Genomic DNA, 72089 nt, shown 5'->3' on the forward strand with positions numbered 1-72089 from the left:
ATCAGAAATCAGATTGAAGAACTTTCATCAGAGTCCTCCATCACATCCTCAGAACCATCCTCAGACTCACTAGCCTCTTTTCCTTCTTGTCCATCTAGCTCACCCTCAGCCATTTCAGCAGCTTCCTCAGCCTTGAGTGCCTCAATCACACGGTCTATTTTCAGCTTCCTGGCCTCAAGAGCTCTGCTGGTCTCAGTCAAATCTGCAATCATCTGCTTTCTTGACAGTACTCCAGCCTGGGCAGATGTGCCAACACCTGCTGCAACATTTGTCCCATCCAGCAGCCTCTGCTCAATTACCAACACCCCTTTCCTTTTACAAGGAACATCAGAACTTCTCAAAATATCTGGGTGTTGTTCAAGTATAATATTGCATAGCAGAGTGGGAAACGCAACTGGTTTCTCAACAGCATATGTTAAAGCATGACTCAAAGTTTCTTGAAAGACATAAGCTCCATAGTCAAAGTTGGCTTTGGCACCCACAGCATAAATGAACTTACCCAATCCTCTTGCAATATCACCTGAGTGAGTGGTTGGTACCCAATTATGGGCAGCAATCCTATTTAAAACAGCATAGAATGGTGAGAGGGAAGTTGCAGACAACTTTGCCTTGCTTGGCCACACTTTAATTTTTCCACCAGTGAGGACCTTGCAGATTTCATTATCTGTGGCTTTCAGAGGAGCCACTTCATCAGAACTTCTTTGGAGATATTGGTTTATCACAATAGGGGAGAATTGAACACACTTTCCACGAACAAATACTTGCCTGTATTCAGGACTTGCTGGATCATTACAGTCTGCAGCCACATTAATCAAAAATTCCTTGACAAGCCTGTCATAGCACTTGTCCAAACCCACAACAGTTTTCATCAAACCAGCATACTCAAGAGCTTCAACAACACTTGGACATTCAAGAATATCATTCTTCAAATTCCTTTCTAGAGCTAACCTTCTATGATACACAAATTTCCATCTTGCAGATCCATTCTCCAGATGGAATGAGACATTATCTAAAGGAGCATAGGGAACAGTTTGAGGAACCTTCTTCCTTCCTATACTCTTTCTAGATGTGCTGCCAGATGCAGCAACATCTGTCTCAGGTTCAAAATCAGAATCACTTGTTGGAGGAGCTTTTCTTTTCTTGGTCTCTGACCTAGGGATCACTTTACTGACAGGTTTTGGAGGTCCATACACAGGCTTTTTACCAGTAGCCTTTCCAGCCTTAGAGGGTTTGGGTGTTTGGGCAGGTGTACTAGCTGTCTCTACACCTTTATTAACCCTACTTCTAGTCCTCCTAGCCACACTAGCCTCAGAGGTTGTAGGGACAGCCTTATCACTGGTAGTAGTTTCATTAACAAGTATAACCTCTGGATTATCATTCGCAGTTTTATCAGGAACAGTTTCTTTATCAGTAGCCTTAGGTGGGGGACTCTCATCAGACTCAGAATAGTCCACAAGGTTTTCTTGTGCCAAAGATGTGGTAACATCTGGCACCACATTTGGCGTAGCGCCATGTGTTGCAACACTTGGCGCAACATGAGTCTCAGGAGCAGTTTTCTTAATGGACTCATCAGCAACATCATTATTGGTCTTAGTAGAAGCACCAATATTACCATCAGCAGCAACAGGGGAGTTAGGAACACTTTTCCCCAAATTTTCAGACACAGTAGGTTTCTCTAAACCTAGGTTTTCAACAGAATTTGGAACATCAGAGTTTTGATTAAGTGAGTTCTTACCAGATGTGTCAACATCGTCCTCTGTAGTATCAACGACAGGAGTAGGAACATCTTTTGATGGCAGAGGATCAACATGCAGTTCAGACATTGTAAAAGACCTTCTCGATTCAGTTCGCGATTTCTTGCTCTTCTTCTTCGTTCTCTTAATTGAAGAGGAGGGAGATGAAGGATTTATGCTCGTTCGTGATGATTTTTCCTTCTTCGCAACTGATTTTCTCCTCATAGTTGGACTTATGGAAGGTATGGTGGTGAGAGGAACTGCATCGATTACCACCTTTTGTAGTGATGGAGTAGCATCTGTCTTTGTTGGTGAAGATTTGGCGGAGTTAGACATGATTTGGAATTGAAATTTTCTGAGAAGAGGAGAAGTCAGAGAAATGTTGATGAGGAAGATAGAGAGTTTTTGAGCGTGAGAGAGAGAATAGATGAAAAGTAATGATTGTGGTTGATGGAGGTTGTGGGAAGTTGAATGAGAACTTCCTTGATTAGCGTGTAACTTAAAGTGATGAGAGGTAGTTACACGCATTGCATGCTGTAACTGCTATTTGTCTTCAAAAAAGCAAATTCCAAGTTTGCCTCTTAAATTTTCAAATTGACTTGCATCCAACGCCTTAGTAAAAATGTCTGCTAATTGTTCTTCCGATGCGATGTGCTCAAGTGTAACAATTTTTTCTTCTACAAGCTCTCTTATAAAATGATGACGTATGTCAATGTGCTTAGTCCTACTATGTTGAATAGGATTTTTAGAAATGTTTATAGCACTAAGATTGTCACAGTAAAGTGTCATGACATCTTGCTCCACACTATACTCTTTCAACATTTGTCTCATCCATAACAATTGAGAACAACTACTCCCAGCTGCTATATATTCTGCCTCAGCTGTTGATAGAGACACGCTATTTTGCTTCTTACTAAACCAAGATACTAGATTGTTTCCCAAGAAGAAACATGCACCAGAGGTGCTCTTTCTATCATCAGCACTTCCAGCCCAATCTGCATCACAATATCCAATTAAGGTAGAATCATTACCATGAGAGTATAGAATTTCATAGCCACATGTGCCATTGACATATTTGAAGATCCTCTTTACTTGAGTCAGATGACTCATCTTGGGTTCAGATTGGTATCTAGCACAAACTCCAACTGCAAACATGATATCAGGCCTGCTAGCTGTGAGATATAGTAAGCTCCCAATCATACTTCTATAGAGACTTTGATCCACATCAACCCCTTTCTCATCTTTGGTAAGCTTCAAGTGTGTAGGTGCAGGTGTCCTTTTGTGACTACCACCTTCCATACCAAATTTCTTCACAATGTTTCTTGCATATTTTTCTTGAGAGATAAATATGGTGTCTTCCATTTGTTTGACCTGAAGACCTAAAAAATAGGTTAGCTCACCTACAAGACTCATTTCAAATTCAGATTGCATTTGATGCACAAAGTGTTCCACCATTTGTCGCGACATTCCACCAAATACAATATCATCCACATAGATCTGAGCTATCATTAGCTTCCCTTTCTCTTCTCTTACAAACAAGGTTTTATCATTTCCACCCTTCTTGTATCCATGGCTGACAAGAAATTCAGTCAACCTTTCATACCATGCTCTAGGGGCTTGTTTCAATCCATAAAGTGCTTTCTTTAGTTTGTAAACATGGTTAGGAAAGCTTGGATCGACAAACCCTTTTGGTTGCTCAACATATACCTCTTCATTTAGATAGCCATTTAGGAATGCACTTTTTACATCCATTTGATATAGCTTGAATTTCAAAATGCATGCCACAGCCAAGAGTAATCTTATGGACTCCAAGCGAGCAACTGGAGCAAAGGTCTCATCAAAATCTACTCCTTCTATCTGGGTGTATCCTTGTGCTACAAGTCTGGCTTTATTTCTAGTAATATCACCATTTTCATCAGTTTTGTTCTTGTACACCCACTTTGTTCCAATAACATTTATACCATCTGGTCTAGGTACTAGATCCCATACCTCACTTCTTTTGAACTGAGTTAGTTCCTCCTGCATAGCATTGATCCAGTATTCATCAGTCAAAGCTTCTTTAACATTCTTTGGTTCAATCTTTGATATGAAACATGAATTGGAGATTGCTTCTTTTGATCTTCTTGTTGCAATTCCTTGATTTGGATTTCCAATGACAAGTTCCAGAGGATGATTCTTCTGTGTTCTAGTAGATGGTCCCTTGTTTGGTCTAGGAACCTCTGTAGAAGACTCAGAACGTTGATCAGGTTCAGGTTCAGTTTGATCATCATCAGGTGTTGGGACAGGTGTTATGACATCTGTCTCTTCAGCTGGATCTGCACTTGTTGTATCACTGTCATCAACAACAACATTAATTGATTCCATCATAGTTCTTGTTCTGGAGTTAAAAACCCTGTACGCTCTGCTGTTGGTTGAGTAACCTAAAAATATCCCCTCATCACTTTTGGGATCCAATTTTCTCCTAGGTTCTCTATATGCCAGAATATAACATTTTGACCCAAACACATGGAAGTACTTCACAGTAGGCTTCCTATTCTTCCATAGTTCATACAATGTTGTAGCAGTACCTTTCCTTAATGTTACTCTATTGTGAATGTAACATGTTGTATTCATGGCTTCAGCCCAGAACTTGTAAGGAACATTTTTGGCATGCAACATTACTCTAGCAGATTCTTGTAAGGTTCTATTCTTTCTTTCAACCACACCATTTTGTTGAGGTGTAATTGGTGAAGAGAATTCATGAATTATTCCTTCAGCAGCACAAAAATCAGCAAATTTAGAGTTTTCAAATTCCTTACCATGGTCACTTCTGATTCTTACAATACCACAGTCTTTCTCTTTTTGAAGTTGTATACAAAGATTTTTGAATTCTTCAAAAGTCTCAGATTTTTCCCTAATGAAATTCACCCAAGTATACCTAGAGAAGTCATCAACAATAACAAGAACATATTTCTTACCTCCAAGACTCTCAACTTGTATGGGCCCCATCAGATCCATATGTAGTAACTCAAGAACTCTAGAGGTGGACAAGTGTTGCAACTTTTGGTGCGACACTTTGGTTTGCTTCCCAATCTGACATTCACCACAGATATTGCCTTCCTGTATCTGCAAGATTGGTAGTCCTCTGACAGCTTCTTCTGATATGACTCTCTTCATGCTCTTCAGGTTAAGGTGTCCTAATTTTTGATGCCACAGCTTAACCTCTTCATTTTTAGTTAAGAGACATGTAGATACATTACCTTCTTCAAAAGGGATCCACAAGTAGCAGTTGTCTTTTGATCTAACACCCCTCATAAGGATGTCTCCTTCATTATTGCTGACCAGACATTCATTTTTTGTAAAGTTGACTTTCATGCCTTGATCACATAGTTGGCTTATACTGATTAGATTGGCAGTTAGTCCTTTTACAAGGAGAACATTTTCAAGTTTTGGTAGACCATGGTCAATAAGTCTTCCAATACCTTTGATTTCCCCCTTTGCTCCATCTCCAAATGTCACAAAACTTGTGGCATAAGATTTTACTTCCTTTAAATATTTTTTAACACCAGTCATGTGTCTGGAACAGCCACTATCAAAGTACCAATCTTCTTTTGATGATGCTCTGAGAGATGTATGGGCAATCAGACTTTTCCCACTGCTTTCAGCTGTATACTCCTTGGTATTGGTTGCATCATCTTTTTGCTTCCATTCCATCTTTGTTTTAGTGATGGATTGATCAGATTCTTGTGGAATTTCACTTGGATAACCATACAGTTTGTAGCAATAAGGCCTTATGTGCCCCTTTCTTCCACAGTGATGACATCTCCATGAATGGTACCTGCTTCTTGGTCTAGGTATAAACCTAGGTCTCTGCCATCTTTGCTGATGTGGTGCCACATGTGGCAACACTTGTCTCTGCTGTCTAGGAGACAGGTGTGGCGACATCCTGTCATGCATTTTTGGAGACGGTTGTTTACTCAACTCAGGCAAAAATTTCCCTTCTTTGTTGTAATCCATAATCCTATTAACATTTTTGTATTCATACCCAATGCCTGTTTTGGATCTACTAGGGGCAGGCAAGGTTTCTAGGATTTCATCTAGATCACTTCCTTTGAATAGCCTAAGAACATGCTTCTTTAAATTCTCAAGATGAGAGTTTAATTCAGTTACCTCTTCATTCAGATGGGCTATCTCAGTCAGTTGTTTGATCTTGTCAGCTTCTAAGTTGATGATAGTTGCCTTCTGTTGCTCAATGATCTTTAAGCTATCTTCCCATTTAGTACCAAATTCAGAGATTCTTGATAAATTAGCAGCTCTCTCAGTTTGCAACTTAGTGATTGTCTCTTTTTGCTCTTCAGAGACTCTGCAGACTTCTGCACTCTTCAGACACAGCTTTTTATATGATTCAGCAAGCTCATCAAAGGTTAGTTCTTCTTCACATGATTCAGTGTCAGATGTGCAAACACTTGTCAATACATGTATAGCTTTTGCAGTATCAGCTTCTCCTTCAGAATCTTCATCTGACCAAGTTACAGTTAACCCCTTCTTTTGTTTCTTCAGAAAGGTTCCACATTCACTTCTGATGTGACCAAACCCCTCACATTCATGGCATTGAACACCTTTATTTGGAGCTGATTTCTCATCTGTTACAGGTTTTCTGTAATTCCTGTAAGTGTTGCGACCAATGTCAGCTGCACCTGTCTTAGAGCGTTTGTCCATTCTCTTTAGCACCTTATTAAATTGTTTTCCCAGAAGAACCATTGCATCAGAGATGCTTTGTTCAGATTCTGTGTCACTCAGTTGATCTTCTTCTTCAGCATTTGAAACAAAAGCAATACTTTTGTTTTTCTTATCCATCTTTTCATTTGTGGCTACCTCATAGGTTTGTAATGAACCAACTAGTTCATCTAGCTTCATATCTGTGATATCCTTTGCTTCTTCTATAGCTGTGACTTTCATGTCAAACTTCTTAGGTAGAGACCTGAGCATTTTTCTTACCAGCTTTTCTTCAGGTATCTTTTCACCCAAGGCATCAAATTGATTGTCAAAATCAAGTATGGTCATGTGAAAATCCTGAATGGTTTCATCATCATTCATTCTTAGATTCTCAAACTTAGTTGTTAGGAGTTGTAGCTTAGACAGCTTCACTTTAGAGGTACCTTCATGAACAGTCTCAAGAATTGTCCAAGCTTCCTTAGCACAGACACACTTTTTGATGAGTCTGAATATGTGCTTGTCAACACCATTATATAGCGCATATAATGCTTTTGAGTTTGCAAGAGCAAGCTCATCTTCTTCTTTGGACCATTCTTCAGCAGATTTCAACTCAAGAGTTGGTTTACCATCTTTGTCCATCTTCACAGGTGGAGTCCATCCTCTCAGAATTGCCTTCCATGTCTTGCTATCAATTTGTTTTAGGAAGGCCATCATGCGGGACTTCCAATAGTCATAGTTTGAAGCGCCAACCAAGAGAGGTGGTCTGGTAACAAAACCTCCTTCTTTGTCCATCCTTGCCAGAAACGATTTCCCTGGAGCTCACCCTAAAATTCAGAACAGGGTGCCTGCTCTGATGCCAATTGAAATTCCTGGCACACAGTGGACAGGTGTTGCTCAAGGTGTAGCAACACTTGTCTGTTGTAGACAGATGTTGTTACTGGTGCGCCAACACTTGTCTATAAACAGAGCAAATAACATAAAACAATACAAACAGTAAAGTAAATAACACACAAGAGTTGTTAACCCAGTTCAGCCTAAAGCCTACTCTGGGGGATACCAATCCAGGAATGAAGTCCACTATCAGCAGTATTACTTCGAAGCTAAACTCACCCGTTTACAACTTCTCACTTAATCACTACCCAATGACCCTTCTACCTAGGAACTCCTAGATATGAGACCCCGTCCCAATTCCCACCTTAGCAACACAGACAGCGCTGCTATTCAACTCAGACGATTACAACGATTGGAGACACACTCCTAAAAACTAGGATTCACTCTTGCTTAAAAGCTTGCGAGTAAACCACACAACACAATAGAACAATCTCCGTACTTCAAAGCTTAGGAGAAGTTCACACTTACAACTCAATAACACTCAGGTCCTAAGCTTGCATCAATGAGACACAAGGTAGGCTCACAATTAACACTCTAAAATCCCTAAAACACACGCTTTGTAAGAACACGATTTTAGATGCTTGAAACCATATGCTTGCCTTCGTATTTATAGCAGTAGAACGACTTGGGCTTCAAGACAAAATTAGGGCTTCTAGAATTGCGGCAGCAGTGATATATTTTTGAAATCAATAGTTATATTTTTGAAACCGCAAAAATATATTTTCCAAAAATATAATTCCTTTGGAAAATAAAACTAGGGTTTAGCTGCCTTCTGAATCACATTAAACACGTGCGCCTTCTTCTGCAAGATACCTTGAACAAATTCTTCAAACAGATCTTCAAAAGATTGAGTAGAAAATAATAACATCCAGCTGGCGCGCGCAGAACAGAGTCAGGTGTTGTTCCAAAGTGTCACAACATTTGTCACAACACTTGGGGTCAGCACACTTGTCTCAACACTTGGCTAAAATATGTTTTTGCAAAATGTAGCCAATATACAAAAACCCAACATCCCCGACACAAGACATGGCTCGACACCTAAAAGCAAATTTTAGTTTGCGTAAAATCCAAAGTTAAAAACGGGGAGAAGCTCCCCGACAAAGAGTTTTCTACAAACTCATTTATCCACAAATTTCCCAGCGAAATAACGGGGAGAAGGTCCCCGACACAGAGTTTTTACAAACTCATTTTTCTAAACGAAATGACGGGGAGAAGGTCCCCAACATTTATACAATTCATAAAGACACTCAAAATATTCGCGAAAGCGAAAACAGGGAGAAGCTCCCCGACATAAGGGTCAACTAACCTAGCTTTTGCTATAATAAACGGGGAGAGGAAACAACAATCTCCTCCCCGACACAAAACTCATAGAATTCCAGAAATTGAAGCGATATTCATCATGTTCTTCGCAAATTCCCAGAAATCCATGGATGTTCTTCATGTTTTTCCCAGAAATGCATGGACACTCATGCATATTCTTCGTGTTCATCCCCTTTTCCAGAAAATATTAAACGAAATTCAAGGGACATTCATAATGTTCTTTTCAGAACCCAGAAAATCAAGCCAAAACGCTAACATAAAGCGAAAGGCACTGGTAAGGGGCAAATCAAAGCCCGAATCATACCATTTCAAACAAAAAGCAGGTAACCACCAAACACAGTGAGAGTTGGGTCACTAAAAACCCAAAACACTACTACACACAGTGATCTAAACTACTAACAAACCCAAAACAAACAATACAAAATGGGTATGAAAGAAAAAGACATGCAAATCAAACACAGTTCATGAAAAATTGAAATAAACAAAGTGCTTTACCTTTGTGAAGAAGAGATTTGAACTGTGAAACTTCAGGAAAAACTTGAACTTTGCAGAGAAATGAAGCAGCAAACGCAAATAAACGAGGTTGCAAAAAGAGGAAAGTTTGCTATGGACCTTTCCTCCCTTATTTATAGGCTGTTCCAAATCCGCGTCCCTGTATCAAGAAAAGACACACCTTTTCCAGTATCAGCCGTTGATCAAATCCAATGGCCCTGATCAAGAACCATCAAATGGCCCTGATTCAATCTTATCAGAATTGAAGAGACGCGCCAATCCAACGACCCACAAATCTCCTCGTAAAACGAAGAGATAGACGCGTACTCCCAAGGTCATAATTGCACCTTTCAATAGCCCACACACGTGGCACTAAATGATGAAGAATCTGTCTTTTCACATCCCATCGAGCAGAACCACGCGCCTCTCGAGGGATTCGACGCTATCCCCAACGTAAATATCTCCCCGACGTTGCAAACAAGCGCAAGTTACGGGCAAGCCAAACAGACATAAGTTAATGTGCCCGCAAAAACAGGCAGCATCAACAAGATGCACTTAACACAACACCTCCTCGACAACCCGTCGAGGAACTAAAAAGCCAATAATTTCAAAGGGTAAAATCCTCTCCCCGTAATTTCCACCACGAACATCGTGGCACGTGTTACGAGCAAAGAGAAATTTCCCCTTTGAAAAATCCTCCTCGTCGTGCCACTGAGGAATTTACGAACAACATATATACTCTGCCCGCGCAAACGAGCAACAAACATAATCAATAAATTATGAACTCCTCCTAGGATTGACGAGGAAAACAACTCCTCGACATACGGGCGTGGACCTTAAGTCATTACTCCTATACCTAGGAGCAACGACTTGGGGGGCTCCTGTTCTGGACTGGGCCAAGAGCTGGCCCAATCACTTATGCCCGACATTTGGGGCATGGCCCAATAGGGGGATACTTCCCCGACACGTCAGCCAATGACGTGTCCCGCTCGACATAACAGATTAGCTCCACGCTAATCACGTGCTCGGCTATCCGTGCACGACGACCCATTCAGCCTTAGCTTAACAGCTAAGCAGCACGTTTAACACGTGCTCCATTGACCAACCATATCCGTCACGGAGTCATCCATTACCCGCCAATAGCGGAACGACTCCAAACCAGGATAGAGGCAAATAACTGCCTTCCCCTACGATACAGGGACTATCCTGGCAGTTGGGCCTGTTGGGCCGGTTATCCCGGCCCAATAGACCAACCTTTGGCCCAGCGCTGGGGGCACTATATAAGCTCTCCTATACAGGAGAGCCAAGTATTCTAAACCATTCTACACTTTCTTTCTCTCTCTTCTTTTGTATCTCTCTGTTCACTTTGCTGACTTAGGCATCGGAGCACCTGCAGGTACAAACCCCCCCTTCGGTGTGGACGCTCGCTCAACGGACCGGCCATCAATCTATTCTGATCAGTCCAGGTACGATCAGCTATGAAAACTTGTTCCAAACTTATTTATTTAAGGAGTCAAAATCAACATGTTACTTACTATTTTTGGGAGACTGATATATCCCACTCTTCCAATTTATGTGTCATATCAAGAAATTTTATTTTATTCCATGATCATTTAATTTGATTTTTTGTTTTATTTATGGAATAAAATTATGGTTTCACACGTATCTATAACATTTACATATGTTTGGTACAAGAATATTTGATTGTCTTAATAAATATATTGTTGATTTTGAGAATGAAATTATTTTGTGAAATCTGTTTCAATCATATTGATTTTGGGCTTCATCTATTTTGAGAAACTTGTGTGCATTGTTGCACCTATACATGCTTTTCATGTAACTATTTTTCATTTATGTGGTATGCATCACATGCTTTATTTCAATGTTGGTGATAGATGTGCACTTGATGTACGTTTTGTGATGCAATTAATTTACACTGCAATTTATCGTAATTCTGAGTTCAGAATTTGGATACTCATGTGTTTATGACCAAACATGTGCATCGTTTCTATTTTCTTTGGTATATGGTTTTAAAATACACAGTTACCGATCTTTGATTGTGAATATGTTTGATACTGAGACATTTTTAATTCGGCTATATTTGTTTTTTTTTAAGTCAACCATATTTGATTATTTAGTTTTGGCCTGACCTAAAACTTCTGGGCATAAGTATTGCCTCTATCTGTAAATTGGTTGATATTGTTTCGGCTATTGCTACAATTTTGTTTTTGTCGCCGAGTGATAATGTTTCATACTTTCATCAAATATATATGAGTACTTTGCAAATTTCTTGTCTTGTTTGCAATTGAAACGGTAGTTTTCCATTATGTATCAAAGACTGATTTATCAATTCTTTTAATTCATTATCAAAGATTGTTTGCAAATTTCGATTACACCTATAGTGGTGTATATGTTCCTTTATGTGGTCTGCATCTTATGCTCTATTTCAACATTCCTATTTTGCTGCAACCATGTGAAGTATGTTAAGAAATTTTGGGTGAAGAATTATTCCTAAATACCCACTGATTGTGTCCTATTTTGTTAATTATGACACCAAATATGTATTGCCTTATTTCTATAAACATGCTGAGAAAAGTTTTTGAGCAATTATTTAAGGCAATTGAAAACTAATATCCTTGTAACTTATTATTTATATAAGTTGGGTCGATTATTATTATTGAAGTCATTTTATTATGATATAACGGTTTGCACTTGATTTGTGAGCTGTTTGAGATGACACTGTCAAAGATCTTATCGTAAAGTCATCGATGTTCATCGACTCTATTTGCAAGGATGAAAGTCATACTCTTGGAGGTTAGTGGTGAAATTATTTATCCTCTTGTGACTTATTATATAATTGTGCATAAGGAGAAATTCTTTTAAGATATTATCGACTCATTTTGAAATAATAAATGTGCAATTATATATGAAAGTTTTATTGTTTTTCCAGAATATTTTTAAAATTATAAACTCTCTACAATTATCAATTGACTTCTCGTATATACTCCAATTTTAAAAACTTTACTATATTGAGTGGGAGTATTTCAAGTTTAATATTTTGAGAGTTCTATTCTGGAAAAATATAAATTTAGTGTGACATTGTTTGACATGTCCATTGTGTGATAGAGAAAATAGTTGAATATTTGTTTAAATATTTTAACGCTTTTGGATTGGTAAATTCAACTATAATTCTCTATCAAGTGGGAGAGTTTTACATGTCAACTATTTATAAATGTTTATAGAGACTTATATTGAGGAGTCATATGCTATTTATAAAAGTTCGGGACTATTTGATTTATATCCTCAATAATATTCAAATAAAGTCTCATATTATTCCGCTGCATAAATTATTTATTTATTATATTGAGTTGACTGTTTCACAGTAATGATCTCTTATGAGTTGACTGTTTCATAGTAATGATCTCTCCCCTCAAATACTATTTTTCCGCATTGAATAATTCAAGACATGTTGAGAATGCAAATTAAAATATAATGAGTGATCAGTCTAGATGCATTTATATAGTGCATATTTTTACTATTCCTATTTTGAAAAGAGCAAATGATTCCTATGCAAGAAAATTTTGTGCGTTGGTATAAACCGTCACCACCAAAGTGGGACCGTTTATATCGATTGATGAGATTTTCTTTGTAGTTTGAGGAATGTTTTTTTTTTAATTGTAACATGTAATTTTCTGCCCAAAGGTGATTATTACAGGTTACGATTAAAAATTAATTTTAGATGAAGTTATTGGAGGATGTATTGATCGGAGGAATTTGCCTGCCTAAAGGTGACAAATTTCAAAGTTCAATGTATACTTATTGATTAACTCATATGAGGTTTTTGACTAGGGTTTTTATCCCTAGTGAGTGCATTCTGCCCAAAGGTGATTGTACTATTATATTGACCTCGTTATGATAATACTAATTCAATTTGGTTTTGATTGATTCAATGAATTATCTATTGGCATGCTAATACTGCTTTTCAGATTTTAAATTCGAGCAGGGCTGATCATTCTCTTGCCAGATTGCATGGCTGGAGTTATCCTGTAGAAGGATGTGATAAAATATGTTGTGATGATTCACTATTGATTTTGGGAGCAAGCCATATTGTGGTGTGTGATGATGGTCAATTTCGTGTTTGGTTCTCTATGGATCTTGACACTTGACTATTATTCCATCACTGTGCAAGTTATTTTAAATTGCATTTTCACTATAAGCAATTATCATTTTTTCAAGTGATTCTTCACAATTTAAGGAACTTTTACTGAATCATATCAACTATTTCTCCACACATAATTGTTATGTTTCCATTGAAATGTTGAACATCTTAAAAATTATAAGAAATGGAAGCAAGTATTGGAGTTTTCTTTAAAAAATTGTGAAGGAACATTTGGATAAGTGGGAGTTTTAATATACCACTTGATTAGTGGGAGATAACTTATATTCTTTTGATATGCTTGATTAGTGGGAGTTTGAATTTTATATTAACTCCTTTTATAAATTTGAAATTATTTGAAATATAAAAATATTTGAGCTCAGTGTTGTTGGGATCACTATGCCAGTGATCAACACTATTTTGGAGCTGAGGCATTATATAAATAAATATTATAGCTCAGTGTTGTTGGGATCACTATGCCGGTGATCAACACTATTTTGGAGCTGAGGCATTATGTGAAAACATAAATAAATAAATAAGCTCAGTGTTGTCGGGATCACTTAGCCGGTGATCAACACTATTTTGGAGCTGAGGCATTATGGTATCTTAAGAACCATGTAATTTCTCTGGCTTTGAGGCATTTGAGAGAAATTATGTCTAAAATATTGGAGCTCGATGTTGATTAGATCATTATACCGCGGTAGTCAACATTGTTTTGGAGCTTAGACTTGTGGTATCTTATGGACCATATAATTTCTCTGGCTTTAATGCATTTGAGAGAAATTGAGGACTGACGAAGAAAATGATAGAATGGTTAAGATCACAAACATATCATTTTCTCGCTACACTCTACACGAATGACTAATCGACGGAGTTTGGTGGTATTTGTAACTATGGAAGGTATTGTATCAATAACGATATAATTGCCGCCATGATTCGATATCATTTAACTTTTGTTGGATGGAGTCTTAATTAGATGTTGCATCTTGGGATCATTGTGGCCACATTAAAATATGTTATCAACCCGAGAGTCGTTTTCAAAATGTTTTCTCAAATTAAAAATATACAATTGATTTTGCCCAAGTGGGAGAATGTTAGAATATTTTCCAATATTATGTGGGCTGCAATCAATTGTGAGTTTTGGTTTTAATAAAAACGGGTTGATGTTGTTGTGATCCATTTGATGATGCTTAAGCCCGATAATTGTGATCAGTAATAATGGGCTTGAACACTAATTCTGATTTGTGTAGAAACAAAGTGTAGGCCCAACTCTAGAGTCCATGATGGGTGGTACTAGGGTTGTGATCTTATATAAGATTGGCTAGGTCCCCTTTGCCGTCACGTACAAACAACACAGTAAGCTCATTTGTGGTTTTACCCATCAAAGACCTCAAAGACCGGAGCAAGTGATAGGCAAAGGAAGACCTTGTCTAACATATCGGTGATTCCGATATCGGCTATTTCGGTAAACATGATTGTCGATTCAAGTAAGTGTGTTCTAATTTCATATAATATATCGATCTCTAAATTGTTAATTATTACATGGGCCTCCCTTTAAATCAAATCACACTTAATTAACTTACTTTTAATTATTTAAAAATAAAATTGAATTATAAAAACAGTGGAGAGAGAAGAGTCTACGGGACAAAATTAAGTGAGAGTTGAAAAGTCAAACAAAAAATAACTATAACTACTTTCTACGGTAATTATTATAAATAAATTTGATTTTTTTTTGTAGATTGAAAAAATAATGTATTATGAATTAAATACATTACTTTTTAAATGTACCAAAAAAATTAAATTTGCTTATAAAAATGACCGGAGAGAGTATATATAAAACTCTTTCATATTGCAACTAAAACTTGAGAAAGTGTTTTTTTTTAGTCTAAAGTTTTGCAAACACAAAAAATTAATACACTTGAAAAAATGTATTTTTAAAATTAAATTTTTCCATGTGTCATTGACGTAAATACGGGAAAAATATTTTACCTACAATCGATCTGTCCAAACTATGATGTAAATACGAGAAAAATATTTTACCTGCAATCGATTGGTCCGAACTATTTTAAGTGCAATGTTTTGTCACTAAGTAAAATTAATAAAATAATCAACTGCTCAAAACATTTAAAAATATGAATTGATTGATAGTAATTTAGAAAAACAAAGTTACCATACACTTTTATTTAAATACTCATTACAATGTTTATATAGAAAGAAAAAAAAAGAAGAATAATGACACTGTCAATTGAAGAGACAAAAACGAGTGAAAGAAAGTTATGTGAAAAGAAACTTGCCTCGATCGATGAGTTTGTGGCCCCATAATGATAGTGTAAATGAGGTTGAAAATTCATAATATAATTAGAAAAACTTTCTTTCTGCAGTATTTGTATTTGTAAATTGTGCAACATACACGGGGTAAGTTGTCCAATGATCAAAACACATGAAGATGTAGATATATAGAGTTAATTGATCAGTCTAAACTATTATTTTAAGTGTAATGTTTGTCGCTAAGTAAAATTTATAAAATAAAAATAGTGATTTCAACGAAGCAAACACGGAACAAGTTATGCGCTAATCAAAACACATGAAGATGCAAATAGCTAATTGATCAGTCCAAACTATTTTAAGTGCAATGTTTGTCACTAAGTAAAATTTATAAAATAAAAATAGTGATTTCAACGAAACAAACATGTTGCACATACACAGGTTAAGTTATATGTTGATCCAAACACAAGAAAACTTTGATAGCTAATTGATTAGTCCAAACTATTTTAAGTACAATGTTTGTCACTAAATAAAATTTATAGAATAAAAATAGTGATTTCAACGAAGCAAACACGGGACAAGTTATGCGCCGATCAAAACACATGAAGATGTGAATAGCTAATTGACCAGTCCAAACTATTTTAAGTGCAATGTTTGTTACTAACTAAAATTTATAAAACAAAAATAGTGATTTCAAGGAAATAAACACGTTGCACATACATGGAGCAAGTTATCCGCTGATCAAATTTATAAAACAAAAATAGTGATTCCAAATTTAAAATCTCAGTTCCTACACAAAATAATTCAACTTACAACATTGAATTTGGTTGATAACAATGATCACACTACGATCAAACGCACCCCACGACCCAACAACCCTGACGAAACCTAACGCGCGGAACGCGCGACCCGTGCGAATGCCCGGGTATGTTACTAGTTTACACTTTAAAATTGGTCTCCAAGTATGAACAAGTTAAAGCCACGGTTGAATCATCTGAGTTAGTGCATAACCATGATTCATCTAGGAATAAATCAGCATTAGCTGAATCAACAAAACGGGAAGAATGTTTCAAGAGGACAATAGGCATGAAAGATGCATACATAGGAAGTGTAAGCTTTTTTTATGAATAACCCTTGCAAAATCATATATTCCATTTTTCGTCAAACTTTGAGATTTTCTATTTCTTTGTGAAGCTTGAGAAAGCCTTGCGTGAAATGCGTACGGAATGTGTTGAAACAAAGGTTGCAGCTGACAATATGTTAGTTGAAGCATACCAATTGATAGATGAAGCACAAGAAAAGTTTATGCAGGCTGAAGCCAAAGTGTGTGCTGCGGAATCTTTGCGAGCAGATGCTAATCGTTATAACAGTGTTGCAGAAAGGAAGCTTGGTGATGTTGATGCGCGTGAAGATAATCTCAGGCGGCAAATTATATCTTTCAAATCAGAGTATGTTATTATTCTTATAATATAACTAATTAATAAGTGAATTTATTTGATCTTGAGTAAGTTGATGATCTTAATCCACCTGTAATAATATAAAAATTTGATAGATTAATTTTTTCAGAAAGTATGTTGTTCTCTTTCTTTTTCCCTTCTCTCACAGTTGTGATGAAAAAGACAAGGAGAAGGATCTTGAGAGGCAATCTCTCTCTGAAAGGCAAAAGGCTTTGTAGCAAGAACATGAAAGGTTACTTCAATCACAAAATATCAAAAAATGACTATAAATCCTAAAATCGGCCGAAAAACCTAAAATCGATCGAAAACCTAAAAAATCGGCCGAAAACTTAAAATCAGCCAAAATCCCAAAAATCGACTATAAACCCTCAAATCGGCCGAAAAACTTAAAATCGACCGAAAACCCAAAAAATCGGCCAAAATCCAAAAAATCGACTATAAACCCAAAAAATCGGCCAAAATCGCAAAATTTGACTTTAAACCCTAAAATCGACCGAAAACTCAAAAAATCGGCCGAAAAACTTAAAATCATCCAAAAACCCTAAAATCGACTATAAACCATAAAATCGATGAAAACCAAAAAAATAGGCCGAAAAATCTAAAATCGTCCCTAAACCCAAAAAAGGAACAAACTTTCTTTTTTTTTAAAAAAAGAAAAACTTTAGTTTTTCAAATATATATATATATATATATATATATATATATATATATATATATATATATATATATATATATATATATATATATATATAAAAATATATTAAAAAAGATAAAAATAATTGACAAAGGGTATAATTGACAAATCGTATTCTTAAAACACAAACGTGATAGTTCATTAGAAATGCTAAATATGATAGAACTGAACACTTTTAAGAAAACGAAAGGAGTAGAAAATATGGATCACACAGATAGACGCGGATCGCGGAACACACATATCTGACAGCTAGTGACTATAATTACAACGAGTGCAACCGTGTATGAAACTGTTATCACAAGTTAAAACGATGATTCAGAGGCGTATTCGACATTTAATTTGGTTAACTACTACTTGGTGTATATGGAGATTGAGGAACAATATCATATTTCAAGGGGCGGTGGCTGATGTGTGTATTTTGGTTGATAACATCATGGCGATCTCGTGGATTTGGTTTAGTGGTAGAGCTGGGCGCAAGTCTACCTATTCTTTTTCGGATTGGTGTATTATTCCTATTGTATGTTTACTTAGTATATAATTCTTTGTAACGAATTGTAAGGGGTTGAGTACCCCTTATACTCCTTTATAATTCAATTTTACTTATAAAAAAAAAATGATGATTCAGAAAAATAATAACATTAACAAGTATATATTTATTGATTTTAACCACTAAAAAAACGAAAGATAATACAGAAACTTATTCCAATATAATAATTAACAAGCCAAATGTATGTAAGACTTGTAAGTACAATATAGTGACACAAATGTAATACTGACTATTGAGAAGTAATACAATATAAAACCCTTGTAATAAGTAATTGGAATTTTTTTTTCTGCAACCCGTAATATAAAACCCTTGTAATAAGTAATACAATATACTGACTATTATATCCTTATCAAATGAGACTATGATAATTGCTGTTAGTGCTACTGATGACTCTCTTCAAAACAAGCTCTCTGATCTCATTTAAAATTCATCTATTTTCAACTGAAAATTCATCTAATTTCAACTGGAACTATTGTTGTGTGTTAATTGCTCTCAGAACTTTAATACAAACCGGAACACTTTTTAAAGGTGTTCCGATAAAAACAAAAACGATTCCAAATTTTTCTCCACACTGGAACATTATTGAAAAAGTATTTCAGTAAAATTAACATGTCGGAAAAGAAAAAGCTTACCAGAACAGTGTTTGAAGGGGTGTAGTAAAAAATAATAAAATATACTAAAATAAGATAAGGGTATAATAGGAATATTTTAAAATATGTTGGGGTAAAGGGATAAATGTAGGGATAAAAAACAAAATTCTAAATAATTTTATTGAATGGCTATTATAGGATTGTACGATGATATGACCAAGACATTCACGTTTTGTGTTTTGTCTACATGCTCAAATCCAACATATAAAATTTAAATAAAACCACACACGTACCCCTCAATTACTTTATTGTCACTATTATCAATTTTCCCTAACAAAATTTATTTTCAATACTCTCTTTCCCCAATGTATGAAACATTGATCTCATACAAATTATGATTTAATAAAACAAAATCTTCTAACATAATATAATAATCTCATAATTAATCTAAGTAACCATTAGAAGGAAATCCATGAAGTAAGCCATAAGATAAAGCCATGAGTAGAATTGCAGCTTCTTTCTCATCTTGAGGAAAAACTTGATGAGGATCAGTCAAATTGTTACTCAAACTTGCTATCAAATCTTCAAAAGTTAAACATTTATTTCCAATTTTACCCTTGCTTTTCAAATGCGGTGCACATTGATCAATTTTTGACCTTTTCCTTTTGATTTGCAACTTTTTTTCCTTCAAATTAGGTTTCTCAGCCGCCACAAGAGTTTCACCATTTGCAGATGCTGCTGCTGCAAGGGCGCGTCGCGCTTTCCTTTGTCGAATACCGCAGGCATTGCATAGTGACTGTTAACAACATTTTTTTTATAAACATTTAGATTATTATATGACATGATTCAATTTTTTCAAATTAGTTCTACACATCACACACATTGGTATTGCCAAATTGTAAATTGGATTAATGTGCTATACTAAATTAACCTCAAAGTCCATCTTTAAACATTATCTAAAAAGTTCATATTAAAAACACTATGTAAAAATTAAATTATTTATATCATAAAAGAAATAACATTGTCATAAAATAATGAATCCGTGAGCAATATGTACCTTAGGACCTGTTGGTCCACTTCTCCAGAGAGGGGTCTTAGTTGTGTGGCAATCACTGCAAACCCTAATAGTGATGTTGTTGTTTGAAGAATTGTTGTTGCTACTATAATCAAATCCTAATAGCTTTTCTTTTTCAAACTTGTTCTTAGAACCCCTTTGATCTTCCATCATTTTATGAATAATTCTCTTCTTTGATGGCATCCATTTCAATGAAGTACTATCCTCATCTTTATAATCTTCATTTTCATCTTCTTTCTTCATTTCTTGATGATCCCATGATCCATTAGAAGAAACAAACTTCTCAACCTAAAAGATCACAATCAAATGCTTGATCAATTTTTTTGAAACTATAAAGAAAATTTTCTACATATATTATTATATATGAAAATATAAACACAAGAGGTATTCCAATTGATATACAATTATTTTTATAGACAAATATTAGTGATTAATTTGAGTTAGTGCAATAACAAAAAAATCTTGAAATTATTAAAAATAATAGATATCGAACTCAACTCTGGACATCTTTGTTGAATTCTTTCGATGTTCGAATCCATTAATACTAGGTTAAATCTATATACATAAATCTAATGAGCCGAATACTGATAGTGAAAACAAAATCAAATAAAAAAATTACCAATATAACCTAAATTTATACATGATCAAATTGGTTAGAGCAAATATATATTATATATGACAATAATTAAATAAAATTAAAAAGGATGCTACTTTTTCTTTTTAATACATGATATATATGATACCTCTAAATGATCATCACTTTGTATGTGACTTGGTTCCAAAGAATAAGATCTTCCTTGATCTTGATTTTGGTTGAAGAGTATGGAATATGAAGAAGAGGGTTGATGAATATTTGAATTGAAGAGATGGTGGTGATTGTGATCTAATTCATTATTAAGATCAAAAGACATAGGAGAAAGATAGTGAATGGACAAATACAGGTAACACACAAACCGAGAGAAAAAAGGGAGAGACAAAGGTGTGACTGTAGACTGAGGTATGGATCAGTATATAGAGATGCAACAGTACCTTTTGTTTGGTAAATAAATTCAGGTTGAAAAGGGTTTATGGGGAGAGAGATAAAATATAGAAGATTTATTTATTTATTTATTTATTTTTGAAGATTTTAGATTTCAATATAATTTAGATTTATATTTAAAATAAGACAATATTAGAATTTAATATTTATATTTGTATTTAGAATTTTCAGGATACGCTTAGAATTTATAGGATTTTTTTTTTTTATGCTTGTTTTACTTGTAGCTCTATATATAGAGTCATAAATCATGATGAATAAAATAAGAACTTGAGTTTGACCCAAAAAAAATAAAAAGAACTTGAGTATTCTTCATATAGCCATATATTTGAGGAGAGTTTTTTCCCTAAAAATATATCCCATCAAATTCCGCAAATACAAAAATACAAAAAACAATATCATAAAAAGACAAACTTTTGAATAGGTGTTTTATTATGCAACTATAAAAAAAAAATTGTAAGATTTATTTAGATTAAAATGAGTTGAATCTAAAATAATTTATTGAGAAGAAATGTAAAAATTTGTTTAACAATAAATTTGAGTAAAATTTAAGCTTTTTAAATTTAAGTTAGAATAATTGTAAAAGAGTACTATTAAAGAAATTGTAAATGTAAAATATTCTATTCTTCTAATTATGTCAAAATTAATTTTATATCTCTAGAATTAATCTTACATCATTTAAATGTGGATACAAACACGGATTATGCACGACCCCCTTATTTAAAAAAAAAAAAAAAGGGATTTAAACATGCAAAGAAATTTAGAAATACTATTTCAATTTATTAAAATGTGAAATCACTAAAACCTCCGACGACAACAATCAACTTTTCTAGTAGTAGAAATTTAAAACAAGAACAATAAAAGTGAATATGAATTGATTTTTAAATCACACACGTGGTTAGTTTGTTTTTGTTTTTGTTGAATTGATACCTAACAGCTATTTCAATTGTAAAGACGAAAAAATTAGTACATTAATCTGTTAAATAGATTTTAATTATTTAGAGGTTGAGTTAGTCTATACAATTATATGGAGGGCACAAGTTATCAAATGGTGCACGGTGCACCACTTATCAATAATTTTATAACGAATACGAATTTTATAAAATTCTCAGTTGGATAGAAAGTTTATATCATATAGATCATCCATATAAATTTTTAAAAAAATTAAAAATTATTTGATGTGTTATTGAGACCTATCAAAATTAACGGTATTTAATAAAAATTCATAAGCCGTTAATTTTGATGAGTCTCAATAACATATCAAATGATTTTCAATTTTTTTAAAAAATTATATAAATAATCTACACGATATAAACTTTCTACCCAACGGTGAATTTTATAAAATTTGTATTCGATATAGAGTTATCGACAACTGGTGCACCGTGCACCACTTGTCTTACTCTTTCATTTTAGCCAAAGACGAGAGTATATTTTGATTTCAAAATTCAAATAGTAGAATACGAATAGAATATTATGCCTTTATTCTTAAGAAGAATGATGAAAGAAAATTTTATGATGATTTTTTAAGTACTATTTGAGAATAGTTTTTAGTAGTGTTAGCAGCAATTAAAGACCAAAAGCAAGCAAATACCTAGAGAAAATAAGTTACTTGGCCAAGAAGTAAGAAAAGTGGAAAAAACATAAAAAAAAATGAGCAAAAACAGAAGAAAACACGCGCACCATCGTACCCAAGATGAGATACTTCGCAGCACGATGAAGGCGGTTAAATAAATCAAGAAAATTTGAAGAAAATCTTCATCGTACCACGATAAGATCCATCGTGGCCACGATGGGACGATTCTAAACGTCATTGTGGCTACGATGGATACGATGGAGCGCAGGAAAAAACGCAAATAGAGCCCTTCTCCTTCACAATTATTAATTCATTTCCAATATTCAATAGAGTTAAGAGAACTCTAAGGAGGAGGCAATGAGGGTCAAGGAACTCCGAAGCAATAAGGTTCCTTTCTTTTCATTGTCTTTGTAATGTATTTTTCCTAGGTTAGGCTGAGTAGATGAACTCCCTTATGAATGCTTGAGACATGTAATTTGGTTCGAACAAGATTATATTCGATTGCTATTTAGTTATTCTCTATAATTGTCTTATTTTAATTCTTTGTTCTTAATCTTGATCACGTTATAGAACAAACCCATAAGAATTAGCTGATTCCATGACAACAGAATAATAGGCTCGAATCTAAAGACAATTCAACCAACCAACATGAGACCATTAAATTCAGTACCTGAGGATGGGGGTAGGATTAAGATTCACACTTAGTTAAATTTTGCATGTTTAGGGTTAATCAAACAAGGTAGGAGAACACGTGAGAACTTGTTAAACGTTGAGTTTGTTAAGGGTAAGGACACCTTTTTAAAGGTTGAACTCGTTAAAGGTAAGGATACCATAAAAACAAGGGAAAAACCTACCAGCGGTTGACTAAACTTTATTCAAATTGCAATAGAGATAAGAAATGGTAACATTGAGCTTATTTTAATATAAATTAATCTGTTGGATAATAACAAATAGTGAAGTAAGATATAACGCTAGTTACCAAGCAGTGGTAAGGGAGAGATTCAAAACACTTAACCACCCCTGCATCTACTCGCACACCTATTTATTTTAATTGTTATTTGTTTCTCTGTCGTTTATTTTAATTGATCTTTATTTTCAATTATCAAAACTCTTTCAAAACCAACAAAGTGAATGCAAAACACCTTTACTTTCTAAATTCCTAAGCGAAATTAGTAAATTTGCCATAATTCCTTGGAGACGATAACTTACTACATTATTACTTGATAACGATTTTGTGCACTTGCAGAAAAGTTTCAAGAACATCGCCATTAAAATTTTAGGTTTGTGTAAGATAGACTCTTACTAAAAAAATTTAAATAAACATGGAGGATATAAGTAATATTTAATTAAAATTTATCAAAAATAGTATAGTCTAGGTTTTATTTTTATTTTGGCTTAAATGCAGTTTTACCCCTCCATGTTTTGATTAAATCGGAATTTTACCCCCTCTGTTTTAAAATGCGAACTTTTAACCCTCCTGTTTTATAATTTTTTGGATTTTGCCCCCCCTAAAATTCTGCTTTCGAGTCTAAACTTCAAAGCATCGCACAAAATTCAATTTAGATCAATAATTTACCAAACTGATACCGAAATGACCGTAATCGAGTTAGATTTCTACATAATCAAACCCCACTAAATTTGGAGTTACAGAGAGAGATTAATTAACGTTTTAGTGAAGGTATGTCTTCCAAAATTCTGCACAAAATCTGCGTTCGAGTAACAACTTCAAAGTTTTGCACACAACTCAATTTGGATCAATAATTCACCAAAAGGATACCGAAATGACCGTAATCGAGTTATATTTACACAGAATCAAACCACACTAAATTTGGAGTTAAAAAGAGAGATTAATTACCGTTTTAGTGAAGGTATGTCATCCAAAATTCTGCACAAAATCTGCTTTCGAGTCACAACTTCAAAGTTTCGCAAACAACTCAATTTGGATCAATAATTCACCAAACGGATATCTAAATGACCGTAATCGAGTTATCTTTGGACAGAATCAAACCCCACTAAATTTGGAGTTACAAAGAGAGATTAATTACCGTTTTAGTGAAGGTCTGTCCAATTACTAATTTTGCAGAAATCTACTTCTGACCTTCAAATTCAACATCGTCTAACAAAAAGATCGTAACTCCAAATTCGAAGAAATTGAAATGACAACAAGGGTAGTTTTTTTAGCTTTCCAGACATATAAGTACTATTAAAAAAAGAGCTATAGGGTGAGAGATATGACACAAATACTAGTAGTAGTTCTATACAATAATTAATTTGGACAGACCTTCACTAAAATGATAATTAATCTCTCTGTGTAACTCCAAATTTAGTGGACTTCGATTCTGTGGAAAATTAACTCGATTGCGGTCATTTCTGTACCAGTTTGGTGAATTATGGATCCAAATTGAAATCTGTGCGAAACTTTGAAGTTGAGACTCGAAAACAGATTTTGTGCAGAATTTTGGTGGGGGGCAAAATCCAAAAAATTATAAAATAGGGGGGGTAAAAGTCCGCATTTTAAAACAGGGGGATAAAATTCTGATTTAATCAAAATAGAGGGGCAAAACTGCATTTAAACTTTTTATTTTTTATCTATAGCCAATTTAATATTTATACTCTACTTGAAGCATTATTTAAGTGGTCCAAACAAGTCCACACCTTAAAGAGAGATTACAGCCTAACACTAGACATTCACGTGAGTTCCTTCGAGACACCTAAAGAAGACAAATTAAAAAGACAAAACGATTCAGGAGAGTGTGGAATGCTACTACTCGGGCCCCATATGTATGACAAATTAATAAAATTATTTGTAGATAGATATTTTTACCACAATGACACCACCTCACTGCATATTTTGCATATATATAATCTACTTCTAAAAGTTCTAACCCTAGTTTTGTAAAGACAAAAAAATATTATAATTCTAGCTAATTGAAACAACAAACGGTGGAAGAGATTGAATTTGATAGTAGCCACATATGACAAAGATAATGTACACATCTAAAACCAATAATTTTGTCACAAGATTAATCTTTGTCATTTTGTGGGTCATATTCATTTCCGTCGTACATAATACTATAATAGTCGTATGTTTTTGTGACAGGTTGCCCACAAAAGTAAATCTGATCACTTGTGACATAGTATCTACAACAATTTCTTTTTTTGTGTTACTGGAGAGGCCGAGACCGGCCCATCACTTATTCATCTCTTGCAGCACCTTTGACTCTCTTTGGACATTGGTTCGCTTATGGATTGACATTTCATCGGTGGGTTCCACTTCTATAAGGGATCATTTTGTTCAGTTTACATATTCAGCTGTTGGTTCTCGAGCGCGCCGATCGTTTTTGTAGCTCATTTGGCTTGTTTGCACTTGAGTTGTGTGGACGGAAAGAAATTACAGATTGTTTAGAGGCTCAACAAGTACTCATCATCAAATGTCGGACAATCAAGCTTTTTTCCTACAAGTGGTTTAAGCCGACGAGTGTTACTTTGTTTGTGCCTTGTATGATTTTCTTTCACTGACTCGTTGTAAACGCTGGTAATCTATCTCGGTATACCTTGTGCTGAGGAGACTGTTTCTGTTAATATATATATATATATATATATATATATCATTTTGACTAATTCAAAAAAATACTATAATATTCATGAGCAAGACTTTTATGATCATGTGACCATATAGTCGCACTCAAATATTTTTTTATTATTTATGAAATAATTAACATAATAAAATAAAAAATTTAAATTTTACGAGTATGACAAAAAATTATATTCGGTCATTTAACCATATAAAAATAATTCAGAATTCATCTGAATTTATTTTTTTTCAAATAAGTTGGATTGATATTTTTATAAAAGCTACAATTGAATAATATAGGGTATGTCAAAAAAAGGAGGGAAAATGTTTAAATTATATATTTTTTTATTGGTTAAGAGAATGTGACATAGATAGAAAAGGAGGGAAAATAATCCCCTACTTAGACTTGCATTTAGCTGCAAACTGACCCTACTTCTAACAGTTATAGTATTGAATTTTTTTCAAGTTAAACATTTTTTTCTAGCCATTGTTCTAGTTACCATCTTTGTCTTGTTGATTTGAATCTTGATTTTTGCTAGTGCCTTCATTTGAATTCTGGTCGTTTCGTTTGCCTTTCTTGAACTTTCTTGTGATACCGAGCTTGTAAGATCCGCATCTTCATTTGACTTATCCTTGATCTTGCTCCTTTGATTCAATCTCAGGTTACTAGTTCAAGTGATGCTTGAAATTTTTCAAACTTCAACTCATTAAGATTCTATGATCCTTCTTTAGTCACTACTATGTGATCAAACTTTGGAGTTAGTGTTCTTAACACCACCTCTATCTTCATCAAATCAGAGATAGTTTCACCATTTCTCATTTGCATTCCTGGCAAGAACTGAAATTCCGTTATTCACGATATCAAGCACATCTTGATACCTGAATATAACCTTCATCTTCGCAGTCAAATATTGGTAGATGTGCCGGAAATCCACCATTGTTTGATGTTGATGCTACCATCTTTCTCAGACTTAGCAACCTTTCTTCCTGCTAAGATAAAAAATCAGGATCTATATGCCAATTGTTAGAGCAAGAAATTGTTCTTTGAGTAGAGTTTGGGTATGGAGATTAAAGGATTGGGAGAGATATTGAGAGAAAGGAATGATAAGAAATCAAAATTTTCATTGATCTCACATACATTGGTTACACACCATTACATATAATACATCAAGCAATTAATTTACACTAACTAATTACTTGACAACTAAGCAATCTAGTTACAAAAAATAACTAACATAACTGCCTCCTTAACTTGAAGCAATTATGGTTAATTAGATTAACTAACTTCTTAACTGTCTACTTGCTACACAAGTAAACTAAGCATACATCAACTAATTGAGAATACAACATTTAATACTAAAGGTCCGTTTGGATTGAGTATAAGTTTTTATGTATTATTTTATATTTTTTAAGATAGTTTATGAAAAAACATCTTATAAAGATACAATTTTGTGGATAAAAATTTATTTATTTGCATAAATTATTTTTATAAGCTCAAAAATAAGGGAAATTCAAACGGACTTTGAATAGAACTTTATGACACTTACTATAGTTGATTCATACAATACATTTTTATTGACTTATCCTACACTTATAACAAAAAAATATTCATATTTTATCCTATTTATAAGACAAACATGCATTAATTAAATACTATTGAATATATCTAAAGAATGTTTGAGTTGAGTCATTCTTACCCAATATATTAGTAGACCTAGCCAGCAATGTTATGTTGCATTGCATCACTGTCTTCTCTGCTCGTGGTGGGTAGGGCTGAGAGAGAGACATAGGACCATGACAACACCTAGATCCTTTTGAAGAGTCCTATAACCTTACCGTTGCCAAAAAGGCATTAAAATCTAAAATGGTCCCGGAATCAGCAGCACATGATTTTCTGACTTTTCCAACTTTATGCATCAACTCTCAATAACATATATTTCTTTTAAACTAAAATATTACCGAACGTTAGTTGGTTAAGTGGTGATTGACGCTGAACTTGATAGGGAGGACCACAGTTCGATCCCCCGCAACTGCATTTGAGAGGGGACTGAAACCACTTGATGCCTGAACTCGCCCCGAACTCTGGACTACTAGGACTCCTTCCTCTAGGAACCAGAGGGTGAAAACAAAAAAAAATATTAAATTCAAGGGATTAATAAGCACCCCTTAATTCTAACAAAAAAATCCCCTTAAAATAAATAGTTCAATAGAACTCAAATTCAACAAATGATAAAAACAATTTTGAGTCGGATTTTATTTATCTCCCAACTGAATTTTGGATCACTGGATCCTTTTATTTGAGAACAAGAGGTTAATTTCATAAAATTAAAATTCTCTCTTTCAACCAATCGTTAGCTGGTACAGTGATGATTGACGTTGAATTTGGTTGAGAGGACCACGATTCGATCTCCCGCAATTGCGATCGGGAGGAGGCTGAAAGTACTTGATGTCAGAACTGACCCCCGAACCAGATTAAACTTGTGGTGAAAGAAAAAAAAAAATTTGTCACTTTTATTTTCATATGAGAGGCCCCATCTTGAAATAATATAACATATGGTCCTTTTTTTCTTCTTCTTCTAGCGATACATACACTTGTTTGGGCAGAAGATTTAGACCTCATTTGGATTAGCTTATTTTTGAGCTTATGCAAATAGCTTATGTATTTTTTAGGTATTATTATAAGTTTGTCAAGGTAGTTTATTCTAAAAATAGCTTATAAAAATACAATTTTCACTAATGTGAACTTATAAAATAGCATAAAGTTTAATTTATATTGCATAAGTTGTTTGCATAAGCTCAAAAATAATCTAATCCAAATGGGGCTTAAACACACAAATAAAAAAAAATTAGAGAAAAATAAAATTGCACATTAAATTTTTTTAAAAAAATAAAATTGTCACATTAATTCATATGATTTTAGCCATTTTTTCTTTATTTTTTTTTTTTGTTTCTTGTAAATGTACCTAACAAATATTATTTGGGCTTGTGCCCATTCAACAATTTTTTTGGTGGAGCATATAAGCGTCGATAGTTGCTACTGAACGGATAAATATAGTAGCCACGTACTTAGTTACTTATATGATCTTTTTAGAGGCAATAGTAAATTAGCAAAATGTAATTTTCATGAATTTAGCTCAGTCGATAAAAATATTGTATTATATTTATAGGGATCGGGGTTTCAATCTCGATTATTTCACTTATTCACCTTAAATGAAATTTATATTAGTCACTAAAATTCGTTTAAAAAAAACAAAAAAAATATAGCAATCCGTGGTCAAAAGCAAACATTGAATTCTCTACTTGATCTTTCTCCTTGATTTGTTGGTCCTTAGATGAGCTAATTACCTTTAGCACAACGTGAGTATTGATGTTTCACTTTGTAGACATCACACTCTTGATATTCTCTTTTTTGCTTCTATCTTGAGTGATTGAGTGCTCTTGATGGTTAAGCTTTAATTTGTACCTTTATTGGCTTTGTTGATTTGCTTCTAACCTCAGTTGGCTTTGATGGGTTGTGTTTCTTCCTTATGGTGGTTAAACACTACTAGTTGTATTTGAGTTGTTTTCTAGCCGATGTATTTCGACAAATTTCATTGTATTTTCTTTATATTGATGTACATTTGTACTATCCCAAGCTGGAAGTGTTGTGACCACTTTCCAGCTTGCGGGAGGCTTTGAATTATATAGACTTAGACTCATTAGCTAGTTAGTATATGTCTGTTAGCTAGTTAGTATATAAGATAGAAGTTGCACTCATTTGTAACTTGATATCATGAATCTTAACATAAATCGGTGAACCAATATATGTAATGGTGACATTATATAGGCATAGCAAGTTATTATAAGTAAATGGCTTAAGAAAAATGGCAACCATAATATACATCAATGGCTTAAGAAAAATGGTTAAAAATGGCAAAGCATGATGATTAACCAATTGACATTTCAACATTATTCAAGTTTAAAGTTAAGGGAAGTTTTTTCTATCTTTTCTAGCTCAATATTTACTCTCTTATCCCAGGTGCTCTTTATTCTTTGCATTTTTTTTAACTATTTTTACTCTTGGATTTTTAGCTATTTACTTTTTAAATTATTTTTTCAAATCAGAAACTTAAGTTTCTCATAGATAAAGGGAGTGACAGAAAGTGAAAGTCTCAAATATGTCACTCATTTTCACAAGTGTTAAGGTATTTTTACGAGTGTCTTTGGGGAACTCTTTAAGCATTTTATTTAAAGAAAATATTTATTCCAAAAGTTAAACATTTCAATTGACTTCACGCATTTTTAAAATTTTCATAAAAATTTACTCCATCTATAACACTTTATGAGCAAAAATGAATATGGCCGATCTATATTATAAAGGCTTAATTAGTTAAATGGTCCCGTAAAGACATTTTTGGTTTTAGATTGGTCCCTTAAAGAAAAAAAGGTCTAAATAGGTCCCTTAAAGAAAAAAAGTCCGAATAGGTCCCTTAAAGACATATCCGTTAATCAGTTTGGTCCTATTTAGACCTCTTTTTAGGGACAAACTGATTAACGGAGATGTCTTTAAGGGACCTATTCGGACTTTTTTTTTCTTTAAGAGACCTATTTGGACCTTTTTTTATTTAAGGGACCAATCTAAAACCAAAAATATCTTTAAGGGACCATTTTACTAATTAAGCCTATTATAAACTATATTCATTAAATATACAATGAACATAAAAAGTGTATTTTTCCTTATAAAATCTTACGGAGGGAGTACTATTTAAAATATTAAAAAATGTCTCGAATGCACTCGTTAGCAAGACCCTCTAAATAAATAGGAGTGTGGGAACCACTATTTTTTCAATAATTTTTCTAAAAGTGAATCTGTTATTAAGGGAAATCAATGTGAATTTCACACTTTAAAATTGGTTTCATATAAAGTGGTGGAATCCACATTAAATTTACTTAATAAAAGAACAACTGTTAAAAAAAAAAAAAAAAGAGAGAGTATTCTTTATCTTAACAATCATCATAACTAAAATATAGTGACTGTGTTGGATCAAATATTGATCAATGATGTCTCCATTAGTTTTGATTTTAGTCACCATAATTTTTTATAGTTTTGTGGGAATATAGGGATGGGAGTTAATTTTTGAATTTTGTTTTTGTGGCTTTATTTTAATTTTCATTCTATGTATTTATATTTTGATCCTAGTGGACTTAACAAATTATAATATGCGACTCACTCAATGGTAAGATTATTAAACCTTATAAAATTGAAAAGTATTGGTTTCAAAGTGATTTTTTAGGAAATTTCATTTGATACTCATTATCAAAGCATTGATCAAATAAAAAGCACCAAATAAGTAGAGAGTATAAATAAAATCTTTGGTACATACAAAACCCTCACACCACTTTCTAGCATGTACCCAAAAAAAAAAAAATGCTTTTTTCGCCCCCATGTTCCTCTTAAACCCCCCAAAAATCCCAAAATAACCTTGAATTTGGGGGGTTTAGGAAGCTATGGATCCTAGGATCCGAAATATATTATGTGTGGTTCGTGGGATCCGAAACAAGCCAATTATAGATGGGAACACGTTTTGGGGGGGGGGGGGGGGGGGGGGGTGGGGGCGAAAATTGTGCTTATACGTTGGTTTGGAGTCTACAATCCAAAACCAATTATGTTTGGATTCTGCGAACCGAACTGGTCACGAAAATCACAGGTTTGGATCCTGCGAACCGAAATGGTCACTAAAATTACAGGTTTGGAGTGTACAGTCCAAAATCAAGTTTTCTGCAGAAATTTTTTACAGTTTTACAGGCCAACATTATGCATGTTCGGAATTTGCTCTTTTGCACTAAATTAAAAGTTAAAAATAACCATTGTCATTACATACGATAACTTCAAACATAATCAAATAAATCACAACTTCAAACTCTAAAACGTAAATTACAACTTCAAACTTAAAAACAATTCAAGCAAAATGAGTTCGTCTTCATTTGGCTCCATCTTCATTTGTCTCTCACAACTACATGATCATCTTCATTTGTTTCCATCTTCATGTCACCTTTTTCATTCTTCATGAGTTCGTCAAACTCAACCATCCGGTCCATAAATGTATCCTCCCAAGTCTCAGCCTCTGGCACCCTATGATTTTTCCATTCCTTACAAGTTGGAGGCAGTGGACACCCAACCTTCAATTTAACATACACAAAATGGTTTGGAACCATACCAACACACATAATGCGTGCAGATGGATCCAACGGTGGACGACCGCGCAGTGGAAAATAGGTTTCACAATAACCAATCTCGTGTTTAGTTAATAAAACTACAACGCGGTTGTAGGCCGTTGCAAGGATATGCCCCATATATGATTTCACAATCACCATAGTAAATCCAGCTTTTATAGCCTCTTTTTTGCACCATTCGATCATCTCATCTCGGACCTTATACTTTTCACACTTAAAAAAATAATTGGTAGTGTTAACCAAAATATTTGCGGGTTCAACTACATTAGGTTGTGCAATGTCGGGTTCATCGATGTTCGGTTTCATTTCAAACGGAGGTTCGACCATCACAAACCCTACCTATCACAATAAATTTCAAAATTTTAAAGAGCTGTCCAGTTTGGCATGTGGGATCCGAAATGGGTTCGGATTGTATGAGCCAAACGCGACTGCGATCATAAAACCATGAAAATTGAAAAAATTAACGGTTTAAAGTGCTTATTACCTCTTGTATGACTCCGATTGAGTATTGCGCCCCTCTTTGAGTGAATAAACGTTGCTTTCAAGTCTCTGATACGCCAAAAAAATCGCCCTAGCTCCAAAGCTCCCAATTGAGTGTCCAAGTGGTTATGAAAGTGCAACTTCTGAAATATAGGCTATATAGACTCTATTCGGATCTTACACACCGAATGTTGGAGTAAGCCCTAAAAGCCAATCTATTTTGATAGAATCGTCTTTTGTATGATGACTTTGATTTATATATTTAATATATATAATAAGGCATTTCTTTATTATGTTTGTTTCAAACTAATAAAGTCCCTAGAATAGCTAGTCTAATTAATGGAACATTAAGTGTGACTTAATAGTGAGACTCCATTAAACATAATGACACTATTCTTAAAGTATCCATAGTCAAGTTTTACTGTGATGTGGGATAACAGTAAAACATAGAGACTATTATGTGAGTAGATTGATGACTTCATTTCACGAGTCATGGATATGAGATATCAAGTCTTCACATAGATATAAATATTAGGAGTAATATTTATATTGGATTGACCCGCCATGAGAATACTACATAGTATGTTATGAAAAGTGTCATAAGTTATTCTCATAGTGATAATGGTGTATACCACCCTTCGACCTGAAACCACTATGGACCCTAGATGTGGAGTAGAGTACTTAGTTGCTGTTCAAACATTGTCCGTAACAGGATGACTATAATGTTGGAACAAAATTGATTTAAAAATGTTTGCCCCTAAATCTATAAAGGTTTTGATGATAACAAAGTATTAATTAACAAATTGGAAGGACTAAAAATTTATTTTAAGTGCGCAGATATAAGTATCATTTAAGCTCTGAGTGGAGTTCAGAGGATGTGAATTCAGAAGTTCACAAGCGCTCAGAAGATGTTGGACTTCAGAAGTTACAACCTTCAGAGGATGAAGTCTTCAGAACTTCTTGTCTGTCTACAAACTTCATCAACCTCTGAAGATCTCTTTGTAAGTTGTGAAGATTCTCTTTTCCAGTCAACTCTTCTACCAATGAAGAAAAGGACCTTTCAAGCCTGATCAGTTCAGCTACCTCTGTTTTGTCTGTCCTATCTTGAGAACGTGGGTTTTCAGTTTTGTTAGCTGAATAAGGAAAGTCCACTCTGCAGTAGTCAAAGTATCTGAAACTCTTTCTTAGTTTTGGATACAACCAAACTGCATCAAGACAGACTGCTTGAAGACAAAAGGTTATCAACTCCAACGGTTCTTTTTGCAACGACTCTTTTCTAGTGGTATATATACTAGAAGATTCAGCTACAACCATATATACAATTATTAAGAATTGAACGTGCGCTGAACAAACTCTGAACTCTGTGATATACAAGCTCTGAACCTCTGTCAAGTGTTTTTGCACTTTAGCCAAATACTCTGTACTATTTGTATTTGCTCACTTTAGGTTCATCTAAGAGCATTCGTATATTTTTATATACTTTACTATTTACTTGAGGAAACTTAAGCTTGTGTGCTTAAGTGTGAAGTCTTAAGCTTGTGTGCTTGAGCATTGTTGAGAAGTCTCTTGCTTGTGTGCTTGAGCAGGTGTAATCTTGTGTGATTATAGTGAACTCCCTTGGAAGTGCAAGGGGACTGGACTACTCTCGTTTTGTGAGAGGAACCAGTATAAACTGCTTGTGTGATCTTTCTCTCTCTCTCTCTGGTTATTATTTGTGTTATTTATCCGCTGCTAACTTAGTTGAGTTAAGAACTTGAAAAAGTTTTAACTTAGCTAAAACACAATTCAACCCCCCCCCTTCTTGTGTTTTCACACCTTCATATAAAGTCGGTTGATGGGTACTCTATAAATCATGCTGAGGGACATGAGTGACCTAGATGGAATTTGCCCCTCCTACATAACAGGAGCAATATCTGTAGGCCTCTTGATTGAATATGACTGATAAAATGCGTGGCCACGCCGAACTAAGTCAATATGAGATATTGAGCTTATTCGTTGCTCAGTATATTCTGGGATCAAGAAATAAGATATTGAACCATACAAGGGTGACACGATCTATGCCTTATGTTCAATATAGATATAAGGGCAAAGGGGTAATTATACACACGATCATTATCACATAAAGGTTTCGTCAGATCACATGACATTCTCGTCACTTGGGTAGCAGTGATGTGTTGCTAGATACCGCTCACTATTTATAATATTAAATATGTGATTTAATATTATTACCAACGTTACGAGAACCTATAGGGTCACACACAAAGGACAGATAGATGAGAGAAATAAATAAGTAAGACTTATTTATAAAATAATAAGCAGGACTTATTAGTAATTAAATAATTAAGTATGACTTATTATTTAATTTATGAAAAATAGAGAAATGCGGTCCACCGTAAGGTACGGTGCAATGCTTGGCTTGATGACCAGACAAGTGGTTCTATAAATAGAACCCTTGTGATGAAGTTTTGTAAGCTTAACCTAATTTACAAAGTGAAACCTAGCCGCCACTCTCTAAACCCGGTTCTCTCTGAATCTCTGGTGGAATTGGCTAGCACCGGTCATCGGAGAAGGTCTGTTTGTGTGGACTGAGTAGATGCATCGCTACTTTGCTTTGCTCGTGATCAGAAACAGTTTCTACTTCAAAGGTTCTGCACTTCAAGAGGTAAACACATAAACTTGTGGTTTTGTGTTCTTTGATTTGTGATTAATGGTTTAATCAAGATCCGTTCATCGGGATTGTTCCGCTAAGAGGATTAAATTTTTGAAAAACTCCTCTTAAATCCCTTCAGTGGTATCAGAGCATCGGTTTCGATTAAATCATTACATTCAAATCGTTTTAATGTATAATGATGATTATATGATGATATATTCATGTTTATATGCATCTGTATGATTAAGCTTTATTTTGATAACATGATGACACGAATATGATTCGTAATAAATTAAGTATATCATCGTTTGAATTATAGTAATTCTAAAAGTTTGTTTTTCAAGAGATTTCTTCTCCTTTCAAAATCGTTTGAGTTTTGATTTTAGTGAAAAACAAGAAGCAATCATTTATACATATATTTGATATAACAGGAAACAATTTTTGTGAATATGTTTAAGTTTGAGCCATAGTTGCTTCATTCGTTTTCCTGTTGATTGCTTTTTATTTTTTTATTTTTTTTGAATTAGATTCAAAATTATTCGGACAAGTTACGTTTTGACGTTTATTATAAGATTATATATCTTTTAACATCGTTTTAAAGATAGTACTATATTTTTGCAAATAATTTGATTCAAAAGAGTTTTGATCAAATTATCATATTTGATAATTGGAGAATTATCAATGATTTTAATTCAAAATATTTGATTTAGAATTAAAAGATTTGAATTAAATTTAATTTAGTATTTTAAAGCAATGGTGAATCAAAAGGTTTGATTCTGCTTTAAATTAATGATTTAATTCAAAAGTATTTTGGTTAAATAAATTGTCATATATATATTTTAAAAAAAAAAGGAATTGTCATATATATATTTAATAATTGGAGAATTGTTAAAGATTTTATTTAAAAGAAAATTTTCTAAAACACGCTGACTTTCTTTGCTATATTAATTGGTCTTGATAATATCTTAATTGATTGGTAATTGTTACATCAATTTAGAAATAATATATGCCAAATTAGAAATAATATGCGGCAATTTAGATATATTGACTAAATATGTGTGAAATGTTTTTTGTGAAAAATTGTGTTTCACGATTTATTCGGCAAGTTTATATTTCATTGGATTTAGCCTATAATGCAATCCGTGTATTGATGAATAAGAATTGCATAATAATGATATTATAATAATGATAGTCATTATTATTTTATTGTTTAATATTTGTGCTATATAATTAATTTTTAATTTTAATTAATTATTAGAGGTGTATAGTTATGGCCTTAGCATATTTGGCATTTATTTTATTTGGTTTAAATACGATCTGCGTGTCGTGGTATTATTTTAAAATACGGCCTGCGTGTCGTGGTTTATTTTAAAATACGGCATGCGTGTCATGACAATTTATTTATTTTATTTATTTAAATAATTTGTAAATTGTAAATTGCTCATGATGATTGGAGACAAAGTCAAACAAAGGATGCCGATGGAGTAACTTGAGAAGTTTGCTCGAGGGTCAAAGAATTGTAATAAAGTAGTTTATTTAATTCTTTCGTTTTAGGAGGCCATAACTATACTACCTTAGTTTATTTTATGTATGTGATGCATGAGATGAATGTTTTAATTATATATGTCTTGAATATTTTATATAATTGTTAAACATATATTTACATGAGTGTCATGTAAATTGAAACACGTTTTGTATGAGATACAAAATACGGTGAGATTAAATTTAATTAAAATCCCTTAAAAGAAATATTAAGTTGAAAGCTTTCCAACATTTAGCACTCATCAAGACTAATATCGAATTATGTGGGTTCGCCAAAGCGAGGTGCATTTTCTATACTAGTAAGGTGCGATAGGATAATTGTAATATCCGACTGCTATTTTTTGGGTTAACTTAACTAAACTAATTATAATATGATTATAAAAGTTTAGAAGCAAGAGTTGGGAATAATCTATATGATGGATTAGAATAAGGAGTTATTCACCCAACTAAGTAATGTTTGAGAATTGTATAAGATACAATTGGAAGGAGTTCCTACCTAAATAGCTATGTTTTGGGTGATCAGCCAAAGCTGACTCAAGACATGGTGAAATACGGATCTCGACCCACTAGAAAATCTTCTAACAGGATTTTCCGAATTAAATGTGAAGGGTCATTTGGTTTGAGTAAAATAGTGGGCGCATATTTAATTAAAGGCCGAGTTAAATATGTTTTAATCATGATACAAATATTCTTATTTTCGTAGTTAGATATATTTGGCATATATTTTATATTTTACTGTAAAATGTCCTTAGGAAGGACAGAAGGTTCAGAAAGGAGTTTCTGAATTGGTACATGTATTGAGATTAGTTCTCTCAAATACGAGAAAAACTACTAATGATTTTGAAAGAGTTAAAATTGAAGAAAGAAGTAAGACTTCTTCATAGACCTTGTTATAGAAAGTTAAATTATCCACTTTTTAACTTAGGTATATGATACCAGATGTTAATTTCATATTTGTTGAAATATTGAAAGTTATTTTATAAAGAAGTGAAAATTTGACCATAGATAAAGTCAACCTACGTTTAGAATGAAATAGTTTCATTGATCGTAGAAGTTGAGTTTGACATGGAACCAAATAATTGTTATTATGTTTCATTTAATAATACAAACATTGGACCTAAATCTTGTATTGACAAGAAAAAGGACTGCTTGTTTGAATAATAGACAAGTGTTGTTTCATTATCCAAATAATGTTTTATTCTATTGTTCTAATTGAGTAATGGAATTGAGTTCCATCAACTTGATAACCTTATCTATAACAATGATGAATAAGGATCAAATAAGATTTGAACCTTGTAAATTAGTGGCAATTAATATTGTTTAGTACTAATAGGTGAGACACACATTTCCATGAAGGTGTGAAAACACAAGAAGGGGGGGTTGAATTGTGTTTTAGCTAAGTTAAAACTTTTTCAAGTTCTTAACTCAACTAAGTTAGCAGCGGATAAATAACACAAATAATAACAAGATAGAGAGAGAGAAAGATCACACAAGCAATTTATACTGGTTCCTCTCACAAAGCGAGAGTAGTCCAGTCCCCTTGCACTTCCAAGAGAGTTCACTATAATCACACAAGATTACACCTGCTCAAGCACATAAGCAAGAGACTTCTCAACAATGCTCAAGCACACAAGCTTAAGACTTCACACTTAAGCACACAAGCTTAAGTTTTCTCAAGTAATAGTAAAGTATATGAAAATATACAATTGCTCTTAGATGAACCTAAAGAGAACAAATACAGAGCGTACTAAGTATTTGACTAAAGTGCAAAAACACTTGATAAGAGGTTCAGAGTTTGTATACACAGAGTTCAGAGTTTGTTCAGCGCACGTTCAATCCTTAATGATAATCTATTGTTGTAGCTGATTCTTCTAGTATATATACCACTAGAAAAGAGTCGTTGTAAAAAGAACCGTTGGAGTTGATAATCTTTTGTCTTCAAGCAGTCTGTCTTGATGCAGTTTGTTTGTATCTAAACTGAGTAAGAGTTTCAGATACTTTGACTACTGCAGAGTGGACTTTCCTTATTCAGCTAACAATTCTGAAGACCCACGTTCTCAAGTGAGGACAGATAAAACGAGAGTAGCTGAACTGATCAGGCTTGAAAGGTCCTTTTCTTCATTGGTAGAAGAGTTGACTTGCAAAGAGAATCTTCACAGATCTCAAGAAGCTCTTCAGAGTTTGATGAAGCTTGTAGTCAGTCAAGAAGTTCTGAAGTCTTCATCCTCTGAATGTTGTAACTTCTGAAGTCTAACATCTTCTGAGCGCGTGAACTTCTGAACACACATCTTCTGAAGGTTTATTCAGAGCATTATATCTGCACACTTAAAATAAATTTTTAGTCCTTCCAATTGTTTATTAATACTTTGTTATCATCAAAACCTTTATAGATTTAGGGGCAAACATTTTTTAAATCAATTTTGTTCCAACAATCTCCCCCTTTTTGATGATGACAAACATAAGTATTAATTGACAATTGTTGTTAAATTAACTTATCATGTTTCTCTTAGGTTTATGAGGTTTGCAAACTCCCCCTAAGATTGATACTCCTTAAAGCCAAAACTTTAGGTTATATCCATGATATTTTAATTTAGTGTAAGATTAAGATAATCTGAAATAAAACAAGTTTCATATCTTTCTTCAGAGTTAGAGGTTTGCAAGCTCTCCCCCTAAGTCTCATAAGGCTAAGTTAAAATTGCACTCTTAACTTATCCTTACTTATGAAATTTATTTTAGTTTCAACTAACTTAGTCTCCGCATTGAAATACGTAAAACAACTTAAAAGTAACAACTTTTAATTTAAGCGAGATAAAAGGCGTGGTTTCAGTTTTGAAACATATCACTTATCAATTAATGCGTAACTACTCCCCCTTTTGTCATTATCAAAAAGTAAAAAAATTTATATAACCAAGACAGTCAAAGAAGAAGAGTGGTTGTTACAAAGGTGAATTTATTTCAAAGACAGAAAACAACGCGCTTGAAAGTTTATAAAAAGGTGAACGAGTTAACATGCCTGCTTCACGGAAAAACAAGAATAAACGAGTAAAACAAGAGAGATTAGGAAAAATGAAAAGGTTTAGTTTACGCATTGCAGAGTTTCGGAGAAGGAAAGAAGACGAACAACGCGAAAAAGATGAGAAAGATAAAGAAGACAACAAGAAACCACAAGATGCTGAGATAATAATCATCTCATCAGATTCTGAAGCTGAAGAGAATGAAGATGATGCTGACTATGTTGAGTTCTTGGCTGGCTATGTTCCAGAAGAAGAACAAGAAGAAGAAGAAGAAGAGCAAAACCCAGATCCCATAGAAATATCATCAGATGATGCTGAGGAGAAATCAGAGATTTCTTCTGAGTTTTATCCATCTGATTAGGATTAGGTTGTCTTTTTCTTTTTCTTTTTACCAATGTACTCAACATTGTTAGATCATTAATAAAAATTTTCGTTTAAAAGCATCTGGTGTTCTTATGTTCTTATTTATCAAAGAAGGTTAGCAAAAACAAAAAATAACAAACCACATAACAAGAAAACAAAACAGCTTAAAATAAAATTGTTCAGAAAATAACAAGAAAACAAAAACAGCTTAAAACGAAAACATCTTAAAATAAGTGCATAGAATCCTAGGGTTTCTTAAGGAAGGCTAAGAGTTGGTCAAATTTGTCATTCAGCGATCCCACATTGGAAACTAAACCATCCACCTTGGTTTCCAATGTTTGGTGAGCAGCTATTTGCCTTTCCAAACCTTCCTGCTGTTCCCTCAGGGCTTCTTGAAAGATCTGCAACTGATTAACCACCACAGGAGCTTGATCTTGAACCAAAGGCACTTGTTCTTCAACCAAAGGTGCCTTGCCTTTATCAGAGGGTTCACCTTCCTCTGGATAGTCAATCATCAGCACATCCTCTTGATTCTCAAAAGCAAGCACATCATCCTCTGAAAAGTCCTCGGGTTGCAACTCATTTGCCAACTGGGCAACTCTTGCAGCAACTTCTTCTAACCTTTCAGACTCAGACCTCTGAGCTTCAAGACTCTGAAACAGCTTGGAGTCTATCCAGATGACTTTGAAAGCGTTCAGACGTTGTTCAGCAGCAGCAAGAGCTTCCAGCTTAGCACGTTCAGACTCAGCATGATTGAAAGTTGTAATCCTCTTCAACTCAGCCCTAGCCAGACTTTTCCTCATGAAGCTTATCACATCCAAGTCTCTTCTTCCAACCACAGCCTTAATCTCTTCAGCAGCATCATCCAAAGCATTGCAAATCCTTGCCTTAATTCTTGACACTTCTAGGTCCACATCAGAAGGACAAACTAAAAACCTGTCCTTTATCTTAGATAATCTAAGTAAGTCATCATGAAGATGAGTGGATAGATTACTAAAAGGGTTAGATGATGAGGGTGAAGGATTGGGAATGGTAGAGAGGTTTGGTGTTTTAGTAGCAGGGTTGTCAATAATAACAACTTCTGCCTCTGAAGGCTTGGGAGCACAAGTGTGAATACGCTCAGGAGAAACGTGTTCAGCATTTGGGTTAGGATTTGGTTCAGGGGTTGATTCAGATGATGAGATGTCAGAGGTTGATTCAGGATAAATGTGTTCAGGGGATGGTTCAGGAGATTTATGTTCAGTTGTTGGTTCAGTAGATTTATGTGGAGAGGGTTGTTTTGTGGGAGAGATTGGTTCAGTGAATGGAATATGTGATTGTGGTTCAGATGATGGAATGGTAGGAGTTTCTTTTTGTGATTGGGTTTGAGGTGATTGTGGTTTAGGGGATGATGAAGATTTCTGGGTGAAGGTTTGATTATTCAGAGGGTCTGGACTAAGATGTTTTTCTAGTTCAGACAGAGGGTTATCAGAGGTTGGAATAATTGTGGGTTCAGGAAGTATAGTCCTAAGAGGTTTGGTATAACCTATCCCAATTTCAGCTTCATTAAAGACAAACTTAGAAGATTTACCTTTACCTTTAGGAACAGGAACAGGTCTTCTACGAAGTCTTTCAGCTAGTGTCTCTTCATCAGACTCAGTTTCATCTTCAGATGCAGACTCTTCAGATGAACTGTCAACTTCAACAATTATAGGCTCTTTGGAAGCTCCTTCAGCAGCCTTGGTTGCAGTTTCTTCATGCTTCTTTTTGGTCCTCTTTTCAGCATCAGCTTGCTCCACCTTAATCCTCTTCTGAGCCAAGAGATCTGGCTTAGGTTGATCAGCTTGAGCAACAGCCTTTCTCTTAGGTCTCCTTGTAGGATTATACAAATTTGCAGGAGCAGGAGGAATCATACTTCTATCAACAACGAATCCTTCTTCTCTGAGCACTTCCAAATAGTCCTGAATGATGTGCTCAGCATCAGCTTCTGAAATAACTGGATATCCATCCACATACAGACGATCTTCAAGTTTAGCAGATAGTTCTTGTGGAGGTGCAACAGGCTTAGATGCAATAAGACGCATCTTAGTAAGGAAACTAGCATGTAGAATTTCAGGTGTGAACTTCTTCTCCACAAGTTCTGGGTGAAATTTCTTTAAGTTCTGAACAACATGACCTTGATGCAGAAGGTCTGACAACAACCTAGGATAAACTATAGTAGTTTTCCTCTGAGATTTACTTGCAAACACGGCTTCACATATCCTTTCAAAGAAGTAATCTCCAAGATTTACCTTCTTTCCTGTCAGAAGGAAATACAGCAGATGACGATGAGTCCAGGAGATTGTATCAGTCCCACCAACCCTTGGACTGATAGTTGCTAAGATGATTTTGAAGAGAACTCTACATTCATCAGTCAATCCCTTTACTTTCCCTTTCAAAGAGAAGTCTGTGCAGACAAGATGCAGAAGATCATCTCTGTATCTTGTATCCTTTTCAAAAACATCTAACTCTATCCCAGAGTTAGGTAGACCAAGAAGAGCATTGAAATGAATGGGCGAGAGACTCATATTCATTCCACAAATGTTAGACCTAATCTGTACACCTGTAAATTCCAGCAGACCCATTTCCTTTCTAGTTTTACCCTTCAGACTGGGATCCCTTTCTATTGCAGCAAGCTCTTCCTTCTTAGCTTCATGCTTGTCAAACACTTTTGCTTTCATCCAGAATTTCTTCAACAAATCTGGGTAGATAGGACCGTTAAGCATGTCGAAGTACTTATCCCAACCTTGAGTGATAAAGTACGGCTTAACGTCGAAACCATTAGCTTTCAAACTGTCGAAATCAACTATCTTCTCTGACAGAAACGTGAGTTCAGATTCTGGGAATTCCATCTCGTTCCCAACAATCTGAAGGTTCTTGAACAAAAATGGTGGAATCTTAGTTGTCGAAGAAGATGAAGGTCCGGCCATTGTTGGAGATTAGGGTAGGGTTTGGAAACTAACGAGAGAGAAAGAAAGTTTGTTGGAGGTTTAGAGAGAAAAAGAAAGTGTAGGTTGTGAGAGTGAGAAGTGTGCAAGTGTATAGTGTAAGTTTTATTTAAATACACACAGTTAAATGAAAATAGCAAATTTGGGAAGTTACGCTAATTGACAGAAAGTTGAATACCAAAAATCATCATTAACCACCCACTACCTGACACACGTAGACCACGTGCAGAAATTTACTCGGTAACTGCTATTTTAATGGACAACTGTTCAGCAGTGAATACTAAACGTTTCCCACTTAAATAGTTCAGAGCCTCTGAGATATTTAAAATTCTCTATCAGAGTTAGGTACTTCAGAGCTTGTGTTTCAGATGATCTGAATCATAAGTTCTGATATACATAACCTCTTACACTTTAAAAGCCCAAAAGAATTTTCATTCAGAGATTGAAAACATGTTCAGATGTTTCTTTATAAAATCAAATCTTTCAACAGGTAAGGCTTTAGTAAATATGTCAGCCCATTGATTTTCAGTATCAACAAACTTAATATCTATAATGCCTCTCTGAACATAATCTCTGATAAAATGGTGTTTAATTTCAATATGTTTAGCTCTAGAGTGTAGGATAGGATTTTTAGATAAATGAATGGCTGCAGTATTGTCACAATATAAAGGAATATTGTTACTGCTTACCTGATAATCTTCTAACTGATATTTTAACCAGAGTAGTTGTGTACAACACTTAGCTGCTGAAATGTATTCTGCTTCTGCTGTAGACAAAGCTATAGTAGTTTGTCTCTTACTAGCCCAGGAGATAAGGTTTTCACCAACAAATTGACAATTGCCACTTGTGGATTTTCTTTCAATTTTATCTCCAGCATAGTCAGCATCACAGAATCCATTTAGCACATAATCATTGGATTTCTTATAGAGAAGTCCAAGATTAGTTGTTCCTTTCAGATACCTAAAGATTCTCTTTACAGCTGTAAGATGAGATTCTCTAGGATCTGACTGGAATCTTGCACATAAGCATACACTGAATAAAATATCTGGTCTAGAGGCTGTCAGATAGAGTAAGGAACCAATCATACCTCTGTAGACCTTTTGATCTACTTTTCCTTCATCATCTGACTTGCTCATGTTAGTAGTTGAATGCATAGGAGTGTTCATTATCTTGCAGTCATCTAGATTGAATTTCTTCAGAAGTTCCTTGGTATATTTTGATTGATGAACATAAGTTCCTTCCTTCTTCTGATTGATTTGAATTCCAAGAAAGAATTTCAATTCTCCCATCATGCTCATTTCAAATTCATCCTGCATTATGTTGGATATTTGTGTGTTGGCCTCATTTTGCTAAAACAAATATACAAGCAAGATGTTGGACCAAATGTTTCAACATGTTGGGTACAAAAGATGTTGGACCAAATGTTGTAACATGTTTGGGTACGACAGTCAGATTGCCCAAATCTCGCGCATTTATTACACGTATCTGCTATATATGGAAATCCACTATACAAACGTGTATATCAAGATTTGATCTGATCAAGACGTTATTAGTGCAGATATGTTCTTATCAAGACTTAATGGAATGATTCAACACATTATTTATTTCCTAAAGAGGATCAACCATTTTAGGAAAGTTTTTATTAAGGTCTGATTTGCTTAGCTGGACGTGACTCAAAGACCAGCTGTGTTCTGAAGCTTATCTTGGATGATCAAGAGTGTGCTAGCTCTGTCTATATAAAGAAGACTCAAGACCAAGATTTTATTGAACCGAAACCATTGTTCATCAAAGATGTAGTCTTTAGGGTTTCGTGTCTTTAAGCCACTCTCTAGGAGAGTTGGTGTAAGTGAACCACTCGGGTTGTGAGATGGTCACTATGTCCTCACTCAGAAACCTTTAGGTAATGAGTAGAGTATTGTAATATCTCCGAAGCTTTTAAGCAAGGAGATAGTGTTTGTGAGCCTCTCACGTATTGATTTGATACTTGAGTAGGACTGTGTTTTATTGAGTTGTAATGTTTTAAGGTTACTCCTAAGCTTTGAAGTACGGAGTTAACTGTGTGTGATTTACTCGAAGCTTTTAAGCAAGAGTAAAATATGTCACGGTGATTGTCGCCACATTTTATTCAACATTATATGAACAACACAGGTTGTGTTGGCTGTGTGGAAGTGAGATGGGATCTCATGTCTAGGAGTTCCTAGGCAGAAGTTGCATGAGTAGTGTCGAGGTCATAAGGCGTAAACCTAGGATTTGCTGGAGGTCTTAGTGTAAGACGTAAACCGAGGGTTTGCTGGAGGTCTTAGTGTAAGACGTAAATTCAAAGGGTTTGCTGGAGGTCTTAGTGACTAGAGCTATTAGTGGATTTCCTTCCTGGATTGGTATCCCCCAGAGTAGGCAAGTTGGCTGAACTGGGTTAACAATTTCCTGTGCAGTTTATTTACTTGTTGATTTTATTATGTTTCGTAAGATGTTCCCACATTAAGTACGACATTCTCTTTAAGTTGAATGTTGGAACATCTGATCAAACATTATTCCTCAGTATCCGTTTTAATGTTATATGCCTTGCCGTGTTATTCATGTCAGACCAGATGTCTCGACATTCTATACAACATCTGGTTCTGCTATACCAGAATTTCAATTGGTATCAGAGCAGGCATCCTGTTCTGTTTTCTGGATGAGATCCTAGGGAAGATACTTTCTGGTTATGGGCAAGTAAGGAATACTGAAAATTTGTTTGAACTTGGAGAAGTTCACATTGATTGAATGGTCCCTAGAAGTGGAGGATGGACTATTCATGATAGGGTGTGTATTAGACCTATCTTTTGTTGTTCAGGCGTGTAGATCTTGTGATGAGTTGCTGTATGGTTTGATTTATTTTCAAACATTTGTTATTGTAGTGTGCCTGAAGTTTGTTGAGGAGTTTTGTGGTTTGAATTTCGCTGCATATATATCTGATGGAAAACTCCTGGTGGTTTTGTTTGTTGAGGATGCACCACTCTGTTCTATGATGTAAGCCCTGGTGTGGTGATGCTCGAGGAGAGTTTTTTAATTAACTTGTTAGAGATGCCGAAGATACTTGGGGGTGATCTTAAGTCCACGCATAAAGGCACTCATGTATGAGTTTGTTGAAAAGGGATCTGAAGGAAGTTATGAGCAATTTATTTTTGCTTCCAACTCTAAAAAGCTAACCTCCATTGGCTTTGATAAAGGATTTCTTGATGTGTTCCGTTAGAAGGGAACTGGTGTCTTACCAGATGTTGGAACATCTGACGGAACATCTGACGAGCAGATTCTGCAGAATTTTGTTGGATGACAGTAGGGCATGGCAGATGCTTGGGTGCTAAACAAGTGTGTTGGTTACATATGTTTGGAACCTTCTCCTGACCTGGAAGAGGAGGCATCTGTGTCTGAGATGATTTCTACGCTAGAAACGTGTCTTAGATAAGTTTGTTGGGACACGATCAACATATGGTTGACCTCTTGGGTTAGTTAATGTCTGATCCAAGTAAGTGGTAGTTGAAGTTATGTGCAGTGTTGATGTGTTATATGATGTTTTAACCATGCATGTTATATTTGTGTGATAATATCTAGTTGTATGAATGCATGATTAAGCAAGGAGGATTTATTATTGTTGGGACCAAAGGATTATGGTTCTCTGGTATTTTTGGTAAAGTTAATTCTTTACCTTGTGCATTAAAGATATCTTTTGAATTAAGATTGACGAAGTTTTTACTTCCCTTCAAGTTGTGTGTTTGTGTTGAAGTGAAATGAAGTATATGTTGCATCCCTCTCTCCATTGTCTGGTGCACGTTAATCAAGGGAAATCCATCTGATGTAGTTAATACTTCCACTAAGGTCACAAGTGAGTTTGTTGATGAGTCTCTCAAAGGATCTGTCTCTGAAAATGATGTTGTGTCGAATGTTGACACATCTTTGGCACCTAAGACTGATGTTGTGCTAAGTACTGTCACATCAGTGGTACCTAATATTGTGTTGGATCAAAATGTTCCAGATACCTGTTAGAGGGAATCTCCTCTATAGGTTCAGAAGAATGGCATCAAACATCTCAAAGTAAGACAAGAGGTTGGAACATTAGAAGAAGTTTTTGAGATGTAAAATATGCACGTCCCTGCATGTGTGGATGATTTGATATTGGAAGTTGATCAACTACTGATGGTTGATTCTCCTGTGTCCCCTTGCAAGAGTTATGGACTACTATGGTATTTCCAGACCATAGTTCAGGATGAAACCGATGGGAGTGAGATTGATGCCAGAATTAATGTTGAAACATCTGCTCCAACATCTGCTTCTTCAGCCAAGGAAGCTGATTCTACTCAGGGTGGAGTACAAGGTCAAGCAACTGACCTTATCTGAATGATTTTTTGTAAGAATAACTGTCATGAGTGGATGTCATCTGTTGGTGCCATATATGTGCAGAAGAATGATGTCAGATCTAATGTCCTACCTTGTGTGAGAAGTCTGAACTTTATGGTTCAAAGAGTATATGAGAGTCTATTTCTCTTCATGGTATTCAGTTGTGTTGAAAAACCTGGATGATCTGCATTGATGGTACTCTATTGGGAGCTTCTTGAAGGATGTCTATGCACAATGAGTCCTTTTGAATGATGATTTATGAACCAATGCAATTGGGTTCCAAAATCAGAAGCTGATGTCCCAAAAGATGTTGTGACATCATATTTACTGATGGCTGTTCTGTGGAAGGTGCTTGAGATTGTGCATGGGAGTGCTCAAGCTGTATGGTCAGAAGACGTGCTTCTGACTTTGTGAATCAGAATGTGGAGGTTCTGATCTTGTTTTAATAGTATGCTCTAGCAATGCATGACTATTTATTCCACTAGTATCAACAACTACTAGTGAATGTAAGGGCAGAAGAATATTGTCAAATACTGAGGTTTGATAATTGTCTTTGGTTTTCTTCTGTTGCAAGTCACTCTAGAAAATGGTTGGTAATCAGGATCTTAGTCAAGCTTTTAAGCAAACTAAGATGTTTTGGAGTTTGTGAGTGACTTTACACCTTGTATGCATGACATCCTGCCTATTCAAAAGGTCATGATACATAGTGTGGTTCTGCTAGGACATTGATCAGATGTGTCCTTGTTAAGTGAAGAGGTCAGAATGCTTGGATGTATTCTCAAGAAGTGAGAGTATCTGACTCAGAATCGACTCTACTGAGGGAGTTGGTGTTACCCTTCAACATGAAAGCATGAAGTCTTTCACATGTTTTCATTTAGTGCTCGAGTTTTCATCTTCAGCTGGAGCCCTGATTATCTATGACAGGTAGAGTCGTGTGTTTATCTGTGGATTGCATTGGTACATATATATTGTCTAGAGTGTTGTACAAGCTTGTGGAGATCTTATGCCTCATATGAGAATATGATGTCAGACAACATGTTGAGACATTATGAAATTATTAACAAGGCATGGCTGATTCTAGTCATGTAAAGATGAATAATTATATCAGTTATCCACATATCTCTCGAGTGGTTAAATGGTTGAGTCTGGGAGAATTTATTTTTCTCTACAGATTGTTTTTTGGAAGGACTTTCCAAGAGTCTTCATTATTGAGAGATGTCACAAATGTGATATTCAGATGTCTTGGTATGTGTCACTAAGTCTAAGTGAAAGGAGAACACTTTGAATCAAGTGGAAGACAGTATGTTTGAAGATGTGTTGATCAATGCAAGTAAAAGAAGACAATGTCTGACTGAATGTTAGAACATTATTCGAGACATGTTTCCTGTAAGATCAACAAGGAAGTGAAATGGACAGTTTGATCAACCACGTGTCAGAAGGGAATGCATAAAAGGTCTGTGAATACTTTGAATCCATCTGAATCTACTTCTATTTTGCTTGGTCAACAAAATGTGCATCATCTAGGAAACCTATTTCTAAATCCATTATTCAGGTTAATCTTATCTCTCAAAAGGTCCTAGAAAAGTCTATCTATGTTTGTTGATGATGTTAATAAACCTACCAAACTCGTTTTGATAATCTCATTGATTCAGTTGTCACCCCTAATGTTGAGTTAAATGTTGTTACCTCTGTTAAAGGTTTTTGTCAGTTCAAATGTTGTGGGTAGTGTTGAAACATTTGTGAGATCTTCCTCTGAAATTGTAATTCTAGATAAACCAAGATCTCTTAAAACCATAGGTCAGTCTAGTATGAATGTTGTGGTTGTTGATGACATTTTTTTTTTGAATTTTTTTTCTTCATGTGACATCTTTCAAAGTTGTTGATTCTGTCACTTTGTTATCCCCCACTAAAGTTGTGGTTGTGTCCCCCAAAGAAACCTCACCTGAGTCTGATGTCACATCAGATGTTGAAACATCTTGGACCAACCTATTTGTGTTGTTGAAACCTGTTCTACAATTCCCCAAACTGATGCTGATATGGTTCTGAGAGTCTTAAACCTGATTGTGATTTGGAGTATTGAAGATTAGAATGTGGTGGAAGAAACTGATCTTGATGATCTTCCATGTGTCCAAGCTATTGCTCAAAGTATGATTGAAAGAGAACTGGTCATGCTATGACTGTTTGTGTGGATGTGCATTCTGCAGAGAAGTACTATACGTGTTCAGATGTGTTGTGATCAGATGCGATAATGCTCAGATATGTGATACTTAAATGTGATTATGTGACAGTTTCAGATCTGCTTCTGAAACCTCTAGCTTTATGTTCTCATGAGATATGTTATGCTATGATGTTACCCATGTTGTCTACACATTCTGATCTGATTTTTGAGAATTTATTTTTCTCTGATGTGTAAGAATTTATTTTCCTCAGTATATGGGAGTTTATTTCTCCCTTTGTGCTTTAAAGGAGAAAGAAGCTATGAGAAGTATTGCTAGTTCCTGACATTATTATCTCTGCTGGTGTGAATGTTGCTGATTCCACAAACACAATTATAGATGTTCTTGTTGCTGGTGTATCTCGGACAAAAGATGCTATTGGATCTGTTGTTGATAAACCAAAACAAACCGTTCCTGAAAAGGATGGTGTGCTAGACGTTGACACATCTGTGGTCCAACCTAAGGCTGATGTTACTATTGTCCAGAAACCTGTTCAAGAAACTGCTGCGGTGAACGATGTTGGGACATCTGTTGACCCATCTGACTCATCTGATGAAGAAACAGGATCTGATGAAGAGAATTCTACTGAGGTTGAAGAAGGGTCTCTCAGTCTAAAGAACGTCATCAAATTGTGCCACTTAATGAAGAAGTGGTTGATTCTGAAAAGAACATGTATGAGGTTACTGTGCCTGCTAGTAAGAAGAGATAGAGTCTGAAAAGAAATGAAGCACCTTCAAGTGACTCTAAGTATAATGCTGAGGAGGATGTACCAGACATCACACCCTCTGCCTCAAAGAAAAAGTCTGGTGGGAAAAAGATCCCTCAGAATGTACCTGTTGCTCCTTGTGACAATGTTTCCTTTTATCGTGCTTCCTTTGCACAAAGATGGGATCATGTGTACAAGGGGAGTTTTGTTAGATGGATGCTCCATGCCCTGATTGGAAGACCACGTGCTTTGATACCATGCTGAAAGAACCTGTGCTAGAAGCTGTGTTACCATATGTTGCAACATCTTTGCTAACATGTGACGTATTTTGTGATTGCTCCTATTCGCTCTGATACCACGCTAGATAGACATGTTGAAACATCTTTGCTAACATGTGCTATGTGTTGTGCTAACATGTGTTGAAACATCTTTGTTGTCAATGCTCTAATACCATACCGGAGGAACCTGTGCTATCTGATGTGCTACTAGATGGTGAAAGATCTTGGTCACCACGTTGAAAATTCTGTGCTGATGAAGTGTGATCTGTTTTAGGCTATTTAATGATGACTCCACTGCTGATTTATATATGATGAGGTATGTATCCCATGGTGTTGTCTTCGTTTGTAGTAGCTCTGTGCACTATGTTCCTGGATATCTATACTATTGTACTCTTTGATTAATGCATGAAGACCCTATTTTGTCTAAACTTCTGACTAAAAAGGGAAGTAGTTTAGTAATTGGTAGGCATGATATGTTTTGCTGCTAATGTCTGTTGTGCTACCTGATGTTGAAACATATGCATGCTCTTTTAGTGGTTGGATATGTTCTACTACATGATGTGGTGTCTGATGCTTAGACATCTGCTAACCTGAGTGGTGTAGTATTGAATCTGTGCTGCTGTATGCTTATGTGATGATATGGATGATAAAATTGAGGGGAGTAAGAAATGTTTTCTGATGATCATTCTGATAAGCATGTGTCAATGTATTTGGAGGGAGTAAAATTAATTTTTGCTCTGATTCTGATTTTGAGGGGAAGTAGCATAATGCAGTAAGTAGTTACTATTCTGTTGTGCAAAGCTCTATTTCTTTGCTCTGGATGATGTCCTGCCATATGTTGGAACATCCTGGATGCATGAGAACTTATTTTTTCTCAGCTATGTGAGAATTTACTCTTCCCAACTGCTACTTTGTGGTTTGCTTAAGGAGTTGTGATCTGTGATGTGTTTTGTGTGCGGTAGCAGTGTGTGATGTATGGTATCTGATGATTATATGATGTGGAGCATAATGTTGAGGACATTTGTCTTTTCTGTTGGTACGTGATGTAATGCTTCTGCTATTTCAAGACCATGGATTGTTAGATACTAATATATGGATCTGTTATGCGCTCATATTCTGCACTGTGGATTTTTGTGATGTTCATTACTACTGCTCTTAATGCACGAAGTTTTTGTTTGGCATATTTTGTGGCTAAAAAGGGGGAGTAGTATGTTTGTGTTTGTCTGCTACTTTACAATGTTGTATCTGATGTTGTGACATGCTAGTCTAGCCTGTCTATGAAGAAGTAGTAGTGTGTGCAGTGACATGCATGAATTCAGGGGGAGTAAGAACCAGTTTTTCTGATGGTCTGATGAGATGCATGAGCTGATGTATTCAGGGGGAGCAAAAGTATGTTTTTCTCTGATCTGATATTAAGGGGGAGTAATGCAATATCAAGTTCTTTGCCTATGTGTGCTTAATGTATGGATGTTATGATGCGCTACAAATTGTTGAAACATCTTGATGCTGATGTGGGAATTTATTTTTCCCAAGTGTGCTTGTGAGAGTTTATTTCTCTCTACTGAAGGATGAAGCTAAGTTGGTTATGATTCCGCTGCTGTGTATGCCTCTGATGGTTTATGGTAAAGTTTATTTCTTTACCCTGTGCGTTATTTTCATTTGAGGAATTCTTTTGGAAGTAACATAGAAGATGTTCTACCTTCCTTCATATTTGTGTGCTCATGTTGACTTGAAGGATTGTATGGTTTTTAAATCTCTCTATGCTAATTAATGGGCTGAAGTTGTTTTAGCCAAAAATTGCCAAAGGGGGAGATTGTTGGATATTTGTGTGTTGGCCTCATTTTGCTAAAACAAATATACAAGCAAGATGTTGGACCAAATGTTTCAACATGTTGGGTACAAAAGATGTTGGACCAAATGTTGTAACATGTTTGGGTACGACAGTCAGATTGCCCAAATCTCGCGCATTTATTACACGTATCTGCTATATATGGAAATCCACTATACAAACGTGTATATCAAGATTTGATCTGATCAAGACGTTATTAGTGCAGATATGTTCTTATCAAGACTTAATGGAATGATTCAACACATTATTTATTTCCTAAAGAGGATCAACCATTTTAGGAAAGTTTTTATTAAGGTCTGATTTGCTTAGCTGGACGTGACTCAAAGACCAGCTGTGTTCTGAAGCTTATCTTGGATGATCAAGAGTGTGCTAGCTCTGTCTATATAAAGAAGACTCAAGACCAAGATTTTATTGAACCGAAACCATTGTTCATCAAAGATGTAGTCTTTAGGGTTTCGTGTCTTTAAGCCACTCTCTAGGAGAGTTGGTGTAAGTGAACCACTCGGGTTGTGAGATGGTCACTATGTCCTCACTCAGAAACCTTTAGGTAATGAGTAGAGTATTGTAATATCTCCGAAGCTTTTAAGCAAGGAGATAGTGTTTGTGAGCCTCTCACGTATTGATTTGATACTTGAGTAGGACTGTGTTTTATTGAGTTGTAATGTTTTAAGGTTACTCCTAAGCTTTGAAGTACGGAGTTAACTGTGTGTGATTTACTCGAAGCTTTTAAGCAAGAGTAAAATATGTCACGGTGATTGTCGCCACATTTTATTCAACATTATATGAACAACACAGGTTGTGTTGGCTGTGTGGAAGTGAGATGGGATCTCATGTCTAGGAGTTCCTAGGCAGAAGTTGCATGAGTAGTGTCGAGGTCATAAGGCGTAAACCTAGGATTTGCTGGAGGTCTTAGTGTAAGACGTAAACCGAGGGTTTGCTGGAGGTCTTAGTGTAAGACGTAAATTCAAAGGGTTTGCTGGAGGTCTTAGTGACTAGAGCTATTAGTGGATTTCCTTCCTGGATTGGTATCCCCCAGAGTAGGCAAGTTGGCTGAACTGGGTTAACAATTTCCTGTGCAGTTTATTTACTTGTTGATTTTATTATGTTTCGTAAGATGTTCCCACATTAAGTACGACATTCTCTTTAAGTTGAATGTTGGAACATCTGATCAAACATTATTCCTCAGTATCCGTTTTAATGTTATATGCCTTACCGTGTTATTCATGTCAGACCAGATGTCTCGACATTCTATACAACATCTGGTTCTGCTATACCAGAATTTCACATTATCTTAGAAAAATTCTTGCACAAAGAAGCATTAGTTGAACCAAAGATAATATCATCAACATAAATTTGAATGATTAAAATGTCTTCTTTGGTTGTTTTTCTAAAGAGTGTGCAGTCAACCTTCCCTTTTTCAAAACCTTTTTCAAGAAGGAAATTACTGAGTCTATCATACCAAGCTCTTGGAGCTTGTTTCAGACCATACAGTGATTTCTTCAATTTAAAAACATGTTCTGGGTTTGAGACATCTTCAAAACCAGGAGGTTGCTTAACATACACTTCTTCAGAAATAAAACCATTTAAGAAGGCACTTTTAACATCCATCTGATACAGGGTTATTCCATGATTAACTGCATAAGATAGAAGTAACCTGATTGCTTCAAGCCTAGCAACTGGTGCAAAGGTTTCAGTATAGTCAATCCCCTCTTGTTGACTATAACCTTGTGCAACCAATCTAGCCTTGTTTCTTACCACTTCACCTTGTTCATTCAGCTTGTTTCTGAATACCCATTTTGTTCCAATAATGTTCTTGTTTGAAGGTTTGGGCACTAGAGTCCAGACATCATTTCTTTGAAATTGATTCAGCTCTTCTTGCATTGCTACAATCCAAGCATCATCTTTCAGAGCTTCATCAACCTTTGAAGGTTCCATCATTGAGATAAGACCAACTAATGATTCCTCATTTCTCAGTTGAGATCTTGTCTTCCTTGGACTATCCTTGTTGCCTAAGATCAGTTCCTCTGGATGTGATGATTTGTATTTGAAGGTATTTCTTGGGGGCTCATCATCTTCAGACTCATCAACATCAGGTTCAGCAGTTGCTTCAGTTCTTTGTTGTTCAGAGTCTGTAGGAACTGTTGTATTCAGAGGTTCTTCAGAAAATGGATGTTCTGAGTAGTTTGGAATATCTGAATATTGATCCTCTGATACCTGAAATCTAGACAAACCTTCCACAAGCTCTGACACTTGGTCAGGCTCTTTGTCATCAAATTTGACATGCATACTTTCTTCCACAGTGTGTGTTTCAGAAATATACAGTCTGTATGCTTTTGAGCGTTCAGAGTATCCTATAAAAATACCCTTATAACCTCTAGCATCAAATTTCTTTAGATGGACTTTGTTATTTAAGATGTAACACGTACATCCAAACTGATGAAAATAAGAAATATCAGGTTTTTTTCCTTTGAACAATTCATAAGCAGTTTTGTTCAACTTAGATCTGATATAGATTCTATTTTGAACATAACATGCTGTGTTTACAGCTTCTGCCCATAAAAACTTTGCTACATTTGTTTCATGCATCATGGTTCTGGCCATTTCTTACAGAGTTCTATTCTTCCTTTCTACAACCCCATTTTGTTGAGGAGTTCTAGGAGAAGAGAATTCATGCAGAATGCCATATTTTTCACAAAAGTTTTCAAAAGGTTCATTTTCAAATTCTCCACCATGATCACTTCTAACTTTTAAAATAGTGTAGCCTTTTTCATTTTGAATTTGTTTGCAGAAGATGCTAAACTCATCATAAGCTTCATCTTTTGTTCTTAGGAATTTTACCCAAGTCCATCTACTGTAATCATCAACAATTACTAATCCATACTTCTTTCCATTGATAGAGGCAGTGTGAACTGGCCTAAAAAGATCAATGTGAAGAAGTTCCAATGGTCTTGAGGTAGAAACAATGTTCTTAGGTTTAAAAGATGATTTTGTAATCTTTCCTTTTTGACATGAACCACAAAGTGTGTTTGAGTGATATTTGATTTTTGGTAAACCTCTGACAAGGTCAAGCTTGCTAAGCTTAGAGATTAACCTCCAGTTAGCATGGCCTAACCTCTTATGCCAGATCCATTTTTCTTCACTCAATGTCAAAAGACACATCACTTTTTGTTCATTCAAATCAGAAAGATTAATTTTATAAACATTGTTCTTTCTCAGACCTTTGAATATAGTGGAGTTATCAGATTGTTTAGATACAGTACATGATTCCTTATTAAAGACAACTACATAACCATTGTCGCAAAATTGACTTATGCTCAATAAGTTATGTTTGAGTCCATCTACTAACCAAACATCATTAATAGATAGAGAAGAATTACCTACTGTACCTGTACCTATTATCTTTCCCTTTTGATTACCTCCAAAGCCAACAGATCCTCCTTCTTTCATAGTCAGCTTGGAAAATAGTTGTTTGTCACCAGTCATATGCCTTGAACATCCACTATCCAGATACCATGAGTGTTTCATGATACTTCTTTGAGTGGCAGGCTGTATGAGAAACAACTTTAATCATTGCGATAGAACTCTTCATCAAGGTTAATGATAAAGTCATCCCAGTATTCTTCCTCTTCATTTATCAAGTTCTGATTGTTAACTTGAGAACTTGTCAGCCATTGGTCTAGGACATAAGCCCTTCTTCCTTTGCATAAGACTTGTTTCCACACTCTAGGTAGGACATATCCTTTCCTAGTTGGTAAATCTGAATGATACATTATTTCAGCTTTTGGTACCCATCTTCTGGGTCCACGCTTGTTAGTCCATACATGCTTACTATGTTGTCTAGTGTTAGAGAAAAATCTTGGTTTGGAATAATGACCTTTTTGAAACTTTCTCTTTTGAAATATGTTATTATTCCAGGATTTGGATTGTTTATGATTCCAGGGTTTGTATTTATCACCAATCCCATGTTCTGATTGATTATATCTACTGACTCTAGAATCATAAATAATCTGAGTCCTGTACTCCTTCTGAGATTTAGAATTTTTTCTTTTAAAAACTTCTGATCTTTTAGATTGACTAGCTTCAAGTACTGAAGTTCCTTTGGATCCAGAATTTGAAGTCTCAGATGTTGAAGCTTTCAGAACTTCTGAACTGATGTTCTCAGGTTCTGAACAACTTCTATCTTTTGAACTTCTTTCTCCAAATCCTGAGGAACTGGGTTCCTCTGAGCTGTCAGCTTCTAAATTACTCAGATCATCTTTGTCATTTTCAACACTACCAAGATTCTTTCCCTCTTTACTTTGTGGAACAACATAATAAACCCAAGATTTTCCAACCTTTTTGGCAGAGGTCTTCAGCTTTGAATATGTTCTACCATATTCATAGCCAAGTCCCTCTCCTCTATGTCTCATGACATTATAAACAAGATTAGCAGCTTTGCTCTTACCAAGGTTGAGATGCACAAACTGTTGAAGAGCTATTTCCTGCTCATCAATAGGTTTGTGACAAACAGCACAACCCTTTTCAAAGTCATTTACTCTATTCAGAGTTTCTTGATATAGACCTTGAAAATGTTCTGCTTGTTCAGTCAGAGTGTTAAGCTTTTCTTGTAAAACTTTTTGTTTACTTAACACTCTGAGATGTTTCTCAATGACCTTGTTAAGTGCAGTTATAAGTTGAGATTTAGAGCAGTCAGAAAATACCTCATCAGTTACTTCTGAATCAGATTCTGATTCATCGTCTGAGTCTGCATCTGAGTCAGTTGAAGCCATCAGGGCTAGATTTGCCTCTTCTTCTTCCTCAACTTCTTCCTCAGATGATAGCTCTTCAAAGGTAGCCATCAGACTCTTTCTCAATTTACTCTTGAATTGTTGCTTCTTTGAGCTGTATCTTTTGCTTTTGTCTTTAGCAGACATTTCTGGACAATCAGCAATAAAGTGTCCTGGCTTCTTACAGTTGAAGCAGTTCTTCTGATCATCCTTTTTGCTGACAAAATTTCTGGAGCTGTTACCTCTGAAATTTCTTTTGTTAAATCTGTTCCATTGCTGAAACTTGGTGAATAAAGCAAACTCATCCTCATTCATCTCATCCTCTTGACCATCAGCAGAAGATTCTTCTTCAATATCAAGAAGCTGAGTCTTAAGAGCCTTAGAAGTAGTCCTAGTTGACTGTAAAGCCACTGACTTGGACTTCTTCTTAGTTTCTGAGTCAGCATCCAGAACCATCTCATGGCTTCTGAGATTGCTTATCAGAGCTTCAAGACTCAGAGTCTTGAGATTTTGAGCTTCCTCTATTGCAGTGACCTTGGGTCTCCAAGCAATAGGAAGACTTCTCAGAATCTTCTGAACATGGTCATAGGTGGAATAACTTCTCTTAAGAGCTTTAAGACCAGATACAAGGATTTGAAACCTTGTAAACATAGTCTCAATGTTTTCATCTTGTTGCATAGTGAATAGTTCATATTGCCTTATCAAAAGACTAGCTTTAGCCTCTTGAACCTTTTCATTACCATCATAGGTAGCACACATAGAATCAAAGATAGATTTAGCAGTAGACTTGTTCTCTATTCTGACATAATCCTCATGTCTAATAGCACCAACAACAATGTCCTTTACTCTATGATGCTTAGTGTAGGTCTTTAAGTTAGCTGGTGTGAGTAACTTTCTATGCTCAATGGACAATCTTCCATGTTCATTTAAGTTTTCAAAAGTTACTCCCAGCTCAACCAAATCCCACAACTCATGATCAATAGCAGTAATATTGCTATACAATCTTTCCTTCCACCACTCAAATAATGATGCATCACCATTGAATATAGGGGCTTTTCTATTGCCACTATGTTCATGTGATTCATTACTTAAGTAGTCAAAACCAAAAGCATTTCTTGGACCACCACCAGCACCACTGGCCTCACCGGCTTCACCGGTTGTTCTAGTGCTACTATCGTCTCCTCCAGACATAGTGTTCTCACAAGATCTTTACTGTCTCACTGTTAAGTGAAAGTAACAGACCAGAGCTCTAGATACCAATTGAAGGTGTGAAAACACAAGAAGGGGGGGGTTGAATTGTGTTTTAGCTAAGTTAAAACTTTTTCAAGTTCTTAACTCAACTAAGTTAGCAGCGGATAAATAACACAAATAATAACAAGATAGAGAGAGAGAAAGATCACACAAGCAATTTATACTGGTTCCTCTCACAAAGCGAGAGTAGTCCAGTCCCCTTGCACTTCCAAGAGAGTTCACTATAATCACACAAGATTACACCTGCTCAAGCACACAAGCAAGAGACTTCTCAACAATGCTCAAGCACACAAGCTTAAGACTTCACACTTAAGCACACAAGCTTAAGTTTTCTCAAGTAATAGTAAAGTATATGAAAATATACAATTGCTCTTAGATGAACCTAAAGAGAACAAATACAGAGCGTACTAAGTATTTGACTAAAGTGCAAAAACACTTGATAAGAGGTTCAGAGTTTGTATACACAGAGTTCAGAGTTTGTTCAGCGCACGTTCAATCCTTAATGATAATCTATTGTTGTAGCTGATTCTTCTAGTATATATACCACTAGAAAAGAGTCGTTGTAAAAAGAACCGTTGGAGTTGATAATCTTTTGTCTTCAAGCAGTCTGTCTTGATGCAGTTTGTTTGTATCTAAACTGAGTAAGAGTTTCAGATACTTTGACTACTGCAGAGTGGACTTTCCTTATTCAGCTAACAATTCTGAAGACCCACGTTCTCAAGTGAGGACAGATAAAACGAGAGTAGCTGAACTGATCAGGCTTGAAAGGTCCTTTTCTTCATTGGTAGAAGAGTTGACTTGCAAAGAGAATCTTCACAGATCTCAAGAAGCTCTTCAGAGTTTGATGAAGCTTGTAGTCAGTCAAGAAGTTCTGAAGTCTTCATCCTCTGAATGTTGTAACTTCTGAAGTCTAACATCTTCTGAGCGCGTGAACTTCTGAACACACATCTTCTGAAGGTTTATTCAGAGCATTATATCTGCACACTTAAAATAAATTTTTAGTCCTTCCAATTGTTTATTAATACTTTGTTATCATCAAAACCTTTATAGATTTAGGGGCAAACATTTTTTAAATCAATTTTGTTCCAACATTCCATACTCTATGGATAGGAATTTTTGGACTCATTTGATTTATATCATTTGAAGGATGTGAGTTCCGCTTTTGAAAATAGTTTAGTATGTCAATTACCAACTAAGGCAAAGTGACATTTGATCTATTTGAAATATATATATATGAGATGTATATGAACCACTAAACTAATTATTTGCTAGATATAATTTTATTTCTTTTACTTCATTTACGTTACTAATTAGCTTAGTAGATGTGAATATGTGTGGTTGACACAAAGTATGATTCTTTGAATTTGTTCAAAGAATTTATGAAGTAAATGAATAATTTTGAAAAAGTATTAAGACCATACAAACAAGTCGTAATGGTAAATACTTAGATAAGGAGTATAGTAATAACTATTTATATTACATCATGTTTGACATGATTACAAATAAGATAGTTCGTTTATCTCCGACGACTCTTTCGAAAAAAAATTATTTAATTAGAGTTATTCTTTACCCACAAAAGTTCCAATAAAAGAAATCATAAAGACACCATAGATATGGAGGTAAAAGTACCTAGTTTGACTTTATGGTAGTTTGGGATTGTAAGGTTTATAACATAAACATAATTCCAACTTGGATTAATGTGTATTTGTGGAGGGATCTTAAAGAAACTTAGAAATACTAATTCTACAACACTCTCTAGGACAAAAGTTGTTTTGTTATTAGAATTAAAATATTCATTTAGAAGGAATGTGTCTCTAGAAGAAATAGTGGGAGTGATGTAGAACTTGAGTAAATTCGAGTACCACAAAACACATATTTTTTAGAATGGAACATGAATCGGTTCAACAAGAGTTGTTGGATCAACAGTTCGAGTAGCACAAGACCTATATAAGTCGGATATGTCATATCACACAGTTGAGAGTCACGGTTTTACCATGACTCGACAAGGTGGTATATGATGCTCATGGAAGATGCGAATGTGACTTATAAAGAGTCCATGTACACAAAACATATATGGATATTGTTTTGTCATCCAATTGAGTAAGACTCATAGGATAAATATGAGTCTTGTTGTAAAGACTCACATGGATGGTATTGTGAATACATTTAAGGTGTGATTGAATGTGAAAGGTTTCATACAAATCATGATGCAATTATGATGAAACCTTTATTTCAATCATAGTGCTTAAACTCATTTGATTCCACTTGCAATTATTGTATATTTTACTACGAGTTCTGGCAGATGGATAACGAGGTTGCATTCCTTAATTGGAATGACCTTACATATGTATTTGACATATAGATAGGGTTTCGTTAATCTAAAGGATGCTAGAAAAGTATATAAATTACAAAATTCATTTATGAATTTGTTCAAATTTCTCAAAGTTGAATTATCAGTTTTATTGATCAAGTTTTATGAAAACTAAGATTAATAAAGGAACTGTTGTGCACACAAGAAAGTCAGTGGGAGTATTTAAATTAATTTGGTATTGTATATGGATGACATACTGATCATCAAGACAATTTTCATACACTACACATGTAAGACATGATTAGGTAATTGTTTCTTGATGAAATACTTAGGCGAGACTTCCTAAAAGTTAGGAATCAAGATCTATAGAGATAGATTGTTGACATATCTCAACCTTAACCTATGTACAAATTTGATGAAGTGTACAGACACCTCATGTGCTTAATTTTATTGAAATTATTGCATACGTCACATGATGTATTTTTTGTCTCAAAGACAATATCCAACCTCATTGGATGAGAAAGGGATGCATGAGAAGTATCCAAATGCTTTGGCAATTGGGTTGATCATGTATATCATGATATGTACTAGACCAGATGTACTATATGCTATTAGCATAAACAATATGTACCAATTATTTCTAGTGATTGTCATTAGATCACCATCAAGAATATCCATGGATATCTTAAAATCACTAAGGATGGCTTCTTGATCGGATCTGGAAATGATCATTGTAAATGAGTTACAATGATACTGATTGTCCAAAACCGAAGAACAGTATACCCAGATTGTAGTCTGGAATAAACTTTATGCTCGGATGTCAAATCTGTAAGCTTACAAGCTTCAGAAGATTGATATATCTATTACAAAGGTCAAATATATGATTTGAATAGTTTGTCTCATAAGATGAGGCAGAAAATTGTTTTCCTTACGTTGCAGATTCCCTTGACCTCATTAAAGATGGTAATGGTTTAATCTTGCAAGCAACGGAAAACCATATCTCACCAACGATTCAAATACAAGTTTTGACACTTTATTTCTTTTGATAGAAGATCAAAAGTGTAAATTGGAAGATGTATCGGGTACCAACATAGGAAAGAGTTCCTTATCCACTAATAGAAAATCTTGCAAAGAAGATGCTTGATGATGACGCTAGTCCAATAGATGTTGAGTTAATATCTGATTGGCTTTAGTGCTAGTGGGAGATTGTTGGAGTAAGCCCTAAAAGCCAATCTATTTTGATAGAATCGTCTTTTGTATGATGACTTTGATTTATATATTTAATATATATAATAAGGCATTTCTTTATTATGTTTGTTTCAAACTAATAAAGTCCCTAGAATAGCTAGTCTAATTAATGGAACATTAAGTGTGACTTAATAGTGAGACTCCATTAAACATAATGACATTATTCTTAAAGTATCCATAGTCAAGTTTTACTGTGATGTGGGATAACAGTAAAACATAGAGACTATTATGTGAGTAGATTGATGACTTCATCTCACGAGTCATGGATATGAGATATCAAGTCTTCACATAGATATAAATATTAGGAGTAATATTTATATTGGATTGACCCGCCATGAGAATGCTACATAGTATGTTATGAAAAGTGTCATAAGTTATTCTCATAGTGATAATGGTGTATACCACCCTTCGACCTGAAACCACTATGGACCCTAGATGTGGAGTAGAGTACTTAGTTGCTGTTCAAACATTGTCCGTAACAGGATGACTATAAAGTCGGTTGATGGGTACTCTATAAATCATGCTGAGGGACATGAGTGACCTAGATGGAATTTGCCCCTCCTACATAACAGGAGCAATATCTGTAGGCCTCTTGATTGAATATGACTGATAAAATGCGTGGCTACGCCAAACTAAGTCAATATGAGATATTGAGCTTATTCGTTGCTCAGTATATTCTGGGATCAAGAAATAAGATATTGAACCATACAAGGGTGACACGATCTATGCCTTATGTTCAATATAGATATAAGGGCAAAGGGGTAATTATACACACGATCATTATCACATAAAGGTTTCGTCAGATCACATGACATTCTCGTCACTTGGGTAGCAGTGATGTGTTGCTAGATACCGCTCACTGTTTATAATATTAAATATGTGATTTAATATTATTACCAACGTTACGAGAACCTATAGGGTCACACACAAAGGACAGATAGATGAGAGAAATAAATAAGTAAGACTTATTTATAATATAATAAGCAGGACTTATTAGTAATTAAATAATTAAGTATGACTTATTATTTAATTTATGAAAAATAGAGAAATGCGGTCCACCGTAAGGTACGGTGCAGTGCTTGGCTTGATGACCAGACAAGTGGTTCTATAAATAGAACCCTTGTGATGAAGTTTTGTAAGCTTAACCTAATTTACAAAGTGAAACCTAGCCGCCACTCTCTAAACCCGGTTCTCTCTGAATCTCTGGTGGAATTGGCTAGCACCGGTCATCGGAGAAGGTCTGTTCGTGTGGACTGAGTAGATGCATCGCTACTTTGCTTTGCTCGTGATCAGAAACAGTTTCTACTTCAAAGGTTCTGCACTTCAAGAGGTAAACACATAAACTTGTGGTTTTGTGTTCTTTGATTTGTGATTAATGGTTTAATCAAGATCCGTTCATCGGGATTGTTCCGCTAAGAGGATTAAATTTTTGAAAAACTCCTCTTAAATCCCTTCACCGAATATGAGCGTTTCCGGTTGGTAGAATCCGAAATGATGCAAAATTTTAAAAATCAAAGCATTTCGGATTGTACAGTCCAAAATCAAGTTTTCCTGGGCAAATCATCAACGATGTACAAGTCAGGCATAGCCAGCCAATGGCTTGTTTAAACTGGTTTCGGATTGTATGGTCCATATCAAACAAGTTTCGGCTTCCATACTCCAAAACCGTTAAAAATAAGGTTGTTCGGATTGTACAGTCCAAACACAGGTTTTCCAGGGCAAAACATCACGTACAAGGCAGGCATAACCAGCCAATTGCTTGTTTAAACTAATTTCGGATTGTATGGACCATAACAAACAAATTTCGGATTCTAGAGTCCAAACGCATTTATAGGGTCAAAATGGTCACTTTGGGGGGCCTTGGAGGAAACAATGGGGGGGAAAAAAGCAATTTTCAAAAAAAAATCACACCACTCCCTATCACTCTCTATTGTTAAACGGCCCAATGGTTTTGTTATTTTTCAACAAAACAACACCCCAATGGCATTGGCTTGGCACCACCCCCACTCTCCATTTCACTAAAATCTCATAGTATTGCTATTAGTACTAGCAAGCTATTAACTCTCTGCAATGCTTCTTTGAGTTCATTTGACAAGGAAATTGGGGAAAAAGTATAAGAAATTATTCAAAAACTTTTTTCCTCTTTTATCCCAAAAAGACATACTTTTGTTGAAAGATCATCAAAAACGAAATTGCCTTTGGACGATCAAACACAAGTATAAGGATATATCTTTGAAAATAATATAAGAAATAGTCAAAAACATAAATTGTCTTTGGACGATCAAACACACATACAAGCACATTCACTAAATATAACCGGCCAACAATTTAAGTAAATAAAACTCAATAAATCAATAATCCAACTCAATAAAATAAAAATGCATATAATGCAACCTAGATATGCTAGATGCATATGGTACCAAGATCATCATTAATAATTCCAACTTCATTAATTGGCGTCATTAGATCGGCTTCATTTCGGCATCATTTAATTCAACATCATTAGATATATGGATGAATGCATAATCATATATAATTTATAACTTAACAACATCAATAAACAATTAAAACAACGGCTTAGATTCAACATCAATAATCAATGGTTATAAACAACATTAGTGAACAACGACTTATAACAATTGTTTATAACAACATCATTAAATAACGGTTTATTTAACAATAAATAAGACAACATCATTAAATCAGCTTCATTTCAGCATCACTAAACACAACATCATTAGACACATCGATGAATGTATAATCATCAATAAAATCATATTCAAAATTCATAAAAGCATTCATACATGTTTAGTAGTTTCCAGATATATTACATAAAGTATATCACATAAACAACAACACAGCAAGTCGTATATAAAATCCAAAGCTTCTATTTTCTGTTTTCTATTTTGAGTAAAATGTGGCAACCCTGTTTACTTATTCACAAACAAAAGGGTTTTTTATAAAGAAATTCTGCTTTCTTTTATTTCTATCTCTCTATAAAATTTCTATTCCATACCTCCTTTTTCATTAATCACACCACTAGGCCCAATCCTCATTTTCTTTTCTTTCCCTATTATTTTTACTAACTCATATTCTCCTTTTACGCGCCACTTTTTTTTTTTTTTGAAGGAACGCGCCACTTAACCATCGCACCTCACACCTTAATTTCTTTCTAAATATGCACCTCCTCTCATAATTTCTTCTAAATCCTCTAGTTCTCTATTTTCACTCTTTCTTTAGTTTTACTACAAGAATAATACTATGAACATACTCTTTAACACACACATTTCAATACACTCTCTTTTATTGGTGTCTGATCAAGCCAAAATAACTAAATTTCTAAACGAATACTAACCAACCAAATAATTAAAATCAACTAAATATCCCAATAAAATAAATAGTTCTAAATTTTAGGGCTTTATACTTTCTAGGATAATGTTGATTAGTAGCCTCTTCTATTTATAAGCCATTTCCATCTTTGCAAACCTTAAATATGTCCAAATTTAAAAGGTAAATTTTGCCACACATACTTGCTTCATATTATACCTCTTCATATTTAATTTGTTGTCTTGTATGTGAATAATTATACTTGTAAAATCTCACGTCTAGTGTCAATATTTATCGTTGTTTATGGACCAAAAATTATGATAGAAAATATTTGATAAATAAAAAATTGATGAAATTGTTTATAAGAACTAAAAACAAAATTCAAAATATTTATAAAAATCAAAATTTTATTTAACCATTTTAATTAAAACCAATTCCGTCAAATTCAATTTTATCAAAATTTATTCTCGTCACCACAAAACTAAGTGTAAGAATTTTGGTCTTATTTGACTGATCTACTAATAACTATGAAAAATATTATTTAAACACAAATTTTTAACAAAAATACAACAAAACTACACTTTTTACTTTTTTTAATATTTGTTGTACGTCTCGATAACCGTGCTGTGAGTGGAGAAAAATGTGTTATATTTTTATCCAATTTTTTTTGTGTTTATAAGATGGTGATATGTTGATGTCCAGATCATGATTAGTTAGAGATATATAGTAGAAGAAGATAAACATAATGTAACACCATAATGATGTGGAATCATGGCCCATTTGATATAAGATGGTTATTTTTTGATGTGTTCATTAGTGACAGCAAATGCTTTAATTTCCCCATTTTTGTGTGGTTCGTTGGGACTATGAATTGAGTCATTTAGGATAAGTCATAACTTAGCACATCTTCAACGACACAATTAGATCAAGGAAAGCCACCCTTTTCTGTCTCTAGTTTCTGCATCCAAATCTTTTTAAAATATAAATGTATATTAAATTAATTCTTTTTTCTTAGGTCAAGTTGAAAAATCATATTATATATGATACTTTTTTTATTTTTTACATATAATACTTTTTTTATTTTTTATTTTAAGTAAATGTAGTGCAGATAAAAAATCAACTATAACGTCCTAAATAGATTAAAACAAAAGATAGTACAAACAAAACCGAAGATCATAAATCTGACAAAAATATAGTCACAAAATAGAAGGAAATAAAGAGTACAACCCAAAATTAAAGCTCGACAAACCCAAATAGGCCACTACCCAATTAAACCTCAACCTGGTCAGCAATTAACTTATGAGTTTCAAGCAAAAATCAATGATTAAATAAATTATGAATTTTATACAATTTAAAATTTTATTGTTTAGTTGCTATAAAATTTTCTTTAACTTTTAGTTCTCATAATATTTTTTGTCAACAGTTTTGGTGTCTATAAAAATCTAAATAAATTGCAGCCTTATCTAAATAAATATTTATTTTTTTGAAAAAAAAGAAAACGATATTCATTCATTCCAATAATCGATAGAGTACATCAAATGCAAATACAAATTCAACATCGCTAGAAACAAAAAGGATGAATCTGCGAACAAACTCACAACATCCAAGTTAATAGCATATAACAACGAAATGCCTACAAATAATATGATAAAATTAAAGTCATCGCGAATGTCCATGCTTCCGGATCTGCAACGTTGATGCCCAAATCATTGATGGAATATGCAATTGATTGAAGTTGATCTTTCAATATGAACTGAATGGACATCGCAACAAGACGAAAAATCAAACAACGTTGTACCAAGACGACGACCAACACAACGCCATACTCGGACGACGACAAGTACAAAAGAAAGCAACCAAGAAACTCAATCTATATGAAAATCACTTATTTAAATTAAAAAGCAAGAAAAAATATGCAGAGGGGTGATTTTAGGCCAAAAATGACCTAAATCCACCCCATCACGGTAGAGGAAGAAGAAACCTCAAACCCAAACATTTGTTAAATTTTGTAGTATGTTTGGATCTGCGACGACATTCTCATTCTCTCTCTCTGTTTTTTTTTAAGAATATATTAAACAAATAATAAGAAAAGAAATACAAGATATATATTCAAAGGTTAAAAAGATAAAAAAGTACAAATAATTCCAATTATCCGCCACTAAACTCCAAAAGATTCAAAGGATTAGACCACCACAAATTCAAGTTGTAAGAAAAATCTCTCTTTCGAAACTTTATCCTTATCACCAAGATACAATCTCCACCTTATCAAGCAGAGCTTCAACTGAAGACTCTTTGTGAGCAAATAACCTATTATTTCTTTCTTTCCAAAGATTTCAACAACATGCCAACCAAATTGTTCCTAAATCAGATCGGACATACTTAGCAAAAGCATAGGAATTGCAGAATTGCAAAGCATGATTGTCAACAACATTGGCTAAAGGACCATGATTGTAGATAATCTTTGTACTTTTTCTATTGATGTATGTAGAGTATGTCTTGTATTTTAAATATAGGACATTAAATATACACATTTTATATTACAATTTTTATTTCTTTAACTACATCCTCCGTGCCAAATTATAAGAGAAAAAATAAAAGAAAAAACACATTTATTAAGAAAAACCAAAACATATTAATTTAAAATATGTTTCTTTATAAATTTCTTGAAAATAGTTGCATGAAAAGATATAAAAACAATTTTTATTGATTATTGTTTATGAAAAAGATAAAAGATTGAGAAAGTAAATTAAATGTAATTTTCATTTAATTTTATGAGAATAAACAAAAAAAAAATCTTGAAAATGATAAATGTTTGTGTTTTTTCTTTATAAATTTGGGACAAAAATAAAGTGAGCTTTTCCCCTTATATAATTTAGTTCGGATGAAGTATTGTTTTAGACGTACCGTTTAATATTTTCCCAGAAGAAAAAAAATTAATCCTCGTGATTGCATACAGACAATATTTGGTTTAAGAAAAAAAAAAAATCTAAAGTTAAAGTATTAATACATCGCTTATAAGGGAAAAAGGAAACAATTCAATCAATACAACATTTTCAATAAATCAATAACCATAATCACATAAATCATGAAGTGACTGCCATCACTATTACTTAATTATTATATTAATTAAATTTCCACCACAACTTTAAACCTTATAAGATTTATTTATTTAATCAATCAACCAAGCAAGGCAAACATATTATCCAAAAACCTTATTTAATACTTGAATCAAACAAAGCAAACATTATCCAAAAAGAATGGTTAAAAGCAGTGGCTTTATCCAACTAGGATGAGTTCGTTACGCAACAACATCTTGAACCTCAAGCAATCCACTAAACTGTCTCCACCTCATTGGTCCATTGTATCCAACTAGCAAAGTGTACTTGAAATAAAACAAATTTTTTCAAGTTTTATAAAATATTGATGTGCTTCAAAAACCAAAAAATATTGATGTAGAATTATATATATTATGTTTAATATCTAAATGGTATTAAATATCAATTACTATTCTATAATTTTGGCAAATTGTCTAGTATATGATTTCCTATTTTTAAAAATAAAAATTAATAAGTTGATCAATAATTAATATTATCTACTACTAATATATTAAAATTGATTACCACCAAAGTTATTAATTTTTCCTTATTATTTTTAACCACGTTGCAAGTTTTATATCCTTCAATGTAATTTCACTAAAAAAAAAATATAGAAACAAAACAGATTATAGATTGGAACAAAATAGAACAATCTATACTCATAAAATAACAACAAAACAGATTAATACGATCAACTCAAATAATCTATTAAAAGAAAAAGGAGAATAAAATAGTCAATAAAAAAATTATAGAAAAAATAAGATGAATATGAATAAAATTAAGAATATAGAAATAGAAACATAACAATATTTTTCATAAAAAAAAAATAAACAATGTACTATTAACTATTAATCTATACTTATATATAAAGAGGATAAAAAAAAATTGGTGTGAACTTTTCATAATAGCAACAATACCCTTGATTTTTTATTAGCAGTAAAAATCTTTCATTCACTCACCATAACATAAGACATTTTTTTTAGCAGCAAAAATCTTTTATTAATAAACTCACCATAACATAATGCATGTCTTCCTTTTTTTTTACATAAATTTACATAATAGTCACAGACAGGCGCGAAACGCGCCCTATGATTGCTAGTAATAATAATACAATAAAATTAATTACTATCAAATTTACTAAATTATCCTAAATATTCCTAATCAAATTCCTAATTTTTTTATTAAAAAATATACACGGGACTATTATTCTTGAAGGATACATAAAAAATTTGATAATTTATCATTGATAATTATAATTAGATTTATTCATGTAATAAGTTTTACAAAAAATAGCACAATAATTTCAGTTATATTTTAACAATATTATATAACAAATTTTTAATTTGTCAAAAAAAAAATTAATATTTTATTCTAAATAAATTTTGTACCATAATATAATAATAAACTTAAATATCGAATAAAAGTCAATGATCTGTGTGAATACACATGTCTTTAAACTAGTTTCAATAATAATTAAATCAATTGACTTGACTTTATTATCTATTTGAAAATGCAAAACAAAATCATTATATTATTTATTTTGCCAAAAGTTTACTACTATTTTTTTTTTGTTAAAATTTCACTTTAAAAATGAATAAGTGAAATATTCTGAGTTTGAATATCAGCTCCAGCATATATAATGCGATGTTCATATCAATTAAACTAAATTCAAAGGAAATACTACTATTAATTTATTAAATGACATTATACACAATAAATAATAAATTAAAAAAATAAATTTTTTATTAAAACACTACCGTACATTTTAATTTAAAAAGATCGACCTCGTCATGACATTTGTTTTAAGCCTCCTTGTGGATTAGGCCGGACCTATGATGAGTTGACATTCAACTTGAGATATAAATTGAAAACTAGTGCCATGGTCCCACAATTTAGTTTTTCTTTTTAAGTTAAAATAGGTATTCATTCATTCAAATTAAAAATATATAGATTATTACAAATTTAAGATCGTTAAAAACTAAAAAAGGTGAATCTACAAACAATCTTGCAGCACCTAAGTTTATAGTATATAACGGCATCATGAAAGTGCTTACAAATATGACAAAATAAAAGTAACCGGAATATCCATATACTCTCGGATCTGCAATGTTGACGTCCGAGTCTTCATCAGATCTATAATGAGTTGATGTAGATATTTTGAATCAACGAAACACCATACTGAAATGAAAAACTAACAAACGTCGAACAAGACGACGATAAATACAACTCCGCACAAGACGACGACAAACTTACAAAACAAAAAATAAGCAAATTTATGTGGATAACCACTTATTTGAATAAAAAGGAAGTAAAAAACGGTGTTGAGATGGTAATTTCAGATCAAAATTGGCCAAAAATCAACCCCTAAGATGAAAGAATGAAAAAGAGAAAAGTTGAGATAAAGGGTGGTGGCTAATCCTAATTTGTTAGAGAGAGAGCCAGGTCCCACAATTTAGCTTTGAACTACTAGTATTTAGTATTTACAACTCTCAAAAGGAAAATTATTCATATTTTTGGTAAGATAATTGTGGTGACTGGTGGTTGTGTAACAAATTAATGCATGTAAAATATGTGACAAAGTTTGGAGGAATATTTAAGAGTCAAGTCAAGATATTAGTTGAGAATTTAAACTTTTTTATGTGAATGAGGTGAGTGAGTGGTGCTGATGGTTGAAAAAGGAAAATATATGCCACTTGTATAGTTTCAGAGTTTCAGAGTCAAGTAAAGTTGTATTCATCATAAAACTCACCAAAAATAAAAATAAAATGGCCCTTTTTTTTTTTACAAAAAAAATTGTTCATTCAATGATAATGAATTAGTCTAAATAATAAAGATTATTTTTAAACCCTTTAATAAAATGGCCCTATCACACCGAGTAGAGGGCTCCGTCAAGGTGATCCCCTCTCTCCTTATTTATTTATTTATTATCTGTGCAGAAGGCCAATCAGTCCTCATAAGGAAGGCTCGCGTTGATATTCACGGTGTCACAATTTGTCGTCATGTTTCAATCGTTTCCCACCTGTTATTTGCGGACGACCGTTTTCGGGCCAACAATAATGAAGTTGGGGTGATGAAAAATATCTTAGCAACCTATGAGGCAGCGTCGGGACAAAAATCTATCGGACGCAGTAAAAAAGTTGTCAACCGTCTTGGTGTTCATGTTGTCTTAGGCACTGGAAAATACTTAGTATTACCATCAATTATCGGACGCAGTAAAAAAGTTGTCTTCAATTTTATCATAATTAATGATTATTGTGAGTTTATTATGGCAAAAAATATGATCAGTTTGACCCAATCTGTGATGTCCGCGTTGGCGAGGCATTTGGCTTACTTTCATCTCTT

At 34.2% G+C, this 72089-nt stretch overlaps 1 protein-coding gene across 1 annotated transcript; it reads right to left on the reverse strand.

Annotated features, from left to right (window-relative positions):
* Positions 1-18988: 18988 nt before the first annotated feature.
* Positions 18989-20964, reverse strand: LOC123884653 (putative GATA transcription factor 22). Its single transcript, XM_045933800.1, has 3 exons — positions 20659-20964; positions 19898-20203; positions 18989-19636 (listed from the first exon to the last, which is right to left on the reverse strand). Exons 1-3 carry the CDS (start codon positions 20824-20826, stop codon positions 19283-19285), a joined length of 828 nt encoding a protein of 275 aa, XP_045789756.1. The 5' UTR covers positions 20827-20964; the 3' UTR covers positions 18989-19282.
* Between the last annotated feature and the right edge of the window lie 51125 nt (positions 20965-72089).

Source organism: Trifolium pratense, linkage group LG5 (assembly GCF_020283565.1).
Source record: "Trifolium pratense cultivar HEN17-A07 linkage group LG5, ARS_RC_1.1, whole genome shotgun sequence".
Taxonomy (NCBI): Eukaryota; Viridiplantae; Streptophyta; class Magnoliopsida; order Fabales; family Fabaceae; genus Trifolium; species Trifolium pratense.

Excerpts from the sequence above, each read along its gene's own strand:
- LOC123884653 (XM_045933800.1), bottom strand. The coding sequence starts at position 20,826 with ATGTCTTTTGATCTTAATAATGAATTAGATCACAATCACCACCATCTC. Across the intron at positions 20,204-20,658 it reads AAAGTGATGATCATTTAGAG|GTTGAGAAGTTTGTTTCTTC; the intron begins GTATCATATATA and ends GTGATCTTTTAG. Across the intron at positions 19,637-19,897 it reads GTGGACCAACAGGTCCTAAG|TCACTATGCAATGCCTGCGG; the intron begins GTACATATTGCT and ends TGTTGTTAACAG.